General features: G+C 43.4%; 3 protein-coding genes across 3 annotated transcripts; all 3 read left to right on the top strand.

The window, feature by feature from the left end:
* Positions 1-7,629: 7,629 nt before the first annotated feature.
* Positions 7,630-10,883, top strand: LOC122931448 (oocyte zinc finger protein XlCOF29-like). The gene is made up of 5 exons (XM_044285520.1): positions 7,630-7,671; positions 8,269-8,418; positions 8,548-8,727; positions 8,810-8,822; positions 10,750-10,883. Exons 2-5 carry the CDS (start codon positions 8,341-8,343, stop codon positions 10,881-10,883), a joined length of 405 nt encoding a protein of 134 aa, XP_044141455.1. The 5' UTR covers positions 7,630-7,671; positions 8,269-8,340.
* Positions 10,884-12,717: 1,834 nt separating this feature from the next.
* Positions 12,718-27,880, top strand: LOC122930584 (oocyte zinc finger protein XlCOF6.1-like). The gene is made up of 2 exons (XM_044284074.1): positions 12,718-12,763; positions 25,309-27,880. Exon 2 carries the CDS (start codon positions 25,383-25,385, stop codon positions 26,664-26,666), a length of 1,284 nt encoding a protein of 427 aa, XP_044140009.1. The 5' UTR covers positions 12,718-12,763; positions 25,309-25,382; the 3' UTR covers positions 26,667-27,880.
* A 31,485-nt stretch (positions 27,881-59,365) lies between these two features.
* LOC122930588 (gastrula zinc finger protein XlCGF66.1-like) lies at positions 59,366-60,311 on the top strand. The gene is made up of 4 exons (XM_044284078.1): positions 59,366-59,401; positions 59,475-59,598; positions 59,682-59,776; positions 60,212-60,311. The coding sequence occupies exons 1-4, from the start codon at positions 59,378-59,380 to the stop codon at positions 60,296-60,298; spliced, it is 330 nt and encodes a 109-aa protein (XP_044140013.1). The 5' UTR covers positions 59,366-59,377; the 3' UTR covers positions 60,299-60,311.
* Positions 60,312-72,089: the final 11,778 nt, after the last annotated feature.

The following is a 72,089-nucleotide window of genomic DNA, read 5'->3' as shown; positions in this document are numbered from 1 at the left end:
TCTTCCTCTGGGACGTCTCCCTTCATTGCCAATTATGGGTTCCAACCTGCCGTGTTACCGGAGGTATTCTCTCCCCAGGATATTCCGGCTGTGGAGGATCACCTTTCCGTCCAACGTGCTTCTTGGGTACAGATCCAGAGGTCCCTTGAGGTCTCTGCGCAGCGCCAGAGACTCCAGGCTGATCGCAGACGAGCGCCCGCTCCTTCCTACCAGGTCGGAGACCGCGTATGGTTGTCCACCCGCAACCTCAACCTTCGAGTGCCCACTCCCAAGCTGGCGCCTCGCTTTGTTGGTCCCTTCCGAGTGCTTCGCAGGGTAAATCCGGTAGCCTATGCCCTTGCGCTTCCTCCTGGCATGCGGATCTCCAACGTGTTTCATGTCTCCCTGTTGAAGCCACTGGTGTGTAATCGTTTCACTTCCTCGGTTCCTCGGCCTCGTCCGGTCCAAGTGGGCAATCGTGAGGAGTATGAGGTGAGCAATATCCTGGACTCACGCCTGGTCCGCGGTCGGGTGCAGTTTTTGGTTCATTGGCGTGGTTATGGTCCAGAGGAGCGTTCCTGGGTTCCCTCCGCAGATGTCCATGCTCCTGCCTTGCTCCGAGCCTTCCACGCACGCTTCCCTCAGAAACCGTTCTTTACTCCGCGGAGGAGGGGCCCTTGAGGGGGAGGTACTGTCATGGTCTTACCTTCTTGCTGTTCTCCTTCGTTTGACATGTGCTGGCGGCCATCTTGGTTTCTGGGTTTCTTGTAGCCTCCCACCCTGCGGCTTCTCCTTCCCACTGGGAGGAGCTGGATGCCTAGCTCATATATATAGGAGGTCTGTGGCTTCAGTTCCTTGCTTGGTCCTCCTGTGTTCACATGCTTCTAAGACAGCTGCTGCTTCTGGTTCCTGATCCTGGCTTCGTCTGACTACCCTGCTGGTTCCTGATCCAGGCTTCGTCTGACTACCCTGCTGGTTCCTGATCCAGGCTTCGTCTGACTACCCTGCTGGTTCCTGATCCAGGCTTCGTCTGACTACCCTTCTGGTTCCTGACCTCTGGCTTCGCAAGACCCTGCTTCGGTTTTGCCATCCGTTTGGACTTTTGCCTTACAGCTTGATTTTCAATAAAGCCTTCTTATTTGCACTTATCTCTTGTTGTACGTCTGGTTCATGGTTCCATGACAATATCAAACATAAGAGAGACACCACCCTCTCTAGACATGTTCATGAGTTCCATGACGGGAACCCCATATGTCTGAAATTCAGCGCCGTTGAGGTGATTCGCCCTTCTCCAAGGGGAGGAGATTTGGATGAAAAAATCTTGCAAAAAGAGGCCGAGTGGACCTACCGTCTAAAAACTGTGAACCCCCTCGGTCTCAATGAAATTTTATCTTTTGGTTGCTTTATTTAAAAGTATCTGATATATCCCTTTTGGCTATATATATTCATATGTATTCATTACCATAGGATGTTTTCAACTACATTTTCTTCTTTTTTGTAAACATGATATAACCAGTGACTGATCAAGACTATAATCTATTGACCAGATATCTAAATAATATTGTTATCGGACCGGAATAGGTCCTTCTCTAAATCATCGTATTGTACTAGTGGGAATTGGTATTTTAGGTCGGATATCCTGTGTATATATTATACTAACACGAAGAGATTCTCCCTCCTTTGTATTCCCATCTAGTGGTCCCACCTCATGAAACCAACTTCTTTCCCCATATATATTTTCTATATATACACCTCTTCTATTAAAATTACCCTGTATTTTTTTATTTACAGATGATTTCCTTGTCATCATCTGTTTGTAGGCAAAGTATAGGTATTGCATGTACAATTTTCAATAGTGTATTCCTCTAGGCCATTTATAAATTTAATAAAATAAAATTTAAAATAAACAACACTGTTTATCACAATTTAGCTCCTAATATGTGGCGTTTTTCTCAATGTTTGGGGCGCATTTGCGTTTTTCCATCCCTATTTCTTCTGGGCATATCGCCTGGCTTGTGGGTTCTGTGGAACGCATATGTGCTCCATCTCGGGCCTTGTCCCTTCCGGCGCGTCATGCCCGGACTATGTCACATCCGTCTTGTATCATGTGGCGTGTCCCGCATGATGTGATGCGGTGGAACGCATTTGCGTTCCATCGCGGGCTACGTCACATCCGGCGCACATGACCAACTTCCGGGTCATGGTGCGTCCCATAAGATATGACACGATCCGGCGTGCGTGCGTTCCAGGAACATCCAATGAGGAGACATCATTCACTCATATAGATGTACTTCCGGTCTAGATATCGATGGTGGAGGAACGCGCGCCGGTCTAATAATCATGAGGTACACACCTGCCTATATTTCTGTATTTAAATAGGTATATATAGGGGAGCAGGTCCAGACATTACTCTGGACTGCATTATTCAGTTGGATCATCCAGAGAGAAGAGCTATTGTGCTACTGGCGATTGTACCATTCGATTTTTTGTATTATTTTTTATCTTCCTGTGATTATCCCCTGATGAATCTGGTGACTACCTTACCGGAGGAAACGTGTCGGGATCGATATCTATTTTTGAAATCAACATCCAATTCATATTTTTTGTGTAATTAGCAGATTTTTGGGAGTTCTTTTCTATAGGGCCAGAACAACAGGGTCAGCCACCGATAAGTGGGGTCGCTCTTCTAGGGGGTGATTCTCCCGCATTTAGGCGGGAGACCTCTCCGCTTTTAGGCAGGGTTATAATAGCTGCCTAGGGACGTATATCTCCCAGAAACCATGCCTTTTCTACCAAAGAGGAGCTAGTGATTTTTTATACAATTTTTCTTCAGTATATCTGCCGTGAAGAGCTCCTTCTGAAACCCTGTTGGACCCTCCTACGAAAATTCGTTTGTCTCTTTTGGTTGGATACATCTCCTATTTCTCATCAAACCGTGAGTAGGTGACTATATAGTCCAAAAGAGTAATTGAAAATATACATACTCTAGGTCTGCTCATAATACACAAATCCATCGTTTATATGTAGTTATCTAAATTCTCATTGTGGGACTTATTTTAAAATATATCGATATAAAAGTTAAGTTTTAGTAGGATTAATTATTCAGTGATATATGAGTCCGCTAGAACTCAAAACACACTGGTAGACCCGGAGGAGCTCCGTGGATGGGTGCATCACAGGCAATATTAACACCTTACTCTTTATTGAGAGGCGAAAAGCTATACTCTTTAAGATTGAGCCTAAACTCTCCAATTTGGCATTAACAGAGGCAGGTAAAGACGCCCAAGGCCTCCTATTTGGGGTCTCTTTTATCAAGGACCTCTCCCATTTTGTGGGTGCATTCACCGCCCTAGACAAGGCCCAAACATCCATGAGACGTGTTTTTGAGGGGTGGGTCTCCACCAGGTTCGGCAGCTCTAGGGGCTGTCTGTCCGGCCGGTTGACCTTCCAGACCCGCGGATCGGGTTGAGGCTCCTTTTCATACATAACCCCCACCAAGAGACCAGACAGCCGTCTACCTTTTTCCCTACCTGCGGTGCTTCATGGCGATCCCGAGGAGCCAGAGGATTCTCATCTTCAAGACGCCCATTCGGTAAGTCTACCTACCCCGTCCCTTTCTTCGACTACTTGGGTAGGGGGCAGGCTCCGTCTTTTTTCCCACGTCTGGTCAACGATTTCCTCTGACCCATGGGTTCTTTCGACCATCCAGGGGTTCAATATAGAACTGGTCAACTCCCAGATTCACATTCCCCCTACTGTACCCTTCGTCCTCCCCGCACCAAACCGGGTCCTTTTACACAAGGAACTGCAGGCCCTTTTCCTGAAAGGCGCGATAGAACCGGCCCCGTCCTCTCCCGAAGGAGTTCTCAGAAATATGTTTCTAGTGGCCAAATAAGAAGGCCAGATGCGGCCTGTTATCAATCTTCGGGCGCTAAACGCCTTCATCCGTTATCGCCACTTCAAAATGGAGGGCATTCACCTCCTCAGGGACATGTCAAGTTAGATTTAAAGAATGCCTATCTGACGGTCCCAGTATCCGAAGCATCCAGGGACCTACTTTGTTTCCTATGGGACAAGGAAGTGTGGCGGTTTACATGTCTCCCCTTCGGACTCTCCTCAGCTCCTTGGGGTTTTACAAAGTTGTTAAGTCCTGTTGTATCCTGTCTCTGCAGTCGAGGAATCTGTCTAATTATCTATCTAGACGATATCCTCCTCATGGCCCAGGACCGGTCAATTCTGCTAACTCACTTGAACTGGACTATGGACCTCTTATCCCGTCTGGGTTTTCTGCTCAACCTGGAGAAATCCTGCCTGACTCCGGCACAATCTATGGAATTTTTGTGTTTCATGATCGACTCGAACACAGAAATGCTCAGCCTCTTGTCTTCCAAGGTCCGCGCTATCCGCTGGGAGCTTCGCCACACACTCTCCGTTCCACAGGTCTCTCTACGCCACCTGGGCCGCATTATAGGTCTCCTCTCTGCTTCAATACAGGCAGTCATTCCAGCCCCCCTGCAGTACCATGCCATGCAACGCCTCAAGATCGCCCACCTTCACGCGGGTCTCTCCTATATATGGTTCTCGTTTTCTCTCCGACTCCAGCGATTGGAAGTTGGAAACGGCGGTGTTCTCTTCCATATCCTCCCAATGTAAACAAAACAATGGCTGATGTTAGGGAGACCAGCTACAGAAAACACTGTGGAGCCTCATTTAGGAGTCTCAACACAGCAATCCAAAGTGCAAAGCTCCCTGGGAAACAGTAATATGCAAAATAATTGTGAAGCCCCAGTTATGGGTCTTCAACACAGTGAAAGCCAGATATCCCTCAAAGGAAAGAAAAACCAAGCAAAGGGGTGTCCCCATTACAGAGATCACCAAATACACTATATTCAGTGGCCCCTATGTCAAGATCCTGCTCTTTTACAAGCTTTAAGGATGTGACGGGGAAGACCTAAGCCAGTTATCCATCCACAGACAACTGTTTCGGGGTGTTGCCCCTCATCAGTGTGGAGTAGGATTCTGGCTAACTGGGAGCAATGCCTTGGAGACTACTCAAACAAAACAATGGCTGATCTTAGGGAGACCAGCTACAGAAAACACTGTGGAGCCTAATTTAAGAGTCTCAACATAGCAATCCAAAGTGCAAAGCTCCCTGGGAAACAGTAATATGCAAAATAATTGTGGAGCCCCAGTTATGGGTCTTCAACACAGTGAAAGCCAGATATCCCTCCCTATGGGGACCTTTTTATTTAGATCTCTTCCCGTCCCGTTTGAACACACAGCTTCTCCGCTTCTACAGCTGGCGTCCAGACGCGGAGGCGATAGATGCCTTTCTGCAGGACTGGTCCGGACACCTCATGTATGCCTTCCCACCATTTGCTATGTTTCCCCGAGTTTTAGCCCAAGTTCGCCAACAGAGGGCCAAACTAGTCCTGATAATCCCATTCTTGACCACCCAGTCATGGTTTGCCCAGATACTGGAGTGCTTGATCCCTCTGCTTCTCCCAGTGTTTCCAGACCTCCTATTAGATCCTTCAGGTCTGCGACATCCTCTCATTCTAGAAGAATCCCTGCAGCTCCTAGCCTGCAGGGTATCGGGGAACCCTGGGGCGTCTCGGGGGTTTCGGACTCAACTATACGCCTTTTGGAGGACGCATGGGCTCCCGGTACCAGACGGTCCTTTCGGGCAGCCTGGAAGTCTTGGGCTGACTAGTGCCTGGTTAGGCACGTGGATCCCATTTCTGCCTCTGTAACGGAGATCCTTGAATTCCTCACTTCACTTTTTGATGATGGGAAGGCGTATCGTATGATCAATTTGTTTTGTTCAGCCTTTTCTTCCTCTCATCAGGGTTTGATGGACTCCCTGCGGGTCAGCATCCCTTGGTATGCCGCCTTCTTAGGGGCTCCCGTCTCTCGAGTCCTCCTAGGCCCCGTTTCTCGTCCACCTGGGATGTGTCTTTGGTTTTATCTCTATTCTCAGCTTGGCCGTCCAACGCAGATCTTTCCTTACGACAGCTTTCAGCTAAGCTGGTTTCCCTGTTCTGTTTGATCTCTTGCAAGAGAGTCTCGGACCACGACGCCCTGGACCACGAAGCTCGGTCCTTTACACCGGAGGGAGTAGTGTTTAATATTACGCGGCGCACCAAGACCAACATTCGGACTGTGTCTTACCCTTGTTTCCCGGAGGTTCCAGCTCTCTGTCCAGTCGCAGTCTCGTACTGCTCCGAATCGCGCATCTGCATGCCCTCAGCTTTTTCTCTCATACCGCAGTCCCTTTAATCCCGTTACCAGCATCACCTTGGCTCGATGGGTTAAATGGATTATGACTTTAGCAGGAGTAAACACTTCAGTTTTCACTGCACACTCCACCAGAGGTGCTTCTGCGACTTCCATGGCAGTTGCAAGGGCACGATTGGACGACATTATGCGACTTGCAGATTGGTTGCGTGTCTCTACATTTCGTGTTATTTTCGTCCTGCTTCTAATGTGTTCTCCTCAGTTGTGAGTCAGCTTTAAACTCGCAATAGGAGCCTCCGTGTCATGTAATAAAATTGCATGATTTTCCTAACCTGTGACGTAAAGTCATGATTTTATTAAAGACACAGAGGCAAGTATTGCCCCTTCCCCTTTTTTCTGCCCTCCCTTTTACTAGTTATTGATTATTTTTTATTCTTTATGGCTTTGTATTGTGCTTTTTGCTTTCATTGTGCCTATTGCTGTATTTAGCAGTTTTTCGACATATCTGTAGGTAGCTTACAAGACTATGCCTTATCCACATTCCTTGCAATGTTAATTACCTACTGTTTTCTGTGTTTTTTCTTTTCATAGGATGAGACTACTGTTTGGACTTAAACCGGTGGTTGTCCTTCTTCTCCAACTTCGTTCTTCAGTTACACAGTTCTTGTTCCGTGATGGTTTCATCCTAGTTTTTTGTTCGGCTGGAGATTCGGGTTGTGATGTTCAGCATTCCAGAAGACAGTCATCATCAAAGAAAGAGGAGGAGTCTTTGGGATCCAGGACTTTTATACTGGGTCACGTGGGGGAGGGTCTTATTTCCATGGTTACTTGTTTTGCTTTGAAATTTTTCTTTGCTGCTATTGGTTCACAGTAAAGGAAGAGATAGCAATACTCGCCTCCCTGTCTTTAATAAAATCATGACTTTACAGGTTAGGAAAATCATGCAATTTGTGCTCATTTCTTGAGGGTCTTCTCAACACTACCTTCCTGACTCTGTAAGGGGGTGCTTAATATCAGTTTGTGCTGCTATTTGTTTTAATTAGTCCGGGCTATACGTCTACGCCATAGTATTTTACTATCATTTTTTATTTATTTATCTGTTGCGAGGCTTTTATTTCTCTTTCTCTCAGAGCTGTGTAGAGCAGAACAGACGTGTTTGTGTAAGGTTCATGAAGATTGGAGACTGACTCCTCCCACACAAGATCACATGGTTATGACATCATCACAGGTCCTTTAGCCCCTCCAGCGACACAGCCTAGAGCCTGATTCCTCCCATACATGGTCACATGGTCATGACATCATCACAGGTCCTTTACCTCCTTCACTTGTAGAAGTACATCCTGGAGCCTGACTCCTCCCACACATGATCACATGGTCGTGACATCATGAAAGGTCTTTTAGCCCACTAGTCCTCCACCTTCCACATAGATGCAGTGTCCAGCGGTGCCGGTGGAGGTATGTGTACAGTCACCGCCATTGTCTGTCAGGATTACTGGGGCAGAGGGGTCATTAACACTTTGGTCTCATCTGTACAAGAGGCAGCAACTGGTAAACTCTGTAACTCTGCTGCAGGGATTTCACCGTCACTCATTGGTTACATTATATATCAGAATTTCCATTCAGCCCCCTCCTAGATACCTACCAGCAGTGACCTGCAGGGGGCGGGAGTGAGAGGACAAAGCAGGACACTGGAGGCTCCTGTGGTAAGTGATGGGACGGCGGCTGGAGGCCAGATACTGGTACTGGGAGGACTTTTCTCCTGCTCTGCAGCCAATATTTATCTGCTGTATAGTAAAAGGACTTCTATCCTGTGTGATGGAATCATAGAAGGGGCCCCTGCTTCTGTCCTGCCTCCTCCACCATCACAGAAGGGGCCCCTGCTCCTGACATGCCTCCTCCACCATCATAATGCTGGTCCCCAGCTATAAAGGGAGAGAACACAGCATCTACACTTTATTATCTCCTCCGATGTCTCCTCTTATTATCTCCAATAATTGTATTTTGTATGAGATTTTGTAGGATTTTACATCATCTCATCTTCTCCCCATTCAGGTTCCTACAATATAGGATCCGCTCAGTGGAGATCTTCTATATAAGATCCTTCTCCTGATTGACCTGTCAAGTATGGATAGAGACAAGGACAAGATGGCAGAGAGTATAATAAATCTCACCCTAGAGATCCTCTTCCGGCTTACTGGAGAGGTGAGAGATTCTGATGATGTCACATTACATCATCTTATCTATGTTACTAACAGATGGCCATGACTGGAGAGGTGAGGGACTCTGGAGATGTATGGAGTGATATTTATTACTGTGTCTCTCCATAACCAGGACTACACAGTAGTGAAGAAGACCTCTAGTGAGCGCTGTCAGGCCCCTGTATCTGAAGGATGGGAAAGAACCCTGAGCCCAATCATGGAGCCTCCACTTCACCCCCTGATACATGAGGAAATCAATAGAGAGAAGATCCTAGAACTCACCAACAAGATGATTGAGCTGCTGACTGGACAGGTGACACTGCTGGGAATGCTGGGACATTATACAGGAACGCTATGAAGGGATCTGGGTGGTGACTGTATCATTGTGTTGTCAGGTTCCTATAAGGTGTCAGGACGTCACCATCTATTTCTCCATGGAGGAGTGGGAGTATTTAGAAGAACACAAGGATATGTACAAGAACATCATGATGGAGGATCAGTTGCCCCTTACACCACCAGGTAATAGACATGACTAAATACATACGTCCTCTCATTATCTGTATGTATGAAATGAATTCAGTCACTGGATGTGTTTCCTACAGTTAAGGAAGAGAGAAAAACACCGGAGAGATGTCCCAGTCCGTTTCTTCCACAGGATGGTTCAGAAGAACATCACAATGTCCCACAGGATGATCAGGTAGATGGAGATAAGGTCTCCTGAAATGTCCCCTATGATCTGTAGAAGGCTGTGAAGATCTTGTGTTCAGTCTTGTTTTATCGTTGTATAATGAGAAAGCTGGAGATGGCAGGATTACAGCTAACCATAGACATTGCATGTTGTCTGGATCTTCTCACAATCTTCTGGCTATGCAGCCTTTAAGAGGGTTCTCCTCTTTGAATTGCTGCAGACCTTGGTTGCACAAGAATGGCCTGTCTTACAATGTATCTATAGGTCTCTACTCCTTGCCATAGCCTGCCGCACCTAGGAATTTCACATAGGGTTGCACCATTCTCCGAGAGGATGCTACTATGCGCATTCATGTTACAAAAGGTACTAGACCCAAGATACCATGATAGTTTTATCATCTTTATTGAACATAATAAAAAAAGTACATAATAAAGCCACATAAGATATGGATAAATAAGAAGTGTGAGCCCGCTTACAAAGTACAGATAATCACAAAATCTAATCAATCAAAAGTAGTAAAGGCCAATGAAAAAGGTAACACTGAAGGGCACCACTAGGATCCTTACATAGCAGAAGTAGCAACACGGCTCACCCACCACTCCCGACCCGTGTGTGCCGTGTAAGCTGGCTCACACTCGTTATTTTTTATCTGTATTTTATGTGGCTTTGTTATATATTTTTAACATGAAATCTCAATAAAAATTGTAGTTTTATCATGGTATTTTGGGTGTCGTACAATTTGGTTGGTACTGTATGACTAGTTATATTTATTGGGGGCCCTTTTTTGGTTGATATGCGCATGCATGGTTCTTTGTGGCCGATACTTCATATCCTTCCATGGCTGCAAACATGTAGTGTGCGTATCACACTATAGTGTACATTAGAGTATGGTCCCAACACACCAGCTGGCCAACATAGTTCCAGTTAAGGTCCTTCATAACGGTTACAGTATCTTTGAGGAACTGACTATATAGAAAAACACAATAGTTCACATAGATTTCCAGGAAGAAGGAAATGAGCTCTCTAAAGACATGAAGATACTCATAAAACACACACCAACTAGCATACACATGCACCCTGCCCAGCCCTCACTGCTCTATAACAGTAGATGTTTGTGCTTGGATTCTAGGATCCCAAATTTGCAGGAATCCATCCGGTATTCCCTTTAGCTGCAACTCTGTATTTATCAGCTGTACCTATTTAGAGACAGACACTGTCTATTCCGCCATTACCAAACTAAAAGGAGGAGACCATCTTTTTCAGGGCCATCAACCAGGTCTATTTGTGTGTACTTTGGCCAACTGCCAGTCTCATGCGAGTTATCTCCTGCGAGTGGTAACAAGAAATTGAACGTCAATCCTCAATTGCCCGTTTCCGTGAATTCTATTTCCACACAGTTGAAATTGTATTTTATTGAGGGGGTTAAATTTCAATTTAATTTAACCAGCATATAGGTGATCAGTAGCATAGCAATACATAGGCTTGGGCACCTACTTTTCTGTGAGCGATAACGAAAATTGAGCGTCAGGCCTGGCCCTTAATCATCTGTTTAGCTTTATTTTATATCCACATGGTAAGACTTTTAGTGGAGCCCTCTTAGACTTCACTGTCCATTCCTAGATGGACACCTTTGTTTTTCCTAAAAAGTGGCAAATAAACCTATGAGAGATAGTCAAGAGAGTCTCTCTTTTGACGATTTGTGTGAGAGCCGTCACCGTTTGGGCTGCCCTGAGGACAAAGTTTGGGGAGGAGGCTGGGGACCCCATGCAAACCTGTGTTAATGATGGTGGTAACAGTGGCACTTGTAGCATCGGCATTGGCGGTGGGGGCAGCGACAGAGACAGTTAGAGAAAAGGCAAGGGAGGGGGACCCAAGAGCCTGCCATGATATCTCAGTCTAAAAAAGTGCACAAAAAAAACTCCAGCTTACCATGTATCCATCATCCTCCATGCACAAAACGAACCAGGCAAGTTCTCCAGACATAAATAATGTAAAGAAGGTTCTAGCACTTGTAAATCGTTTAGTTGCTTCGTCTTTATTTTCGGTAACAAATTACAGCATGTGGACACCACCTTACACCACCACATGCTGTAATTTGTTATCGAAAATAAAGACGAAGCAACTAAACGATTTACAAATGCTGGAACTTTCTTTACATCGTCTAATAAAAGTGGCAGGGAAGGTGAAGACTCCGATGATGATTGTGTGCTAGACAGGACCTGGGACCCAGATCGGGGTGCTAATCCCCTACTGCCACCACCATTAACACAAAGAATATCCCACTACTATTACTACTACCCTATAAAAATCCTTGTATGTTCCATGCTATGCTGCTGTCACGGAATGTGTACAGGTAACAAGGCAAAACAACATGCATAAATGTCTCGCTGGATCCAAAAGCTAAGGAACGAAAGGGAGACCCCTGTAGAAGACCTGGCACTTTCCCTGGCTGCTCAGCCTATGCATAGATCCGAATGGTGGAGGTATGCATATCCACGAACCTTGACTATAAAGCCCTGAGCACCCTACAATAGTGAGGGGACACGACCACCGGCTCCCTACACCAGACACGGAGGGAGTCAGGGTCACCTGGGATCCAGCAAACAGAAAATAACAGATAACAGTGTAACACTTAACTTTGTGGAGGAGAGGAGAACCAGATGGGCAAGCACACATACTCCAGGAAGAAATATAAGCCGCCCAGAAAAGCATTTTGTTTAAAGGGAAACAATTAGTCCAACACATAACAGCTGAGAGACGCTAATGAGAGGAGGAGCTGAATACCACAACACAGAACTCAAGGGGGAGGTTCTGAAAGGCCTCTGTCAGAGCTTCTCAGCTGTCTGGTTGTGACAGCTGCCTCTGCCACTATTGTAGCCACATGCCACTACATACCTCTTCCACATCCACACCACACTGCTGCTGTTCCCAATTAAAAGGGAGAATTTTTTTAGGCTCGTTTACAATGAGCCACTTTTTCTTCTGGTACAACTGGTGTGTCGTATGGGCAGATGTTCCCACCCTGTCGAGACTTATTTTTTTGGATGCTTGGACCACCAAGCCACTTTTTTTTTTTTTTTTTTCTATCCCATAACACAGTGTGTTTAAACATCATCTGCCTCCAATAAGGGACAATTTTTGGAAACTTTGGAATATGAAAAAGCAGAACACATTGCATGTTCACACTGTCAAATGTGCGTACCCATAGCTAAGTATGTCAGTGTCACTCAGACATCATGTACTATTGTCGTCATTGTGTTCCAGAGCTTGAGGAGGGAAAAAGAAAAGATTCATAAAAAAAAAATGAGATAATAATTCTTTCTAAAACGTCCTAGAAGGCCAGAGGACGTTATATACCAACCTTCAGGGCAATTCAAGCAACTTCGGCCCAAATCGATTTGGGTTTGAGCCAAACTTTTTCTAAAGTTTGAAGGTCTGGACCCGAAACGACTTGTGGTTCACTGATCTCTAATTCTAATTACTGATCTTTTCTGGTCATAAAACCTTCCACACAACTTCTCCAACCATCTGATGACTTCTACAATGTTTATTTCACAGCTTGTGAATCCGGGTGAAGATCTGAACATTATATATGTTACAGAGACATATGTGAGGGGCGATGAGCAGAGTACAGAGGACATTCCTACAGATAACCGCCCAGGTGAGTAGTGACCAGTAAATAAAGCAGAGAATATTCACAAATATATATAAAAACAAAAAGACAAGAAATGAATCGCACATCCAGCTGCTATGCTTTGATCTCATCCCTGCTACTTTTGCAGAAACGCCTTCCATTCGGCCAGGTGGTTTTAATTAGCAAGGTATTTTGCAGGAGGGGTTAAATTAACCTACCATGCTCTTAGTCTGAGTTCCTGAGAGCTTCAGGTAAGGTGAGCTTTGACAACTGCTCACATGGTGCGGTACTGCATGGGGGCCTCTGTGCTGTTTTTCTGTCGGGTCAGTGGGGCCCAGTGCTAGGAATGGCATAGTCAGGCAGCAGGGGGGGTGTTTTACTGCTGGGTCCACGCCACAACGTTGGTGGTCGCCGCGCAGCGCCAATTTTAGAGTAGGACCCACTCATAGAGGGAACCTTGGCGTGGTGAGTGGGCTTATGCCTTTTGATTAAAATGTACACTAATGCCTCATTTAGCATGTAGCATAGGAGGCGGTACACATGCGCTATTAAAAAAAAAAGACAAAAGTAATAGCGGCTCACTGTACCTTCAACAAAGGAAAGGTGCTGCAAAGCCCTGTTGATCCACCCAACAAACACAGGTATATATACACTCACCTAAGGAATTATTAGGAACACCATACTAATACGGTGTTGGACCCCCTTTTGCCTTCAGAACTGCCTTAATTCTACGTGGCATTGATTCAACAAGGTGCTGATAGCATTCTTTAGAAATGTTGGCCCATATTGATAGAATAGCATCTTGCAGTTGATGGAGATTTGAGGGATGCACATCCAGGGCACGAAGCTCCCATTCCACCACATCCCAAAGATGCTCTATTGGGTTGAGATCTGGTGACAGTGGGGGCCATTTTAGTACAGTGAGCTCATTGTTATGTTCAAGAAACCAATTTGAAATGATTCGAGCTTTGTGACATGGTGCATTATCCTGCTGGAAGTAGCCATCGGAGGATGGGTACATGGTGGTCATGAAGGGATGGACATGGTCAGAAACAATGCTCAGGTAGCCCGTGGCATTTAAACGATGGCCAATTGGCACTAAGGGGCCTAAAGTGTGCCCAGAAAACATCCCCCTCACCATTGCACCACCACCACCAGCCTGCACAGTGGTAACAAGATACATGTTCTCATTCTGTTTACGCCAAATTTGGACTCTACCATTTGAATGTCTCAACAGAAATCGAGACTCAGACCAGGCAACATTTTTCGAGTCTTCAACAGTCCAATTTTGGTGAGCTTGTGCAAATTGTAGCCTCTTTTTCCTATTTGTAGTGGAGATGAGTGGTACCCGGTGGGGTCTTCTGCTGTTGTAGCCCACATTTCTTTCCCATTCTGACGTTCAGTTTGGAGTTCAGGAGATTGTCTTGACCAGGACCACAACCCGACATGCATTGAAGCAACTGCCATGTGATTGGTTGACTAGATAATCGCATTAATGAGAAATGGAACAGGTGTTCCTAATAATTCTTTAGGTGAGTGTGTATAAAAAAGATAAAAAGCTGGGCTGAGCACTCAAAAACTGGAATAATACATATATACCAAGTGATAAGTTAAAATATTGAAAGTATTAAAAATGTTTAATTCCTGCAAGGCACATACGATCAAAAAACCATAAACAGTTATAAACTGACATAAAATGACATAAAGGTTCTAAAATATGCTCTGCGTTAAATGGATCCAAATACGACAGTGTACTCCAATATATTGTCAGTCAATACTGCCACATCAAGGGGTTAAAATTGCAGAAAAAAGCTGAATCAACACTGTTTGGTAAATTTCCACCTCAGGCTTAAATGGTAAGTGTGTGCACACAACTCGCATTCAGTTAACCCGTATCATTGATTAATCAGCAGGAAAATACCCACACTATTCCTGGTCAGATTAATAAACTGTAAAGTAAGGCAGTATGGCAGAAAAAACTTGCGGTGTATTCGTGGCGTCCCACTCTTGTTAACGGGCCCATTCATATGATCCTCAGTTGTCCAAGTTTGTAGTAGGTTGTGCGTTCAAATGTTCACAGGACGCTCAAGGTGTGTGATACAGCCAGTGTCCGGCGATAACAGGACATAGGTGGGATTCCAGAGAGATGTCTTTCAATCTGTGGTTGATGATAATCCACTCCGGTTTTTACTTGGAACCTGAATCCTGGTTTTCCAAAAGTCCTTTTAAGAGGTATAAAAGGAAGGGGTACAGTAGAAACCCCGAAACGCGTTTGGTCAGGACCTGCTGTATTTACGGATGAAAAACTGTATATTTGCCTTTATCCACCGCTTTCTTTGAAGAAATACAGATTCAAAGACATCTAGTATTGCCTTCATTGTACAACTTTCACAGTAGTTTTGTACAGATGTGTGCCCTCTCACAGTAGTTATGCCCTCTCTGTGCCCCTTTCACAGTTGTAATACCCTCTTTGTGCCCCCTTCACAGTAATAATCCCCATTGTGCCCCTTTATAGTAATAATGCCCACTGTGCCCCTTCACAGTAATAATCCCCACTGTGCCCCCTTCCCAGTAATAATGCCCACTGTGCTAGTAATGCCCTCTGTTCCCCCTCCATACTAGAAATGTCCATTGTGCCCCCTTCACAGTAATAATGCCCACTGTGCCCCCTTTACAGTATTAATTAATGCCTACTGGCCCCCTTTACAGTATTAATTAATGCCTACTGGCCCCCTTCATTGTAGTAATGCCCTCTGGCTCTGTGCCCCCTCCATAGTAGAAAAGTCCATTGTGCCCCCTTCACATTAGTAATGCCTTCTGTGCCCCCTCCATAATAGTAATACCATCTGTGCCCCCAGCCCCCAGCTGTTTGAATAGAGGGCAGCGCCCATATGAGAGCTGCTTTCTCTTTTTTGTTCACCTGCTCGCAGTAGCATTTTCAGTGATGAGCAGGTAAACAGGGCAGAGAAGGCAGTGCTCATACAAAAAAAAAAGCGGACAACCCCTTTAAATACATATTTGGAAAACATTACATACAGCGCTACAGAACATACAGGGTAATACAGCGCCACATACCTCTTACATCCAGTGACTTCTCTTCTCTGATGTAGATATTCTCTTTCCTCTTCTTCTCCTGTTAGACCAGACCACCATGGTGACTTCTTTCAGCCGTGCCTCGTCTCTGCAGAGTTCAACAAACAGACATCTTTTTTTCCTACTTTTCCATCCTCCTCCTCAACTTTCCAACACCCCATCCTGCCACCCCCAACACTGTGTCCGCTGTGCTCCCCAATACTTTACTGCAGAAACAGTCCCCCTGAAAATACTGGTACTACACAGATAGTGCGTCAGTACGAAAACAACCCTTTATATTGTGCGCTAGTAATAAATAAAAAAAAACCCCCATATAAACCCCTAAATGAGATCCCCAATCTCAGACCAAACCTCCTTTAGACCTCTATGTCAGACTCCATATAAGACACCAGTTTTAAACCTCAGATCAGACCCCCATTAGACCTCCATATAAGACAATATCAGACCTCAGATAAGACCCCCATTAGACCTCCAGACCCCCATATCAGACCTCAGACCAGACCCCTATATCAGACCTCCAGACCCCCATTAGACCTCCACTACCACTAGACCTCTAGACCCCCATTGGACCTCCAGACCCCATATATGACCCCCATTAGACCTCCAGACCCCCCCCAGTCAGACCTTCAGACCCCCCCAGTCAGACCACTCCAGACCCCCATAGACCAGACCCCCATTAGACCTCTCCAGACCCCTCATTAGACCTCCATATCAGACCTCAGATCAGACTGTAAAAAAAATAGTCACTTACCTCTCCTGTTGCCACTCTCCCTGTCCTGGCTGCCTTCTCTTTTCAGGGCCTGCGCTGCAGTCACTTGACCTCCTGCAGCGTCAGGTGAGAGTGAGCTCTGTACATCCTGACGCTTGCAGGCAGCCAGAACACAGCAGCGCCGGCCCTGAGAAGAGCAAGCAGGAGGAGGGGTACTGTACAGCACTCACAGCGCTTCTCTCCCCCTCCTCCTGCAGACTAGTGAGCGCTTCCATTATGGAAGCGCTCACTAGTATTCCCTTTATAAGATGCACTGCTTCTTATAAAGGGAAGAGCAATTAGCGCTTCCATCTGTACTGATGGAAGCGCTCATTGCTTCTGTTCTAGCACCCCTCTGAGAGCCGGCGCCCCCCGTCCCCTCCCTGGGCACGACACTGTCGACAATCACTTCTCAAATTATGTTGTATTGTGAGAGGATGTCGGCAATCTAAATCTGAACTTGACAAGGGGTTTATCTATAAGGTTAGTTCTTCTAAAACCATTTCAACCGGTATGAACCTTAAATCGAATGCAATCGCCATGTTTAGGGTGGCCCCAACACTACCCTGGGTCCCCCAGACAACGCTGAGGTGTCCCCATGTGTTGCTGCTCTCTGGGAGGGATGTTAAGGCGTGGTGCACCCCACAAGAGTCGGGGTCTGCAGTAAACCAGTGTACTTATTTACTGGAGGAATTCAAGTGTAAAACAATACAGGCGAGGCATAAGGCTGGCTTCTTCATATATATAAGATTAATTTTTTTTGTAATTACACATTTATTTTGTGCCATACATTTTTTACAATTACAAAAAAATATATAAAATATATAAATCTAAATTAACCTCTAGTTCTGAAAAAGTTTGTGACAGGATTTGAACTCACAGCTTCTGCATCATAGCCCAGAACTTTAACCACTACACTATATAGCTGCATAGCCAGTCACAACAAAATATATATATATATATATTTCTACTGTATAGGTCTCAGTAAATTGGATTCCCTTTCTCTGTCCCTCCCTCCCTCCTTCTCCACTGTCTGCCAAGTGCAGCACACACCATACTGTCATATAAGAGGAGCACAGTATAGTACCAAAAAAACGAACATCCCGATACCGAATCGATACTTGCATAAAAGTATCGATTGGGTATCGAAAGTTCGATACCCAAAACAATCCTAATATATTATATATATTTGTAATTACATTTTTATAATTTATTTAGTGCCATACATTTTTTACAATTACTAAAAAATATATAAATTTAATCTCTATTTCTGAAATTTATCTGCTGGAATTTGAACTCACAACTTTTTGCATTAGAGGCAAGCATCTTAACCACTGGGCTATACAACACAATGATAACCTGTGCTGAAAAAACCTCATAGTAGTTTCTGTATCAATAAGTAATATCCTAGATATATCCTAGTAATATCCTAGATATAAATAACATCCTAGTGTGCTGGGCGGAGAACAGGGCCGCGGGGCTTGCAGTGCGGCCCTTCCTGCTTCTCTGGCATAAGTCCACCGGTGGAGGAAGCCCGGGCAGCGTCCGTGCACGTTATCACGATAGGATGGGCAGGTCACGTGTTCGCAGACTAGATCTCGGTGGGCTCGAGATCTCAGGAGCCTCTGTAGCCGACATACTTCCCTTAGGCAACGAGCGCTTTAAAAAGAGAGGGAAGAAAAACAATTCCCAGTGTCTTTGCTGGGAGAAAGAAGCACTTGGGAGATGTCTACTCCAGGTGACTCATACAGCGTCCGGAGTCTGCAGACCCGACCAAAGCCCTCAGCCCGGTGGGCTCTCCTCCCCTGGGGGGGGTAAATAGGATTTTTACAACTGTGTTTCACCCCGGATGAGGGGATTTACGTATTTTCTTTTATGGCTAAAGGCTGCTTCCTTCTGAATATGTATTGTAATATATTCCCCTAGGTTAGGGATCCGCAAAAATCAGCTGAAACTTCTCAACGTATATTTAAAAAAAAATCAATTTGCAAAAAGGGACTGCCTTCCGGTAATAAAAATTGTATCAGAATGTTTGGAAAAAATTGTATCAGAAGAATCTCCTTCCCTTCTGGATAATATCAAAAACATTATCAAAGAGGAAGTGAGCAGCGCTGTGGACTGTAAAATGGCATCCACATCTCAAAAACCTTCCACCTCCATGTTAGCAGTGTCTGCCCCTTCTGAAATAGTTCTGCAGGAGGAAGATTTTGATGAAGGGGAGTTACTTTCCAGGTCCGACTCTGATTCCTCTGAAGACGAATCCGGTCGTCCCCTTTGCTCCATTGAAGAGACAGATTCTCTATTAAAAACCATAAGGGCGACTTTAAATCTGGAAGACTCTAAACAACCAAAATCGGTACAGGACCTTATGTTTAGAGGCTTGGGGGGGAAAAAGAAAAAAGGGTTTTTTCCCCTGCATTCTAATATTGTCAGACTTATTAATAAAGAATGGACTGACCCAGAGAAAAACCCTGGGGTCTCCAGGATTTTTAAAAGGAAGTATCCGTTTACCGAGGAGGATACGACCCTTTGGGATAAATGTCCTAGCGTTGATGCTCCGGTAGCAAAAATAACTGAAAAATATGATCTCCCTTTTGAGGATGTAGGTCTTCTAAAACCCCATGGACAAAAAAAGTGAAGCTCTTTTAAAAAGATCTTTGGAAGCTTCTATGGCCATTTTAAAAACGAAGTGTAGCGGCCACTTATACTGCCAGGTCCATGGTCATTTGGATTAACCAGATGGAGGAGCATTTAGTGGCAGGAACCCCAAGGGAAGATATTATTGCTTCCTTGCCCATGTTTAAACAGGCAACAAATTTTCTGGTGGATGCCTTGAAAAAGCCACAAATAGGAAAAAAAGGTTTTCTGTCAGAACCCAAAAATTTTCATCAAAGACGAAATTTCGGCTCCTCCACAAGGGGCAGGCAGGACCAGATAAAAACGTTTTTTTTTTCAGGAAGATGGCAGACAGGTAGAGGTTTTATCTTTAACCCAGCAAATTCCTCTTAAAAACCTAGCAATCAATGACACCAGAAGTGCAGTGGGAGGAAGGCTAAAAAATAAATAAATTCCCTCCTAGGGAGAAAAATCTCCAGATCCCCCCTGTGTATTAGATGTAATATCGTCAGGTCTAAAAATAGAATTTTGCCCCTCTCCTCAAGATGTTTTTTGAATTACAAGGAGCAAAAAAAAAATCAGTCAGTGCTCATAAATCAACTGATGATTCTGCTTCAGAAAAAAGCCATCGTTCCTGTTGCACCTGGAGAAGAAAAGACAGGCTTTTATTCACCAATTTTCTCAGTGAGAAAACCAAATGGCTCTCACAGAGCAATTATAAATTTAAAGGGCCTAAATCGTCAGGTCCAGTACAAACATTTCAAAATGGAAACGATAAAATCTACAATAAATCTTCTCGAAAAAACGTTTATATGGCAACCTTGGATCTGACCGATACATATTATCATATCCCTATATACAGTGGTTATTACAAATATCTAAGGTTTGCGATTCAGTTGGGGAAAAAGGTGTCCCATTTTGAATTTGGGCTAAATACAAGCGTTTTCATGTAGTCCTTCATATTTAACTGTAAGAGATGACACGATAGTGCTGAAAAACACTCCCTCTTTTTTACCCAAGGTGGTCTCAAACTTTCACTCTCTGCAAGAAGTTTTGTTGCCATCATTCGGTTCTCCAGCAGGTTGTCCGGAAGAGAGGCGTTCTCATAATCTGGACTTTTGCAGAAGTGTGTTAGCTTACCTTAAGGCAACAGAAATTTTCAGGAAGACAGACAGAAAAACTCCTCATTCAGTTTGCTGGGCCAAATAGAGGACAGGCGGCAAGCAAGACAACCATCGGAAGATGGATCAGATCGGCAATCGTTTTTTGCTACAACTTCAAAGTTGTCATTCCTCCAAAGGGACGAAAAGCTCATTAAACTCGATCAGTCGCAGCTTCCTGGGCAAAGTCAGCGGACGTCTCTCTGGAACAAATATGCCAGGCAGCCATCTGGTCTTCCCCTTCTACTTTTTTTTTATATTATCAATTAGATGTGATAAAATAGGGACTTATCGTTTTCTCGCAGAGTCTTATCTGCAGTGGTCCCACCCTACTTATTTAATCTCTCTGGTATTCCTCCTGTGAATCCGTGTCGCTGTGGAGGCGTTTGGAAAGATTACAATTACTTACCGGTAATTGTTTTTTCCTCTAGCCTCCACAGCGGCACGGGAAATCCCCCCCCCCCCCCACATTTATGTAATAATTTGATGCCGTATTCTGGTATTTTGTTTTGTTATTTGAAAAATAGATAAATAACATTATGTTGCATCAATTTCAGAGTTTCTCAGTTATTTACTGGAGCAGGTAAGGGGAGGGGGCTAATTAAAGGTTTCCTGTCCCTAGGGGAGGCGAGGTAACCTCCTGTAAATCCGTGCCGCTGTGGAAGCTAGAGGAAAAAACAATTACCGGTAAGTAATTGTAATCTTCGTTTTTTACTCCCTGCTTTTTCGGAGGCCATAACTTTTTTTTATTTTTCAGTAAAAACAAATAAGAGCGGATATGTCAAACATATAATTATATTGCCCACTGAGTCTGTGTGATATAGTTGCTGCGGTGGTGCAATTTGACAGAACAAAGTCCCAATAATATATCCAAACAAAGAATATAGTCATGGCACTCCCCAGCCTAAAGTCTTCCTTATTTCTCCATATAAAAACGGTAATTTTTATTTTCATATTCTGACCCCTTTATTAATTTTTTTGCAGTTATGTCTGAGGAGCTGTCTGGCTTCCTCATTTTTTGTGGGGAGATCTGTACTTTTTATTGATACAATTTTGGGGTGTGTCATACTCTTTTTATTACATTTTTGGGGGAGGTGATGCGACCATAAAACTGTAAATTGGCCATTTTGATTTGTTTTTCTGTTTGCTGTATGGGATAAAGATTTTTATATTTTAATAATACAGCTGTTTTCACAAATGGCGATGTCTATGATGTTTTGTTTTTTATTGTTTATTTTGATTTTAGGGAAAGGGGGGTGATTAGAATTTTTTAAAATATGTTTACATTTTTTTTATAATAATAAAAACATTAAACAAAACATTGACTCTCAGACTCCAATAAATAGGCAGGGTCTCCATAGGAACATACACAGCAGCCATGAATTATTTAGGAGAACTGAGACTGCTGCACACACTATCCAGCTTCCCTGATCCCCCTAGGGGGAGCCATTGAAAGCCCTGTTTTTTTTATTTTTGTTTATTTTTTTAGCTTCCAGAACCATTTTTCGCGGACAAGAATAGGACAGATTATATTTTTTTGACGGACTGGAACCACGGATCACTGACGCGTTTTCAACGGCTCAGTAAAAATAAATGGGTCCGCATCTGAAATGCTAAGAAATAGGCAGAATGGACGAGGAGACAAACAACGGTCGTGTGCATGAGGCCTTAGGAGGAGAGATCATACAGAACCTACTCATACTGGAGTCTGTGTCAGAGTTCAAATAAGTAAATACATTTCATCTGCTTTCTTGGCAGAGTCCCTATTAAACGGGTTTTCCTCCAAAAAATATTCTTCCGTTCTCAAACTCTCTGTATTGTGCCACCTGCTGTTTGCTCCATTTCTAATTTCTCTGTCAACTTCACTGAGGTGGTTACAGATACTCAGTTCCATCTTTAAACTGTCACCTGCTGCAGCACATAGGACATGCCCACTGGGAACTGAGGTACAGGGCTGGTTCTAGCTTTGTTAGAAATCGGTTGTCATGTATTATGTGATAGAAGATTTCATTTTTTACATTACTCATAGGACAACCACTTTAAATTCAAACAGTGGCCTGTACTGGTGTACCCATCGAAATGTCATCAAATAATTTTGAAATAATTTAACAAAATATGTATTTTTATAGGAGAGCCTACGATAGAGTATGCAAGTCTGCTACATGACTATGGCATACTGTTTGTCAAAGGGGGAGTGCCCCTTGAAACATCGCAGATGGCGAGGGTGGTATTCTACTCTAAACACTCGTGAATTGCTCAATCTATAGACCAAGCTGAGTGCATGGTGATCTATATGGTGATCTAATTTGATGATCTATATGGTCTTCAATCATTCTATCGATGTAAGGTCTCTTTTCCTATTGTTCATGGTGAATAAAGAAAGTAAAGATATACGAGGGATGTTCAATAAGTCATGAATATGAAAACTAAATTTTACTTACTACTTTTCAATGTAATCCCCTTTGACTTCAACGCACTTACTCCACTTCGCCTCAAGTTATCTTATGCCCTCAGAATAGAAGACTTCTTCAGGAACCCTGCACCCTTTGACTGAATTATCATCAGGAAACCATTGCTAATGCAGAAATTTCTTCAGGTTCCTGAAAGAGAAAGTAATCACTGTGATTAAGGTCTGGACTGTAGGATGGATGGTTAAGATCTATGAAGCCGCATTCCCTGAAAGCAGCTTGTGATTTGCAAGACTTGTGAGCTGGAGCATTGTTATGTGTTTCTCTTTTATTACCTCACGTAATTCCTTCATTGTTGAAGAATAGGTATCTCCAGTAATTGTTGTCTAGTAATTGCTGTATCCCAAAAAACTGTTGCAATGATCTTTCCAGCTGATTGCTATGCACAAAATGTCTTTTGAGTTGGTGACCCCTTGTGCTTCCTTTGCATGGCGTCTTTAGTCTCAGGATCATGGCAGTGGCATAAGAAGAGGTTGTTGTACAACCTGAAAGATCCAGGGCTATCAGGCTTGCCTTGGCTCACTTTCATCTTTACCTTCACAACTATCAAACATTTGTTCAGTCAAGCTAATTTACAAAACAGTTCATTTCAATAAACAGGGTACAAGGAGGTTTATTCAGAGCAGAGGAGCTTCAACTGTGCAATATTCTCTTGGATAGTGAAGAAATGAAAAAAAAAATATAGCTCAGGGTACTATAGTCACAGAGAGGAAAAACTAAGATATCCAAATTTGCTCTGTATTGTTCTCACCATGTTCTAGCTTCAGACGATTTATTGATCAGCTGGGAAGAAAATCTGTGTGTATGTATATTCCACCACTTCTATAATTGCTGAGAGTTCTCAGGAAGAGTCTGGAGAAGCTTACAGGAGTCATAGGCCTTCTCCTATGAAGGCATCCCATGACCTGCTTCCCATTTCTGTAGTTACTCTCAAGGGACAGTTACTGAAGCCTGACAGATTTTTGGATTTTTCGGACCTTCAAAACTTCTCTTCCAGTTGGGGTGTCTTTTTCTTTATCTACACAAGTTACATCTCATTGTGTGGAATGTGGCAAGGACAACCTAGGATTTCTACTGAGGTTGTCAACATTATGTAAGCTGCCTCACGAAGCCTCGGGACATTATTGTAGAATGTATTGAAGAAGAAAAAAAAAACACTCATTGTGCAATTCACCGTCATCAAAAAACTGTTGTCAAGCAAGGTTTCCAACCACCATCAGTATAAAAACATTGGATAATTCTCTCTGATTCACCATTTTCAAGATCTTCTTGATAGTTGACATTACCTCTACAGGGCATATTAGTTAACTATAGGATCTGTACATACAAGTGACCTTATCTCAGAGATTTAGAATCCACAAGGTCAGGCAAAGGAGGAATGGCTTTACCTTGATGTCAGAAAGTTAGATAACTTCAGAAAATCTGAGGCCCTGTTTCTTCAGCTTCAATGACCCAATAACGACTAAAAAGCAATTAATGCCTCTAGTTCAGTGGTTCAGGAGATCTATTTAGAAGTGCTACCTATTTAGTCAGTCAATCCATCTGCTAGCCTTTCCTGGAATGAAATGGCCACATACCACTGCAGCAAACTTGCAACGTTGTGGCATGGTCAATATCTTACCCATTGAAGGGTGGGGGCATATCCTAGCCATATGCCCCCATTGTCTGAGATGGGAATACCACTTTAATGTTAAGCAATAAAAAACATGTAAAGAAAATGCTAAGAATGAATCATAGCAAAAAATAGATCCTCCCATCAGTGTTGCCAGTGACGTCACCAGCACTAATGGGCAGGCTTTAGCGCTGCCCTAGTCTTTGCGATTCAGCACACTGAAAAGGAGAGTGCTCCGATGTTCTTCTCTGAGTGGCTGCCTGGGAGAAGAAGGGGATATATCAGTTCTGAACCCAGACAACCCCTTTAAGCTTTTAAAACTATTCTACTATACTTTTCTGTAGCACATGTGTAAATGTAACCAGACAAGAAGGCAGACAAAGATGGCTTCAACAGGTCATAACTGCTGTTTGGTGGTACTCTACTTTGTGGGCACTAAGGTGGCATTGCTCCTGTGGAGGGGCACTAAGGGGGAATAACTACTCTGTGGGGCACAAAGCGACATACAAGGCCCAGGCAGCAGACTGTAAAGTAAACTCTTGAAAACATTTGTCCAATGTTTTATTTTTTCATTTTTTCCCATGACTGATGGTGTGGGGGGTGCATTTGTTTGGTTAGCGTGGGTAGTCTTAGCTAGCTGCAGGAGGGGGTAAGTGAAAAATTTGTTCGGGGAGAAAGGGAGGTGTTCAAAAATTTGCTATGGGGTCCAAACCTTTCTAGTGATGCCCTAGTTTGCTATTCGATTGTTTGGCCACCACTTTAATTTTGTCCATGCCATGTAATTTTATGGAGTTTTTATATATAGAAATTTTATATCAATAGAATTTTATAGTTTTATTATTTAAGAATAATTAAATGTTTTGTATGCTTGGCAGATTACTATATCAGGAACTCAGAGGGACATCTGATCTCTTCAGATTTTAAGGTAGATGATGGAGGTATACAAAATATGTATGAAGAACATGCCAGTATACAAGAAATATCAACATACATTCACAGAAAAAACGTATTATTTGATCCTTTTAAACTGGTCCAATCTTCTGATTCATCACGGAATGGAGCACAAAATGAAAGTCACCAAAGCGGTGTTGAATGTCAAAAAGCTCACATAAGTGAGAAGCCATTTTCATGTTTACAATGTGGTAAATGTTTCATTGTAAAACAAAATCTGGTTACACATCAAAGAACTCACACAGGGGAGAAGCCATTTTCATGTTCAGAATGTGGGAAGTGTTTTTCTAAAAAACACAATCTAGTTAGACATCAAAGAACTCATAGTGGAGAGAAGCAATTTTCATGTTTAGATTGTGGGAAATGTTTTATTGATAAATTGGATCTTGGTAAACATCAAATAATTCACACAGGGGAGAAGTCATGTTCAGAATGTAGGAAAAAAATTTCTGAAAAAAAAGATCTTATTAGACATATAAGAATTCACACAGGAGAGAAGCCATATTCATGTTCAGAATGTGGGAAATGTTTTATTGATAAAACGGCTCTTGGTAAACATCAAAGAATTCACACAGGGGAGAAGTCATGTTCATGTTTAGAATGTGGGAAATGTTTTTCTGAAAAAAAAGATCTTATTAGACATATAAAAATTCATACAGGAAAGAAGCCATTTTCATGTTTAGATTGTGGGAAATGTTTTATTGATAAATCGGATCTTGGTAAACATCAAAGAATTCACACAGGGGAGAAGCCATATGCATGTTTAGAATGTGGAAAATGTTTTGTAAGCAGTTCTAATCTTTATGGACATCAGTACACTCACAAAAGGGAGAAGCCGTTTTCATGTTCAGAATGTGGGAAATGTTTTAACCATAAATCAGCTCTCGTTAAACATAAAAGAATTCACACAGGGGAGAAGCCATTTTTATGTTCAGAATGTGGGAAATGTTTTGCTCTAAAAAAATATTTGGTTACGCATCAAAAAACTCACACAGTGATAAAGCCATTCTCATGTTTAGAATGTGGAAAATGTTTCAACCATAAGTCAGACCTTGTTAAACATCAAAGAACTCACACAGGGGAGAAGCCATTTTTATGTTTAGAATGTGGAAAACGTTTTTATGTAAAAAAAAATCTGGTTACTCATCAAAGAACTCACACAGGGGAGAAGCCATATTCATGTTCAGAATGTGGGAAATGTTTTAACCAGAAATCGCATCTTGTTACACATCAAAAAATTCACAAAAGAGAGAAGCCATCTTCATGTTTAGCTAGTTACTGACTGCCATATGTATTTTACAGTGGTCACTAACTAGCTTTATTATCATAGATACGCTTTTTTATGGTGCTGCATCGAAATAAAACAGCACCTTATCGGTGGGGTTGCTGTGAGAGGTCCCTGAACACAAATGATCTCCTGTATTGAATGAATACAGTGATCAATTGTAAAAGACAGTTAAAAGCAAATCACCTTTTACTGAAAATGTTCATCAAGTGGGGAAAAAAAAAAGAACCTCAATCCTCTGATTGGTATGGGGACTTCACTTAATTCCTGTAAAAACCACACATACAGGGGCTTATGGGACAGTCAAAAAATAGAGCTGGATTCCCACAACAACTAGTGTGCAGGCAGGTGGAAAAAGGGGCTACATTCGCACTTGCACTTGACCAGTTATTTGTAGTCAAGTGGAGAAAGGGACTACCACTGATAAGAGTAAGCCTATCTGCATGACACATAATACATTTTTCGGGGGCGTATCTCTCCGACTAGGTCCTTCAATTATATCCGATAAAGCATAAAACAAGACCCGGATATAAAAAGGTAGCGACCCACCCATTACAGACTGCTACATATTATGGATTTGTCCATTATAAAGTAACAATCGCCTTCCTCTGGTTCCAGAAGGTGATTGAGCACCCTCCTGTTTGATACCACTGCACCTCAGCAATTACACGAGTCTTAAGAGGCGTGAAGGCTCCCAGAGTGTTATTTTCCTCCCCCACGTCCCCGCCACTACCTCCAGAACATATTTTGAAACATGGAAGGTGGAGGAATCCCCGATTTATTGTGCCATGTGTCCATCACAACCAGGCCTCTGTTATTACCTTTGAAACATAACACACTAATTATTAATTTTATGTAACATTTAGGGAATGCCAAAAGGGTTGTGGGGTGAGGAAATCAATTTACTCATAATTTCTGTCTAGTTTTTATTCTCTGTTACTGGGTTGTCTGCTGCTAGGATAACTATAATTATTACAAAAAGGGTTGGCCGTGGGGATTTGGGAGCCAAGTTACTCATATTTTCTGTTTAGTTGTTACTGTTTGTTAGTGGGTTCTCCATTACTGGACTGTCCAAAATTATTAATTTTATTGAAGTTTTAGGTAACACCAAAAAGCGTGGGTCTTTTTAGGAAGTCAATATATTCACATTGTGATTTAATTTTTTTTTTCAATATAATTCTTAGACAATTAGTTTTAGGGTTAGGGTTACAGTTAAAGAGGGTTATCCAAAACAATAAAAAGTTCCCCATATGTCGGGCTCCTCACATTGATTATACTTACCCCGCTTCCTGTGCTGCTCCAGGTTCCTGCACTGCCGCTTATCCCCGTGCACAGATGACTGGGACAGATGCACTGCCGCTTCTCCCCGTGCAATAGCTGACTGGGACGAGACTCCCTAGCATTGTGGGCGACACTAGGGAGGCTCATCCCCGTCTGTCATTGACTGCTCCCCCCGACACCGGATGTTTTCATCTGTGCACAGGGAGAAGCAGCAGCAACAGTACGGGGACCAGGAGCGGCGTGGGGAGCAGGGTAAGTATATTCAAAGTGAAGAGCCCGTCATATGGGGGAGCTTTTTATAGTCTTGGATAACCCCTTTAAAAGCTAAGTTTTAATATTCTTTGTTTATTGTGCAGAAAGACACATCTGTCTATTCCAGTCTGTCTATTCTACTCCCATAAGTATTGGTAAAATAAAAATATGGGCTTGTCAAAAACAGCAGCCTGCTCTTAATCGGCAACACATGCAGCTCACACCGCTCCTCTATTTGAAGCAGACATTTGGTTTCTGCATTTCATTGATAATGTGCAAGTTTTCCCAAGAAAAGTCTGTGGCTATGATTGCCTACTTAAATTGAGGCCATAACTCACCCCTCTAAAGAAATCATTTTTAAATTTTTGCACCCTTACCAAAATATATCAGGAAATAATCCAACAAATGTGGTCCATGGATGTTATCCACAAGCACCATGGGCGTAGTTACAACCCCTTCAGGACCAAGACGTTTTTCACCTTCCTGACACGGCTTAATTTAGCAAATTTGACGTCTCACTTTATGTGGTAGTAACTTTGGAATGTTTTCACTTATCGAAACGATTCTGAGATTGTTTTTTCATGAGACATAGTACTTCATGTTAATTGCAAATTTGATTTACCTTTATTGATAAAAAAAATCTAATATCCAGAAAATTTCAAAAAATGTAAAATTTGGGATATTTGAATTTTTCTGCTTTTAATACATTTAGTGATGCCTCACAAAATAGTTATTACTTAACAGTCTCCAAATGTCTACTTTATGTTGACATAATTTTGTAAATATCTTTATTTTTTTCAAACATTTAGGTTTAGACTTTTAAAGGTAATTTTTCAAATTTTCCAGAAAATTTCCAAAATCAACTTTTTAACCCCTTAGGGACACAGCATTATTTCACCTTAAGGACCAGGCCATTTTTTGCAAATCTGACCAGTGTCACTAAAAGTGCTGATAACTTTAAAACGCTTTGACTTATCCAGGCCGTTCTGAGATTGTTTTTTTTCATCACATATTGTACTTCATGACACTGGTAAAATTAAGTAAAAAAAATTAATAATATTATTTTAAAAAAAATACCAAATTTGCCAAAAATTTGTTAAAAATGGCAAATTTCCAAGATTCAATTTCTCTACTTCTATAATTTCCCATATGTCTACTTCATGTTTGGATCATTTTGGAAATTATATTTTTTTTTTTGGGGATGAAATTTTTCTTACATTTTCAAAAAAACACTTTTTAGGGACCAGTTCAGGTCTGAAGTCACTTTGTGAGATTTACATAATAGAAACCACCCAAAAATGACCCCTTTCTAGAAACTTCACCCTTAAAGGTATTCAAAACTGATTTTACAAATGTCGTTAACCCTATAGGTGTTCCACAAGAGTTAATGGCAAATGGTGATAAAATTTCAGAATTTGGATTTTTTTTTGCAGATTTCCCATTTTAATCAATTTTTTCCAGTAACAAAGCAAGGGTTAACAGCCAAACAAAATGCTATATTTATTGCCTCGATTCTGTAGTTTGCAGAAACACCCCATATGTGGTCGTAAACTACTGTATGAGCACACAGTAGGGCGTAGAGGGAAAGGTGCGCCGTATGGTTTTTGGAAGGCAGATTTTGATGGACTGTTTTTTTTTTTTTTACACCATGTCCCATTTGAAGCCCCCCTGATGCACCCTTAGAGTAGAAACTCCATAAAAGTGACCCATCTAAGAAACTACACCCCTCAAGGTATTCAAAACTGATTTTACAAACTTTGGAAAATAGAGATACAATTTCAAAATTTCACTTTTTTGGCAGATTTCCATTTTAATAATTTTTTTCCAGTTACAAAGCAAGGGTTAACAGCCAAACAAAACTCAATATTTATGGCTCTGATTCTGTAGTTTACAGAAACACCCCATATGTGGTCGTAAACCGCTGTACAGGCACACGGCAAGGTGCAGAAGGAAAGGAATGCCATACGGTTTTGGAAGGCAGATTTTGCTGGACCATTTTTTTTTTACACAATGTCCCATTTGAAGCCCCCCTGATGCACGCCTAGAGTAGAAACTCCAAAAAAAGTGACCCCATTTTAGAAACTATGGGATAGGGTGGCAGTATTGTTGGTACTAGTTTAGGGTACATATGATTTTTGGTTTCTCTATATTACACTTTTTGTGTGAGGCAAGGTAACAAGAAATAGCTGTTTTGTCACCGTTTTTATTTTTTGTTATTTTCAACATTCATCTGACAGGTTAGATCATGTAATATTTTCATAGAGCAGGTTGTCACGGACATGGCGATACCTAATATGTATACAATTTTTTTATTTATGAAAGTTTTACACTGATTTCATTTTTGAAACAAAAAAATCATGTTTTAGTGTCTCCATAGTCTGAGAGCCATAGTTTTTTCAGTTTTGCGGCAAATATCTTGGGTATGGTATGATTTTTGCGGGATGAGGTGACTGTTTGATTGGTACTATTTTGGCGTACATACAACTTTTTTGATCACTTTTATTACCTTTTTTGGGGAAGTAAGGTGGGCAAAATTTCTATTTCATTTCATTGAAATTTTATGGCGTTCACAGTTTGGGTAAAGTAACCTGACCGTTTTATAGATCAGGTCGTTACGGACACAGTGATATCAAACATGTGTAGGGAATTTTATTATTTTCATTTTTAATCAGTGATAAATGTGTTTTTTTATTTTTACTTTTTTCCACTTTTTTTAACTTTTTTTTTACCCAGACCCACTTGGTTCTTGAAGATCCAGTGGGTCTGATGCCTGTATAATACAGTACAGTACACTATATAGTGTACTGTACTGTATTTTACTTACACTTTGAACAGATCTATGCCTTTAGCACAGATCTGTTCAGCACCATGGACAGCAGGATGCCTGAGAAGGCGTCCTGTTGCCATGGGAACCTTCCCTGTCTGCCACAACTGAGCAGACGGGGAAGGGGAAGGAGGGGAGCTCCCTCCCTCTGTCACCCCATCCTGTCTGGGGACTGCAAAGGCACAGCAGCCCCCCGATGGGAGATGGAGCTCCCTGACTGTTGACCCTTTCCTTACCGCAATGTGCTGACACTCTGGTATATACCCACTGAACACCAATGAATATTCAAGAGGAGGCGGGCGGGGGATCGCGATCCCGCCTGCCGCACCGCCCGCCTCCTGCATCGCCCGCAACACGCCCTCTGCACCACCCGCCACATAATAATCATTCAGGGGTGCGGGGGGGGGGTGAAAAATAAATATTTTAGGCATTTTAAAGTTTCTGATCCCCACGATCAGAAACTGCCGAAAGCGCAGCGAACCGCAGGTCTGAATTGACCTGCGGTTTGCTGCGATCACCGACATGGGGGGGGATCACAGGATGATCTGAGCAGGCACCGGGTTCCGATCACTGCCCGCCAGGCGGCAGTGATCGGAACCATACATGACGCACGGTACGTCATGTGTCCTTAAGTACCAGGACAACATGACGTACTGGTACGTCATGTGTCCTGAAGAGGTTAAGGACCAATTGAGTTCTGAAGTCATTTTGATGATAGTAATGTCGCTGCAATTTAGGATAAGTCCCAAACTAGAGGACTACACTCGCTTGTCTGTATCTGCATTTTGTTATACACCAATGTGTGAATAAACACCGCTGTCTGATTCAAGAACTGTGTACTTTGCCTCTTTACTGCACCCGCTAGTCCTAACTAACAGAGCGAATCCCCACTATATATATATATATATATATATATATATACATACATACACACACCCACTGGCAAATATAAAGACTGTAAGGACTGCTGCTACATAGAGGGACAGAATATACACAGTGTGTAACAGGGGTAAAGCTATTACTGCAACAATATTTCCTTGAATTGCAATGATTGGCTCTTCCTTGCCCTCACATCAGAGGTACCTGATTGAAGGTGGAAGACACCAACAAAGGTAATTGCTTGGAAAGTTTCTGATCGGGAGGGTAATACATGGATGAGGGAGTTAATGCTATTTAGTGCCAGTGATCTCCGGAGGAGGATGTTGGAAATTGGCTACAACAACACAAAGCTTCTTGAGACGACTTCTTGAGAAGATTCTTTAGTTTGTTCAGTGACAAGAGCAGCAAGACAGCATTGAAATAAAGAAAAGGCAGAATATAACATGAGGTAGATGGAGGTGTGGAGCAGCAGTGCTGATTGTGTGTGTCCCCAAACACGCTCTTTTATACCCCAGAGAACAAAGGAATTTGTTCAATAATTATCTAAACGAAGCTATGGAGGACATAAATATGTAAACTTACATACAAAAAATACCTCTATGCACTCTGTGTGTATGTGCAGAGATATACATCACACCTCCAATTAACTTAATTCCACTTGTGGACTGAGCATATAAAATATAACTTTTACTAATAAATCGCTAAAAGCATAGGTGGTTGCAGTTGGACGAAACAAAAACATACATACATACATATATACACATATATTGCCACCATCTGGGGCCGCAGTAGGATAATTATGGGTAGATCTTACCCCGTCCTGTAGACACACGGCCAGCAAACAGTGGGTGGCGTCAGTGCCCTGGTATAGCAATCGGACACTGGTGACCAGTGCTTCTGTGGGTATGGCAGTATGGACACTCCTATTGTGCCCTGGTCTAGAGCCCTCCCTGTATAGGTGGTTAAGGGGCTATCCTCATTGACCTGCCTCACCAACACAGAGCACTCGCCCCGACAGGGGCGACCCCATACGGAACCTGTTCCTATAATGGGGCCTAGTCCCTGTAAAGCCCTTACTATATAGCCCTACATGCCATGTTTCATTCCATAGAGTTGGAACTCATCAGGGGCTTAATGAAGTCAAAGGGTTTCTACAAAAAAAAATGAAAAGAACACACAAAGAGACTGCGATCACTAAGTGTACTTAATCATATAGATATTCAAACGTAGCTATTTAGTATGTATCCTCTACTTACTACTTCAGGATAAATATTCCTTCCTTGTAGTTTGGAGGGTGTACGGACGGTCAATGGTACTCGTCCCTACAGGGTATGGGAAAGTGCCCCCAAAATTACCCTCGTCTCCCCGCAAGATGCAAAGAGTGCGGAGATGCGGCATGATGCACCATATCGCCTTTTAAATCCGGCGCCTCAGGCAATTACCCCCTCCCTTTCGCCTACTCACCGCTGTGGCACGCATGTGGAATGCACGCTGTTACTGTGCGCTCCATTTCCACCGGAAGCTGGCGTCATATGATCATTGGGGCTGCCGGAAGCTCCGTGCGTCGGTGTCTGTGCGTCCCATGTTGCCAGGCAACCGGATGACGTGCAGACACTGCACACTCGCATGCCATCTCCAATGCCGGACGGCAGATTTATTCAATACAATCATTTAATATGAATTTGTTTGGCAGGTTTCTTATCAGTACATATATCCTCACAAGGTTAGTTGTGGGATGCGGATGGAAGGGATATGAAAAACAGATAGTTATAATAATACATCCATTAGACCATTTAGGATCACGTCATCAGTGGCTACTCAGATAAAACGGGTAAAGCTCTGCTGCTCGTTGAGGCCATTGGGGTATACAGTTTTCAAATAGAAAATCCATCTTGCCTCACATTGGAGGATTCTCTTATCCCAATCTCCACATCTTAGTGGTGGTTTCACTTTTTCAATGCCCATAAAGGAGAGGCACCTCGAGTCCCCACCATGTTCATCCTTACATGGCGTGAGACAGAGGTGTCCCTACAATTATGAATGTCGCCTATATGTTCCCCGATCCTTCTTCTTAGTTCCCTCTTTGTTTTGCCAATATATTCCTTGTTGGAGGAACATTTTATAAAAGACTCCTGTAGTCTGGCAGTTAATCAGATCTCTAATGACATACGTTTTACCCGTATTACTGCTCCAAAAGGATTTTCCACATTGCATGTACTTGCAGGCTACGCATCCACTGCATCTGTAATTTCCATGGATTCCTCTTTCCAGACGTTTTAGGTGCTGGTATTGGTGAAAAGTGACTATTTACCGTCCAGTCACGTACACTTTTACCCCTCCTATATGTTATGCTTGGACGTTCTTTAATAGTCGCACAGAGGTCAGGATCCATTCTAAGTCCAGTGTTTCGCAATTATTTCTCTTATGCCAGTAGAGGCCTCATTGAATGTACTAATCAGGCGTATCTTTTCCGCCTTTGTTAGAGAACCATTGTCACTACTTGTTATCTTTTTTGGGGGGTAAGAAGAGAGATTCGGTCACGGGCCTTTGCAGCCTTGATCCATGAATCTCTTTTTCAAGGTAGCTGCTTGTTTTTGAAATTCTGCGTCTTTGGAGCAATTCCGCCTTATCCTTAAATACTGACCCCGAGGGATCCCCCTCCTGTTTTTCATATCCCTTCCATCCGTATCCCACAACTAACCTTGTGAGGATATATGTACTGATGAGAAACCTGCCAAACAAATTTATATTAAATGATTGTATTGAATAAATCTGCCGTCTGGCATTGGAGATGGCATGCGAGCGCGCAGTGTCTGGACGTCATCCAGTTGCCTGGCAACATTGCATGCACAGACACCGACGCACGGAGCTTCCGGCAGCCCCAATGATCATGTGACGCCAGCTTCCGGTGGAAATGGAGCGCACAGTAACAGCGTGCTTTCCACATGCGTGCCACAGCGGTGAGTAGGCGGAAAAAAGGGGGGGGGAATTGCCCGAGGCGCCGGATTTAAAAGGCGATATGGCGCATCATGCTGCATCTCCTCACTCTTTGCATCTTGCGGGGAGACGAGGGTAATTTTGGGGGCACTTTCCCATACCCTGTAGGGACGAGTACCATTGACCGTCCGTACACCCTCCAAACTACAAGGAAGGAATATTTATCCTGAACTAGTAAGTAGAGGATACATACTAAATAGCTACTTTTGAATATCTATATGATTAAGTACACTTAGTGATCGCAGTCTCTTTGTGTGTTCTTTTCTGTTTTTTTTGTAGAAACCCTTTGACTTCATTAAGCCCCTGATGAGTTCCAACTCTATGGAATGAAACATGGAGGGAGGGCACAGGGCACAATAGGAGTGTCCATACCCACAGAAGCACTGGTCACCAGTGTCCGATTGCTATACCAGGGCACTGACGCCACCCACTGTTTGCTGGTCGTGTGTCTACAGGACGGGGTAAGATCTACCCATAATTATCCTACTGCGGCCCCAGATGGTGGCAATATATGTGTATATATGTATGTATGTTTTTGTTTCGTCCCACTGAAACCACCTATGCTTTTAGCGATTTATTAGTAAAAGTTAGATTTTATATGCTCAGTCCACAAGTGGAATTAAGGACATAAATATGTCATTAACTAGCTCATCCTAATTAGAAAACATAGGCTTTAATTGATCACCTAAGGACCTCTATGTTCTTTGCAACGGTACATCAGTATTCAAGGTGACTCTTTAACTAAGCTTTAAGGTAGAAATATAAGATGTCTGAGTAAGACAACATGGCTGACCATCAGATCTAATCCTGATTCTCCATTGCTATATTATATTACTCAGCCCCTGCTAATAGTTTTACAATTGGGACCTGACTGTTTCAGTTTCCCACACTACTAAACAATAGTGTGTCACATGCGTGGGTTTCAAAATTGCATCATCTCCAGAGGTTTCTATTATTTGGATTTTTATGTCTCTACAAACCTGGCTTGGTGCAGAGAAGAAAAATATACATCAAGATTTTTTAAATGAACATTAAAATTGGACGTCTCCTAAACTGATAAAAAAAAGTTAAACGTTTGAAAATAAAGTAAGCACATGGAATACATTTCTGATAAACATTTTGAATGGTATGTATATATATGTGACATATTGGAAAGAAATTTAAATTTATTTTTTTTACAATTTTTACCTAAATAAAGTTCAATATGTGATGAAAAACTTCAGAATTACTTGGATGTTCAAAACTATTAGTGAGTTTAGTTATTCTCTGTTAAAGTGACACATGGCAGATTTACAAAATGTGGCTTCATCATGAAGGCTCAAACAGGCTTTGTCACGAAGGGTTTAGAATGTAGGAAATGTTTTCTCCAGACAGGGAGAAGCCATTTATATGATCTGGATGTGGGTAGATGTTGGGTTAATGTAGGAAGAAGGGGTAGAGGGAAAAGTGCCAGGGAGGCTAGTCCTGAGCTGGAATGCCCTAGTAAATATGCCTGTTTGGCTGATATTAGGGATGAAAGCCCAGGGCCAGCAACACTGCAGAAGGGCGTTTCTCCTAGCAACCAGGAGGATGACCGCTGCAGGAAGGATGGGAAAAGTATCAGACAGATGCTGGTGATAGGGAGCTCTATTATTAGGAGGACAGACAGGGTCATCTGTCGCCGAGACCGTGAATGCCGAACACTGTGTTGTCTTCCGGGTGCTTGGGTTCGGCATATTGCGGATCGGATAGACAGATTGCTGGGTGGGGCTGGTGAAGACCCGGCGGTCATGGTACACATTGGCCCCAATGACAAAGTCAGTCCGAGATTAGGGAACTAGGAGAGAAGCTCAAGTCCAGGACCTCCAAGGTAATGTTTTCAAAAATACTACCCGTGCCACAAGCGTCACCAGAGAGACAACGGGAGCATAGGGAGTTAAATAAGTGTCTCAGAAGCTGGTGCAGGAAGGAAGGGTTTGGGTTCATGGAGAACTGGGCCGACTTCTTTGTCGGTTACAGGCTCTACAGTAGGGATGGGCTGCACTTTAATGGGGAGGGTGCAACTGCTCTGGGGGAAAAATGGTTAGAAAGCTGGAAGAGCTTTTAAACTAGGATCTGGGGGGAGGGTGGGGTCAAATTAATAAGGGGGTAGATAGAGAGTTGCATATATAAGGGGACAGTAGGGATTTAGTGGGGTTGGGGTTAGTGAGGAAAGTAGGGAGAAGACTGGGCAGTACTGTACACAGATGAAAAATAGAGCTGCTGGTAACAAAAACCTGTTACATACAAACATCAACCATGGTAACCAAAAAAATCCCAGATATTCACTTTACAGGTAATAGTAATTTAAAATGTATTTTCACAAATGTCAGAAGTCTAGCTAGCAAAATAGAGGAGCTGGAGCCTATGGTACTAGAAGAACACTAGAAGTAGTTGGCGTGGCTGAGACATGGCTGGGCTCTTCACATGACTGGGCTGCTAATATTGAGTGTTTTAAACTATTTAGGAAAGACAGAGTCAATACCTGTATGTGAGGAGTGATCTAAAGACAAGTGTAAAAGAGGCAATTGTAGGTCCAGATGGTGAGGATGTGGAAACCTTATGGGTGGAAGTTCAAAAGGATATAAACACTGAAAAAAAATATATGGTGTAATCTATAGACCTCCTAACATCACAGAGGAGATAGAAACGCAACTGTATAACCAAATAGAGCGGCTGCACAGGCTGGTACAGTGGTCATAATGGGAGATTTTAACTTCCCAGACATTGACTGGGGTCATGGTTCTGCCTCAACCGCTTCGAAATGTTACTGTTTGAGAAACACTAGGTAATAGTGACCACAAAATAATTATATTCCCCCTAAACTATAAGAAGCAAACTCTGCCAGGCAGAGAAAAAACACAGAATTTTAAAAAGGTTGCTACTGTCACATAATAATACTGAGGATAAATTGGAGAGCTTTAAATCCACATTGAGTAATTGCACAAAAAAGTGTATAAACGGCTAAAATTAACGCCCCCCCCCCTCCCCCCCATTGCTTACAGCTACTGTAAAAAAGGGAAATAAATGACAAAAAAATGGCATTAAAAAATTAAAAATCTGTGGGGTCAGATGTAGTCTTTGAAGTTTACAAAGAGCTTGACAATATCTGTAAAAAGGAGAGAAAATTTGCAAAAATACAAAACAAACAGCAGGTGGCAAAAGAGAGAAAACAAATCCCCAAAAATTATTTAAAGGGAACCTGTCATCACCTTGATACTGCCCATACTAAAGGCAGCATAAAGTAGAGACGGGTGAGTTGATTTCAGCGGTCTTTCATTTATAAGTTAAAAGTAAGTGGTTGCCGAGAACCAACATCACAATCATTGCAGATTAGGCCCGGAAAAGAGTCAAATCCACCTGAGAAGAGTCAAGGTTATTCATAAATTCCTGCTCTCCCTGCCCACCTGCTGCTGATTGACAGTCTTCTACCTAGTTTTCTCCCTTTCTGTCTAGGAGAGAACTGCCAATCATCAGCAGATGGGCGAGAGAGCAGGAGATTATGAATAACCATGACTCTTCTCAGGTAGAGTTGACTCTTTTGAAGGCCTGGGCTGCAATGATTATGATGCTGGTTCTCAGCAACCACTTACTATTAGCTCATGAGTGACACAGCGCTGAAATAAGCATTTCTGTCACTAACTTATGCTGCCCTCAGTGAGGTTAGCATAACGTTGATGACATGTTCCCTAAATACATAAATGCTAAAAAAAACAAAGTCTGAGCAGGTAGGTCCCCTAAATAATGGTAAAGGGGAGTCACTGAAGATAAGGAAAAGGTAGAGTTACTAAATGGATTTTTTAGCTGTGTATATACAAAAGAAGAGAAATTATACCTGATACCAGTGGTGCTGGGGCTGTTAGTACATCCAATAATATATTCAATTGGCTAACTATAGATATGGCCCAAGCTAAGTTAAATAAGGTAAATTGAACAAGGCTCCGGGTCCAGATGGATTACACCCAAGAGTTTTTAAAGAGCTCAGTTCAGTCATTGCTGTTCCCCTGTTTATAATTTGTAAAGATTCTCTAGGTACTGGTACAGTGGCAAGTGATTGACGCAAAGCAAATGTGGTGCCCATATTCAAAAAAGGATCTAGGTCCTCCACAGGTAATTATAGACCAGTTAGTTTAAATTCTGTCATGGGAAAAATGTTTGAAGGACTCTTAAATGGAGTACTGTGTACTGTGTACAGTTCTGGGCTCCTGTAAACAAGGCAGACATAGCAGAGCTGGAGAAGGTCCAGAGGAGGGCAACTAAAGTAATAACTGGAATGGGGCAACTACAGTACCCTGAAAGATTATCAAAATTAGAGTTATTCACTTTAGAAAAAAGACGACTGAGGGGAGATCTAATCAATATGTATAAATATATCAAGGGTCAGTACAGAGATCTATCCCATCAGCTATTTATCCCCAGGACGGTGACTGTGACGAGGGGACATCCTCTGCGTCTGGAGGAAAGAAGGTTTGTACACAGACATAGAAGAGGATTCTTTAAGGTAAGAGCAGTGAGACTATGGAGCTCTCTGCCTGAGGAGGTGGTGATGGTGAGTACAATAAAGGAATTCAAGAGGGGCCTGGATGTATTTCTGGAGTGTAATAATATTACAGGCTATAGCTACTAGAGAGGGGTCTTCCTCTGGATCAACTTGCAGGATAACAGGCCGAACTGGATGGACAAATGTCTTTTTTCGGCCTTATGTACTATGTTACTATGTTACTATGTTAAAGGGGTTGTCCGGGTTCAGAACTGCAGTTCATGCTCCAATGCTTTCCTTTGCCCTGCACTAAATCGCGCAGGGCAAAGGCATTTTCAGTTGTCCCAGTGACGAACCGGGCTCTCCATGGGGCTGCCAGGTAGCCCGGTGACATCACTGGCACTGATGGGCGGGCTTTAGCGCTGCCCTAGCCAGTAAAAGGGCCAGGGCAGTTCTAAAGCAGGCCCATCAGAGCCAGTGACGTCAGCGAACACACTGTCGAGAGGAAGCCTCCGCTGGGCAGTATGTTATTGTAAACAAAATAGCCCTTGCCCTGCGCGATCTAGCTAGCATCAGGGGTGCTGCCTGGGTGAAAATATGGGTATGTCCTGGTTCACCTCTGAACCCAGACAACCCCTTTAAGGGACTATATACAGGAGTATGTGACTGTAAATAATATTATAAGTGATGACCAACATTGGCTTACCAAGGATAGAAGTTGTTAGACTAACCTGATTTGTTTTTAAGAGTGGGTGAGTAGACGCCTGGACAGAGGGGCGGCTCTGGATGTAGTGTTTCTGGATTTTGCAAAGGCTTTTGATATTGTCCCTCAAAGACGTTTAATAGGTAAAGTAAGGTCTATTGGCTTGGAAAGTATAGTTTGTAATTGGATTGAAAACTGGCTGAAGGACCGTGTCCAGAGAGTTGTGGTCAATGATTCCTATTCAGAATGGTCCCGGGTTATAAGTGATGCATCCCAAGGTTCAGTGCTGGGCCCTCTATTATTTATTTATTAATGATATCTAGGACGGGATTAATAGCACCATTAATATTTTTGCAGATGACACTAGTAACGGCATCACCCCTGTCCATGTGCGAGGTACTGCGGCAACGGTCCTCAAGCCCGATTGTATCGTCGACTACAATCGGTATATGGGAGGAGTTGATCTCTCTGATCAATTCCTCAAGCCATATAATGCCATGCGCAAAACCCAGGCATGGTACAAAAAAGTTGCCGTCTACTTGGTACAGGTTGCCTTGTACAACTCTTTTGTGCTGTCCCAGAGCACTGGCAACACAGGGACATTCCTTCAGTTCTATGAGGCAGTCCTCAAGGCCCTGATCTTTTCGGACCGGGAAAGAGCAGGCCGGAGTACCTCGGGAACTGGAGGTGCCCGGATCGTCCCTGGCCAACACTTTCCAGGTGTGGTCCCCCATACTGGAAAGAAGGGACATACCCCAAAAAAGTGCAGAGTGTGTCACAGGAGGGGGATACGGAAGGACACCACCACTCAGTGTGACACGTGCCCGATCATCCGGGCCTCTGCATTGACGGTTGCTTCAGGGAGTACCACACTTGTATGGAATACTAAATTTATAATCCCCTTCCCCAATTTTAATTCTATTTAGCCACTGACAATCGAAAAAAAAAAATGGTTCTCAGACTTGAGACACTAAAACAAAAACAAAAATTTTTAAAATATTATTTTGTAAAAGTAAAATAAATTTAAAAAGTAGACATATTAGGTATCGCCACGTCCGTAAGAATCTGCTCTATTAAAATACCGCATGACCTAACCCCTCAGATGAACACAGTCAAAAAAATTAAATAAAAAATGTATTTTTTGTCACCTTACATCACAAAAATTCTAATAGAAAGCGATTAAAAAGTCATATGCCCCCCAAAATAGTGCCAATAAAACCATCCTCTCATCCCGCAAAAAATTAGCTCCTACCTAAGATAATCTGCTCTATAAAAATATCCCATGACCTAACCCCTCAGATGAACACGGTCAAAAACATTAAAACGGTGCCAAAACAGCAATTTTTTGGCAAATTTTTCATTTTAATAAATTTTTTTCCAGTAACAAAGCAAGGGTTAACAGCCAAACAAAATGTAATATTCATTACCCTGATTCTGCAGTTTACAGAAACACCCCATATGTGGTCGTAAACTGTTGTATGACCAAACGGCAGGGCGCAAAAGGAAAGGAACGCCGTATGGTTTCTGGAAGGCAGACTTTGATAGCCTTTTTTTTTTTGCACCATGTCCCATTTGAAGCCCCCATGATGCACCCCTAGAGTAGAAACACCATAAAAGGGACCCCATCTAAGAAACTACACCCCTCAAGGTATTCAAAACTGATTTTTGAAACTTTATTAACCCTTTAGATGTTCCTCAGCAGTTTATGGCAAATGGAGATGAAATTTCAGAATTTCTATTTTTGGTAACCTTGCCTCACAAAAATGTAATATAGAGCAACCAAAAACATATATACCTGGGGGCGGAGTCTCGCAGCCGAGCCGGATGCAGGCTGTGTGAAGAGCTCCGCTGCAGACCGAGTCCCTATGAGCATTTTACAGCGTTATTAACAGCTGAAAATGGGAAAGATTAACAAGGAAAAGCCTAGGGAAACACCAGGGAGGCTTAAACTGGCATCCACACAGATTCGTAAAGAAATCTGAAGTCCACTCAGAAGCCAAGATGGCGACCGCGCGCCAGGCTGCTTTAGCGGCTTGAAGAGAGGAAGACTCAGAAGGTGGGGAAGAAAGCAATCTGGAGGAGGCCATAGCTGAAGATAACTTACCTGTCTCTAGAGCCTTCATGAGAGACCTCTTAGGAGCCGCAATTGAACCCCTCCGACAAGACCTGTCTGAGATTAAAAGAGACATGCGTTAGTTACATGCCAGAGTGGAAGCCCTAGAAACAGCTAAAGACACCATCATCACATTTGGTGAGCAAGTATCAAATACAATGGATAATGCACAAGCTCATGCAAACTACTTATATGCCCTAATAGAAGACCAAGATAACAGGGGAAGACGAAACAATATCAGGCTGAAGGGTGTCCCTGAGTCAGTCAAGCTGGATTCCCTAAAACAAGAGGTGGAATCATTATTTTTCCGCCTGGTCCCAGACTGCCCGCTTGAACTTCTGGAAATGGATAGGATTCACAGAGCACTGCGACCGATGCCGAAACCACAAGAAGCCCCTAGAGATGTTATCTGCCGCATGACAAGGTTCTCGGTAAAGAAAAAAATTCTAGATGCGGCGCGCAGCAATAAGACGATCGACATTGAAGGGTCTATTATAGCACTATATCAAGATCTATCACCTATGACCCTAAAGAAGCTTCGACATCTGAGACCTTTTCTAGAAGTCTTGCAACAGAAGAAAATGACATATAGATGGCTTCACCCCTTTGGACTGTTAATTAATGCGCCACTCCAGAAGCCGGTCATCCGTTCGCATGCAGACCTAATGAGAGTCTGTAAAGCTTTGGAATTCAAGATCTCGATATATCGGACTGGTGTCCTGCTCAGAACATGGCGTCTCTGCCCTCTCTACCTGCACGGAGTGACTGGCATCCGAGGTCCCCCAGGAAGCATGAATCTAAGAAGATTTCCGGCCAAACTCCCACAAGATGAGCAGAAAACACAAGATGTGACATGCCCATAGATAACACTATCTCTATCTTCTGTCCCATTAGTGGTGAATAACTAAGGTTATTTAATAATCTACCCAATGTTATTTCTAGTCTGCTATCAACCACCTTTTATACCTGTCGTATAAGCTATACCCTCAAATACTTTCCTCTCTTTTCAAATTTTTTTTGCGTACCAAGTTCTTCCACTCCTCGTTCCATCTTCAACATAAGAAGACATAACCATACCTGAATTGGTGCACTGGGTATCGCTGAGCTAATCTGGAATACCTTGATTTTTGGTAGACTATGGCCACCTAGTGGGTTGTACAAATGTTTTCAGAACATATCTACTTATTATTAGCTCACTACTATCCTTTTTCTCCCTCTCTCATCCTGCAGGTTTTTATTTATTTTTTCTCTTATTTGCTTTCCATTTCTCAGCTTATATCATTTTATGGTATATGTCTCCCTAGAATAGCTAGCTCATAGGGGTCTGTGGTCACGTTTGGTAGACAACCCCCCCCAATTCCTATGTCCATATTATGGTAATTTTCTGTTAAATGTCATGTTATTTGCATTTGTTCTTACCGTTTTTCACACTTTTTCTCTTTTTGGTCCTTCCCCCTTGCTCCTCTTATTTCCTTCTCCCCACTCTGCTGTTCACGCCACGAGTCCTGGAACCAGGTAAGGATGGTAATCAGCCAAAGAAGTATCTATGTAAATGGCTTAATTAGAAATATGCACATACAATGTTAGTGGTCTAAATGTCCCATCAAAATGGAGCCAAATATGTCAACACTTGCATAAGAAGAAGGTGCAAATAGCGATGTTACAAGAAATTAACTTCCAGAAAAATCATATCCCAAAATGATCACACATGCTGTATAACTAATGGTTTCATACTCCCTCCCCACTATCTGCCTCAAAAGGGGTCAGCATAGCCATTCATAAAAATGCCCCCTTTATACACCAGGATACGTTAAGGGATGAGGAGGGAAGATTTATTTTTGTAAAGGGTATGCTGGGTCCCCAACTATTCACGCTCTGCAATATCTACGCACCAAACACAGCTCAGATCTCCTGGTTATTAGAAACTATTGATAAGATGGAAAACTTTGCTGAAGGCATTATTGTCCTGGGAGGCGATTCCCCAGTCTTGACTCCTCCACTGGAAGTTCGACAATGTAAAAAAAAAGCGTTGAGAAGAATTAAAATAGCACTTTCCAGTAGAGGACTCATTGACGCTTGGAGGGCAATGTACTCCAATGATAAGGATTATACTTACTTATCTTCTGCCCACCACTCATATCATAGATTGGATGTTTTTGTTGCTATAAGTTCCCTTCAGCACTGCGTTTTATCTCAAATCGTGAATATACTTTTCTCAGACCACCCCCGGTCTTTCTAACCCTTCTAGTTCCTAACATGCCTAAATTAGAATACAGATGGAGGCTGAATGAAACATTACTATCAGCCTCCTCCTCCTCTAAAAGTGGCGAATTTGATAGAAGAGTACTTCAGTTTAAACGAGACAGAGGATCTGCCTCAAGCAGTAATTTGGGACGCTCACAAATCTGTCATAAGAGGTCATCTAATCGCCCCAGGCTTTTATGTTAAAAAACAAAAGAAAGTAGAAGAACTTAACCTAAAAATCTCCAAATTGGAGATTCAGCACAGGAGAACATTGAAGGCAGACACTTTGGCACACCTGGATACCCTAAGGTCAGAATTAAAAAATATATTAAACGCCAGTACAGCGAAATTATTCCTGTCCACCCAATATAAATATTATGAGCATGGAAATAAAGCCACGAAAGTCCTATTGTCCCAGGTTAAAAAGAGGAAAGTTATGTCTTATATCGCCCATATAAAGTTCCATAACTCACAATTTGTCCATAAAACAGAATTAATAGCAGAACAATTTTTCAAATATTATAGCCAATTATATAATCTCCAAGAGGCATCAACCTCATTCGAAACTAGTTTAAAAAAACAACTGACACAGAATTGGCTTGATACTTTGAACCTCCCCTCATTAACCAAGACTTAAGCAGACAAGTTATGCTCCCCATTTACTCTATCCGAACTACAAGCAGCTTTGAAAGATTCTCCTTCTAACAAATGTCCGGGTCCAGATGGACTTCCTATCTTTTATTACTCCTCGTTTAAAGAGATCTTACTGCCTCGCCTACTGATTGTTTGTAACGAAGCACGGGAGGGTAAGCCATTCACTAGAGATATGTTAACGGCGCAAATTTCTATTATCCCCAAGCAAAATAAGGACCATTCACTCTGTTCAAATTATAGGCCAATTTCGTTTCTCAACAACGACCTTAAACTCTACGCAAAAATGCTTGCCAAAAGACTGAAACATTACTTACCAGAACTCATATCAGCGGAACAAGTAGGATTCATACCTGGTAGAGAAGGGAAAAACAATATAGTCCGGATTATAAATCTAATACAATTAGCTAAAAAGACAAAAATACAGCTCGCCATCCTAAGTATGGATGCAGAAAAAGCTTTTGACAGAGTGGACTGGCACTATATGGCTCAAACTATGTCCAAATTCGGGATCCTGAACACTTTTATAGAAGGTGTTATGGCAATGTATCATGCGCCAATGGCACGCATCCTGGTGAATGGCCCCCTCTCTCCGACGTTTAAAATATCAAACGACACTCGTCAGGGATGTCCCCTCTCCCCGCTACTCTTTATACTGGTTATAGAAACACTTCTACAGTCCTTCAGACAAAATAGGGACATCAAGGGGTTGATGATAGGGTCCACAATGCACCAAATAGCTGCATTTGCAGATGACATTCTACTACTCATTACTAACCCAAAATCGGCTTTCCCAGCAATTATGCCAACACTCCAGACCTTCACCTTCTGTCTAATTTTTCAGTAAACCTATAGTTCTGAATGTGTCCCTAAGCCCCAATACTGTAGCTAACTTGCAGCAAACAATTCCCTTTCAGTGAACCAGTCAGTCGATAGTATTTCTGGGCATAGTAATTACACCTGAATTCTCCCATCTGTTTAGTAAAAATTTCCAAACACTGCCAAAACGAATAGAGGATTTGATAAGCTCATGGGATATCCCATTTGTATCATGGTTTGGTTGTAGGACACTGATTAAAACAATACTTCTCCCTACAATTCTTTACTTTCTCCAAGCCTTACCCATCCCAATTCCCAAAACGTATTTAAAAAAACTGCAAAGTATCCTCACAAAATTTCCTTGGAGTGGCAAAAGAGCTAAATTACCTCTCAAATTTACAACACAACATCCTAGAGAGGGAGGACTCGGTATCCCTGTACTATATGTCTACCATAAAGCGATTATGTGTCTCAGATGTCTGGAGTGGTTATGCCCAATCTCACAGCGATTAGACCTAATAGTTTAAGAAAACATGTCAAACATTCCTTTGCACTCTTTAATCTTCCTAGAAAAAAACTGGAAAAGTGATACACTACATACACATAGTTATATCACTGAATATACGCTAAGAATATGGCAGAACTCCAATTGGGCAGATCAGTTCCCACCAAACCGCCTTGCTCTGATGCAGGTTCGAGATGTGCTTTATCAATCCTCTGCTCATTCCAGAGCAACGTTACCTGCAAAATCCAAAACTCTTTATACTCCCGTCTTGGCCATATGCCCAAGTAACAACATCCCTACCATCGCTGAATTGAAAATACACCCCATGTTGGCAGGTCTCTCCACATTCCACATGTTGCATATTATCCATTTCATAAAGAAACACCTGAAAAATCTTCCTGATAAAAAGGAGCATTCAGCACTTGAAAAATTGGCTCTACAAGTCAAAGACCCAAAGGGAAAGATATCAAAACTATACACCATCCTAAAGTCCTTATCACGCCCAGATAAATATCTGTTTATCTTAATATGGGAATCAGAACTTACTATCCAGTTCGCAGCAAAAGAGCTGAGTAATGTCCTGACGGCTCCCTTTAGGGTGTCCAGGTGTGTCAAACTGCAGGAGAGTAGTTATAAAGTCCTGACCCAATGGTACTATACTCCGCAACGCCTTCACCTCATGTTCCCTGATTGTAGCCCTATGAGCTATAGATGTAATGCTGAAATAGGCACTCAGAGCCATATTTGGTGGACTTGCCCCAAGATAACATCCTACTGACAAGAAATCTGTAGAACACTGTCTAATATAGTGAAGATGAACTTGCCGGTTTTGCCGAAACTGTGCCTTTTTGGGGTGTTTGAGGGTCTCAGATGCCCTGGGGACACACAAACCCTTTGCAGAATTCTACTGGCTTCATCCAGACTGCTTATAGCTGTTTACTGGAAGAAAGCAGAAATACCCCCGATTCACCAATGGTTTCAAAGATGTGACCAATTGTACTGTATGGAGCAAATAGCACACTGGGACACCCGAACACCCCAACGATTTGAAGTGTCTGGAACCCTTTGACAATTTTTTGAAATTTTTACTCCTAACATTAGAATAGGTTTTGAGGCCATTGGAAGAGTACGCCTGATTACCATTGATGGTCAGGTGAATACACTGAACAGCTTCTCTGCTACTGAAAGAATCCAATATATAAATTCCAATCCTTCCTCTTAAGCAGGACAAGTAAGTGACAGCAACCGCCCCCCGCTTTCTGTTTTTTATTCCCTATTACCTTCCTTGTTTTGTCTTCTCTCCCCCCCATTATTATATTGATATATTGAGTCTGCTCCTGACAGCGCATGATTTGGTACATACCCTCTATTGTACAAAACTGGCTTATCACCGTCTATAAGCTACGGGGTTTTTTTTTGCTTTAATTTGCTCTTTTATGCGAAGAAAGAAAATACCATCCGCTGTTTAAATGTTGGAACACTTCAATGTTTACAATAATTTATGTACTAGTTGCCAACTATGTATATTTTGTTACATTCGGGAAAAATACTTTCCTTTATCATTATTTGTTAAGCAACAAAATAAATAAAAACTATTTTTAAAACAAAAATCATATGTACCCTAAAAATAGTCCCAACAAAACTGCCACCTTATCCCGTAGTTTCCAAAATGGGGTCACTTTTATGGAGTTTCTACTCTAGGGGTGCATCAGGGGGCTTCAAATGGGACATGGTGTAAATAATCCAGTCCAGCAAAATCTGCCTTCCAAAAACCATATGGCGTACCTTTCCCTCTACGCCCTGCCATGTGCCCGTACAGCCATATATTGGGTGTTTCTGTAAACGGCAGAGTCAGGGCAATAAAGATACAGTCGTGTTTGGCTGTTAACCCATGCTTTGCTACTGGAAAAAATTGATAAAAATGGAAAAGTTGCCAAAAAATTCGAAATTCTGAAATTTTATCTCCATTTGCCATTAACTCTTGTGGAACACCTAAAGGGCTAACGACGTTTGTAAAATCAGTTTTGAATACCTTGAGGGGTGTAGTTTATAGAATGGGGTCATTTTTGGATAGTTTCTATCATGTAAGCCTCACAAAGTGACTTCAGACCTGAACTGGTCCTTAAAAAGTCTGAAAAATTTCAAGATTTGTTTCTAAACTTCTAAGCCTTGTAACGTCCCCCAAAAATAAAATGTCATTCCCAAATTGATCCTAACATGAAGTAGACATATGGGGAATGTAAAGTCATCACTATTCTTGGAGGTATTACTATGTGTTATAGAAGTAGAGAAATTGAAACTTGGAAATTTGCAAATTGTTCCAAATTGTGGATAAATTTTGGATTTTTTTATAAATAAAAATAAATTTTTGGGACTCCATTTTACCAGTGTCATGAAGTACAATAGGTGACGAAAAAAACAGTTTCAGAATGGCCTGGATAAGTCAAAGCGTTTTAAAGTTATCACCACTTAAAGTGACACTGGTCAGATTTGCAAAAAATGGCCAAGTCCTTCAGGGGTTAATATCAGTTTGTGCGCCGGGCTGTACGTCTACGCCGGAGCGTTTCATTCAGTCCGGGCTGTACGTCTACGCCGGAGCGTTTCATTCAGTCCGGGCTGTACGTCTACGCCGGAGCGTTTCATTCAGTCCGGGCTGTACGTCTACGCCGGAGCGTTTCATTCAGTCCGGGCTGTACGTCTACGCCGGAGCGTTTCATTCAGTCCGGGCTGTACGTCTACGCCGGAGCGTTTCATTCAGTCCGGGCTGTACGTCTACGCCGGAGCGTTTCATTCAGTCCGGGCTGTACGTCTACGCCGGAGCGTTTCATTCAGTCCGGGCTGTACGTCTACGCCGGAGCGTTTCATTCAGTCCGGGCTGTACGTCTACGCCGGAGCGTTTCATTCAGTCCGGGCTGTACGTCTACGCCGGAGCGTTTCATTCAGTCCGGGCTGTACGTCTACGCCGGAGCGTTTCATTCAGTCCGGGCTGTACGTCTACGCCGGAGCGTTTCATTCAGTCCGGGCTGTACGTCTACGCCGGAGCGTTTCATTCAGTCCGGGCTGTACGTCTACGCCGGAGCGTTTCATTCAGTCCGGGCTGTACGTCTACGCCGGAGCGTTTCATTCAGTCCGGGCTGTACGTCTACGCCGGAGCGTTTCATTCAGTCCGGGCTGTACGTCTACGCCGGAGCGTTTCATTCAGTCCGGGCTGTACGTCTACGCCGGAGCGTTTCATTCAGTCCGGGCTGTACGTCTACGCCGGAGCGTTTCATTCAGTCCGGGCTGTACGTCTACGCCGAAGCGTTTCATTCATTTCTCTTCCTCTCAGAGCAGAACAGACGTGTTTGTGTCAGGTTCATGAAGATTGGAGACTGGCTCCTCCCACACAAGATCACATGGTTATGACATCATTACAGGTCCTTTAGCCCCTCCCTCCAGCGGCACGGCCTAGAAACTGATTCCTCCCATACATGGTCACATGGTCAGGACATCATTACAGGTCCTTTACCTCCTTCACCTGTAGAAGCGCATCCTGGATCCTGACTCCTCCCACACATGGTCACATGGTTTAGCCCCTCCAGTGGCACAGCCTAGAATCTGATCCCTCCCATACATGGTCATGACATCATCACAGGTCCTTTACCTCCTTCACCTGTAAAATAGCGCATCCTGGAGCCTGACTCCTCCCACACATGATCACATGGTCGTGACATCATGAAAGGTCCTTTAGCCCACAACTCTTCCACCTTCCACAGCCATGCAGTGTCCAGCGGTGCCGGTATGTGTACAGTCACCATTGTCTGTCAGCATTACTGGGGCAGGGGGGACATTAACCCTTTCACTGCGAGCTTCAGTCTTATCTGTACAAGAGGCAGCGACGTCTTCTCCTGAGTAGTGAGCTCAGTAACCTTCCATTACTGGTTCTGGGATTTCCCCGTCACTCATTGGTCAGGTGATGTGTCAGTCTGCCATTAGTGACCAATCAGAGTTCCCCTTCAGTCCCCCCCCCAGCAACCTATCAGCAGTGACCTGCAGGGGGCGGGATCAGGAGTGAGAGGACAGAGCAGGACACTGGAGGCTCCTGTGGTAAGTGATGGGACGGAGGCTGGAGGCCGGAGACTGGGACTGGGAGGACTTTTCTCCTGGGGCCCCTGCTCCTGTCCTGCCTCCTCCACCATCATAGAAGGGGCCCCTGCTCCTGTCCTGCCTCCTCCACCATCATAGAAGGGGCCCCTGCTCCTGTCCTGTCTCCTCCACCATCATAGAAGGGGCCCCTGCTCCTGTCCTGCCTCCTCCACCATCATAGAAGGGGCCCCTGCTCCTGTCCTGCCTCCTCCACCATCATAGAAGGGGCCCCTGCTCCTGTCCTGCCTCCTCCACCATCATAGAAGGGGCCCCTGCTCCTGTCCTGCCTCCTCCACTATCATAGAAGGGGCCCCTGCTCCTGTCCTTCCTCCTCCACCATCATAGAAGGGGCCCCTGCTCCTGTCCTGTCTCCTCCACTATCATAGAAGGGGTCCCTGCTCCTGTCCTGTCTCCTCCACCATCATAGAAGGGGCCCCTGCTCCTGTCCTGCCTCCTCCACCATCATAGAAGGGGCCCCTGCTCCTGTCCTGTCTCCTCCACTATCGTAGAAGGGGCCCCTGCTCCTGTCCTGCCTCCTCCACCATCATAGAAGGGGCCCCTGCTCCTGTCCTGTCTCCTCCACTATCGTAGAAGGGGCCCCTGCTCCTGTCCTGCCTCCTCCACCATCATAGAAGGGGCCCCTGCTCCTGTCCTGTCTCCTCCACCATCATAGTGCTGGTCTCCGGCCTCCTGTGTCCTGCCTCCTCCACCATCATAGTACTGATCCCCGGCCTCCTATGTCCTGTCTCCTCCACCATCATAGTGCTGGTCCCGAGCTCCTGTGTCCTGTCTCCTCCTCCATCATAGTGCTGGTCCCGACCTCCTGTGTCCTGTCTCCTCCTCCATTATAGTGCTGGTCCCCGACCTCCTGTGTCCTGTCTCCTCCACCATCATAGTGCTGGTCCCCGACCTCCTGTGTCCTGTCTCCTCCACCATCATAGTGCTGGTCCCGACCTCCTGTGTCCTGTCTCCTCCTCCATTATAGTGCTGGTCCCCGACCTCCTGTGTCCTGTCTCCTCCACCATCATAGTGCTGGTCCCCGACCTCTTGTGTCCTGTCTCCTCCACCATCATAGTGCTGGTCCCTGGCCTCCTGTGTCCTGTCTCCTCCACCATCATAGTGCTGGTCCCAAGCTCCTGTGTCCTGTCTCCTCCACCATCATAGTGCTGGTCCCTGACCTCCTGTCCTGTCTTGTCCACTATCATAGTGCTGGTCCCCGACCTCCTGTGTCCTGTCTCCTCCTCCATCATAATGCTGGTCCCCGGCCTCCTGTGTCCTGTCTCCTCCACCATCATAGTGCTGGTCCCCGTACACCTGTGTCCTGTCTCCTCCACCATCATAGTGCTGGTCCTGCCCTTTTGTATCTAGGATTGACACATTTCCCAACAAAAAATACTGGCCAAGTTAAGCCACACCCCAAAAGGTGTGTGGTTCTGGTCGTATGGCTTAACAAGGGGTTGTCCTGGTTCAGAACTGAACCCGGGCATACCCATAATTTCACCCAGCCTCCTGTGTCCTGCCTCCTCCACTATCATAGACGGGCCTCTGCTCCTGTCTTGCCTTCTCCACCATCATAGAAGGGGCCCCTGCTCCTGTCCTGTCTCCTCCACCATCATAGAAGGGGCCCCTGCTCCTGTCCTGCCTCCTCCACCATCATAGAAGGGGCCCTGCTCCTGTCCTGTCTCCTCCACCATCATATTACTGGTCTCCTGTCCTGTCTCCTCTACCATGATAGTGCTGGTCTCCGGCCTCCTGTGTCCTGCCTCCTCCACCATCATAGTGCTGATCCCCGACCTCCTGTGTTCTGTCTCCTCCACCATCATAGTGCTGGTCCCCGTACACCTGTGTCCTGTCTCCTCCACCATCATAGTGCTGGTCCCCGGCCTCCTGTGTCCTGTCTCCTCCACCATCATAGTGCTGGTCCCCGGCCTCCTGTGTCCTGTCTCCTCCACCATCATAGTGCTGGTCCCCGGCCTCCTGTGTCCTGTCTCCTCCTCCATCATAATGCTGGTCCCTGGCTCCTGTGTCTTGCCTCCTCCATCATTATAGTGCTGATCCCCGGCCTCCTATGTCCTGTCTCCTCCACCATCATAGTGCTGGTCCGTGGCCTCCTGTGTCCTGTCTCCTCCACCATCATAGTGCTGGTCCCGAGCTCCTGTGTCCTGTCTCCTCCACCATCATAGTGCTGGTCCCGAGCTCCTGTGTCCTGTCTCCTCCACCATCATAGTGCTGGTCCCCGACCTCCTGTGTCCTGTCTCCTCCTCCATCATAGTGCTGGTCCCCGACCTCCTGTGTCCTGTCTCCTCCTCCATCATAGTGCTGGTCCCCGACCTCCTGTGTCCTGTCTCCTCCACCATCATAGTGCTGGTCCCTGGCTCCTGTCCTGCCTCCTCCACCATCATAGTGCTGGTCCCCGACCTCCTGTGTCCTGTCTCCTCCACCATCATAGTGCTGGTCCCTGGCTCCTGTCCTGCCTCCTCCACCATCATAGTGCTGGACCCGACCTCCTGTGTCCTGTCTCTTCCACCATCATAGTGCTGGTCCCCGACCTCCTGTGTCCTGTCTCTTCCACCATCATAGTGCTGATCCCCGACCTCCTGTGTCCTGTCTCTTCCACCATCATAGTGCTGGTCCCCGACCTCCTGTGTCCTGTCTCTTCCACCATCATAGTGCTGGTCCTCGGCTATAAAGAGAGAGAACACAACATCTACACTTTATTATCTCCTCCGATGTCTTCTCTTATTGTCTCCAGCAGGGTCGTCTTTAATATTGAATGGACCGTTGGCAAGAATTTACTTGGGCCCCCTGGATCCCGGCTTCCCACACCCTAGCATGCAATCACGGCCTCCGCCACAACACACACACAACCTCATCAGTACAATGCACAGCAATGTGTGAGTGTTTCATACCCAACCCACTGCTTACCCATAGGGAAGCATTGGGAGGCGACTGTGCATGCGCGGCTTCATAGAGATGCTTTCAATCAATGCATTTCTATGAGGAGTGTTGAGCATGAATGCCAGTGTGCATTACTGGACAAGGGAGCGCCTCTAGTGGCCGTCTGATGAGTGGCCACTAGACGTGTTCCTTGGCAGTAATGTAAATACTGCTTTCTTTCTGAAAAGCCAGTGTTTACATGAAAAAGCTTGCAGAGACACCAGAACACACACGCTATGGACACCAGAACTACTACGTTTAGCTGCTGTGGTTCTGGTGACTATAGTGTCCCTTAATATAGAGAAAAAAAAGAATCTGCACAAAAGTAACAAATAAAGTGGCTGTATCATTAGTCTAAACATTAAAAAGGACCACTTCGGACACAAATATATAGTATTTTGCAGATTACTTTTTTTTTTTTTACAATGTGCAGTTAGTACTGTACTACTCACCCCTCCATACGTACACCACAGATAACACAGTGATAGCTCTCTGTGTACAGATAATGTAGTAGATGTCACCTGCAGTCCTATGTAACACCACAGATAACACAGTGATAGCTCTCTGAGTACAGATAATGTAGTAGATGTCACCTGCAGTCCTATGTAACACCACAGATAACACAGTGATAGCTCTCTGTGTACAGATAATGTAGTAGATTCACCTGCAGTCCTATGTAACACCACAGATAACACAGTGATAGCTCTCTGAGTACAGATAATGTAGTAGATGTCACCTGCAGTCCTATGTAACACCACAGATAACACAGTGATATCTCTCTGAGTACAGATAATGTGGTAGATGTCACCTGCAGTCCTATGTAACACCACAGATAACACAGTGATAGCTCTCTGAGTACAGATAATGTAGTAGATGTCACCTGCAGTCCTATGTAACACCACAGATAACACAGTGATAGCTCTCTGAGTACAGATAATGTAGTAGATGTCACCTGCAGTCCTATGTAACACCACAGATAACACAGTGATAACTCTGAGTACAGATAATGTAGTAGATGTCACCTGCAGTCCTATGTAACACCACAGATAACACAGTGATAACTCTCTGAGTACAGATAATGTAGTAGATGTCACCTGCAGTCCTATGTAACACCACAGATAACACAGTGATAACTCTCTGAGTACAGATAATGTAGTAGGTGTCACCTGCAGTCCTATGTAACACCACAGATAACACAGTGATAGCTCTCTGAGTACAGATAATGTAGTAGGTGTCACCTGCAGTCCTATGTAACACCACAGATAACACAGTGATAGCTCTCTGAGTACAGATAATGTAGTAGGTGTTATCTGTGGTGTTACATAGGACTGCAGGTGACATCTACTACATTATCTGTACTCAGAGAGTTATCACTGTGTTATCTGTGGTGTTACATAGGACTGCAGGTGACATCTACTACATTATCTGTACTCAGAGAGTTATCACTGTGTTATCTGTGGTGTTACATAGGACTGCAGGTAACACAGTGATAACTCTCTGAGTACAGATAATGTAGTAGATGTCACCTGCAGTCCTATGTAACACCACAGATAACACAGTGATAACTCTCTGAGTACAGATAATGTAGTAGATGTCACCTGCAGTCCTATGTAACACCACAGATAACACAGTGATATCTCTCTGAGTACAGATAATGTGGTAGATGTCACCTGCAGTCCTATGTAACACCACAGATAACACAGTGATAGCTCTCTGAGTACAGATAATGTAGTAGATGTCACCTGCAGTCCTATGTAACACCACAGATAACACAGTAGTAACTCTCTGAGTACAGATAATGTAGTAGATGTCACCTGCAGTCCTATGTAACACCACAGATAACACAGTGATATCTCTCTGAGTACAGATAATGTGGTAGATGTCACCTGCAGTCCTATGTAACACCACAGATAACACAGTGATAGCTCTCTGAGTACAGATAATGTAGTAGGTGTCACCTGCAGTCCTATGTAACACCACAGATAACACAGTGATAGCTCTCTGAGTACAGATAATGTAGTAGGTGTCACCTGCAGTCCTATGTAACACCACAGATAACACAGTGATAGCTCTCTGAGTACAGATAATGTAGTAGGTGTCACCTGCAGTCCTATGTAACACCACAGATAACACAGTGATAGCTCTCTGAGTACAGATAATGTAGTAGATGTCACCTGCAGTCCTATGTAACACCACAGATAACACAGTGATAGCTCTCTGAGTACAGATAATGTAGTAGGTGTCACCTGCAGTCCTATGTAACACCACAGATAACACAGTGATAGCTCTCTGAGTACAGATAATGTAGTAGATGTCACCTGCAGTCCTATGTAACACCACAGATAACACAGTGATAACTCTCTGAGTACAGATAATGTAGTAGATGGGTGTGAGCCCCAAGAATCCAGAACACGTACAGTGTGACCTGAAGTCGGGGGGCAGGCTGCTACAGTGTGGGCCAAATTCTATATCCACCATCCCATCACTACAGAACATACAGGGTAATACTGCGCCTCATACCTCTTACATCCAGGGTAATACTGCACCTCATACCTCTTACATCCAGGATAATACTGCGCCTCATACCTCTTACATCCAGGGTAATACTGCGCCTCATACCTCTTACATCCAGGGTAATACTGCGCCTCATACCTCTTACATCCAGGGTAATACTGCGCCTCATACCTCTTACATCCAGGATAATACAGCGCCTCATACCTCTTACATCCAGGGTAATACTGCGCCTCATACCTCTTACATCCAGGGTAATACAGCGCCTCATACCTCTTACATCCAGGGTAATACAGCGCCTCATACCTCTTACATCCAGGGTAATGCAGCGCCCCGTACCTCTTACATCCAGGGTAATACTGCGCCTCATACCTCTTACATCCAGGGTAATACAGCGCCTCATACCTCTTACATCCAGGGTAATACTGCGCCTCATACCTCTTACATCCAGGTTAATACTGCGCCTCATACCTCTTACATCCAGGGTAATACTGCGCCTCATACCTCTTACATCCAGGGTAATACTGCGCCTCATACCTCTTACATCCAGGATAATACAGCGCCTCATACCTCTTACATCCAGGGTAATACTGCACCTCATACCTCTTACATCCAGGGTAATACTGCGCCTCATACCTCTTACATCCAGGGTAATACTGCGCCTCATACCTCTTACATCCAGGGTAATACAGCGCCTCATACCTCTTACATCCAGGATAATACAGTGCCTCATACCTCTTACATCCAGGATAATACAGCGCCTCATACCTCTTACATCCAGGGTAATGCAGTGCCTCATACCTCTTACATCCAGGGTAATACAGCGCCTCATACCTCTTACATCCAGGGTAATACTGCGCCTCATACCTCTTACATCCAGGATAATACTGCGCCTCATACCTCTTACATCCAGGGTAATACTGCGCCTCATACCTCTTACATCCAGGGTAATACTGCGCCTCATACCTCTTACATCCAGGATAATACAGCGCCTCATACCTCTTACATCCAGGGTAATACTGCACCTCATACCTCTTACATCCAGGGTAATACTGCGCCTCATACCTCTTACATCCAGGGTAATACTGCGCCTCATACCTCTTACATCCAGGGTAATACAGCGCCTCATACCTCTTACATCCAGGATAATACAGTGCCTCATACCTCTTACATCCAGGATAATACAGTGCCTCATACCTCTTACATCCAGGATAATACAGTGCCTCATACCTCTTACATCCAGGGTAATACTGCGCCTCATACCTCTTACATCCAGGGTAATGCAGCGCCTCATACCTCTTACATCCAGGATAATACAGTGCCTCATACCTCTTACATCCAGGGTAATACTGCGCCTCATACCTCTTACATCCAGGGTAATACAGCGCCTCATACCTCTTACATCCAGTGATGTCTCCTTTCATGTAGATGTTCTCTTTTCTTGTCTTCTCCCTTCAGACCAGACCGCCATTTTTCATCCATTTCTCGTCTCTGCAGTTTGAAAAAAAAAATCTTAGTTTACTACTTTTCCATCGTCCTCTCATCTTCTGGACAAATCATCCTGTGCTCCCCAATACTGTACTGCAGAAACAGATAAACCCCCTGATAATACTAGTACCACACAGATAATGCCCCCCCAAATAACTGCGCCCAGCAAATAGTGTCCCTGACACAAAGTGTAAACATAATGTCCCTGAAAAATAATTGTGGTAAGCTGATACTGTGCCAAGGTGCCCCCACAGTAATAGTGCTCCCAAAAGTCCCACCAATAGGAATGATTCTCTGCTAGAGCACACATGGTAGTAATAGTGCTCCTACAGTGCCCCCAACATGTCCTCACTGTGCCCAAAAAGTAATAATGCTCCCATAGTGCCCATACTAGTAATCATGTTCCCCATAGACCCTCAGTAGTAATAAAGCCCATCATAATGCCCCCCAGTAGTAATAATTCTTATAATGTGCCAGTGCAAAAAATACCCCCAGTTGAGCTAATGTCCCCATAATGTGCCAGCATAAAATACCCCTAAATAGTGCCCCCCATAATGTACCAGTATAAAATGCCCCATATATAGTGCCCCAGTAGATGCCCTCAGTGTCCCCCATAATTTGCAAGTATAAAATACCCCTTCTTAGTGCCCCCCCATAGATGACCCCATAGTACTCCTCTCCTTCCTTCCCCATAGTACCCACCATAATGTGTCCCAGTATAAAATATATAATGTGCCGGTAAGAAGTGCCGCCTATAGATGCCCCCAATCATGTGCCAGTGAGAAGTGCCCACATAGATGCCCCCAATAATGTGCCAGTAAGCAGTGCCCCCCCATAGATGCCCCCATAGCGCTCATCTACTGTACTGTACCATATAAAAATAAAATAAACACTTATACTTACCTCCATCAGGATGGCAGCGATGCGATGCAGGCTTCTTCTGGCCTGTGTCCCGCGCTGTACGGCTCAGGTGGCGCGATTACATCATCGCGCCGCCTGCACCAGCCTCTGATAGACTGCAGGCCAAGTGCCTGCAGCCTATCAATCAGAGGAACGGGGAAGGGAGACTCCTCTCCCCTGCCCCACAGCATCCATCTGTCTCACTGTCCTGAGGACAGCGATACAGATAACTATGGAGATAAGCGCTTCCACAATGGAAGCGCTCATCTCCCTGTGCCCTGCTGCCACCCCCCACTTGTCACCAGGGCTGTGCCGCCTGAGCCTCACTTTGCCTAATTGGCTGTGCGGCCCTGCTAGCGCCCCCCGGATTCCCCCACACTACGCCACTGGCCAGCAGGGCTCAAGAGGCAGCTGCCTTAAGCCCCCCAGGAGCAACTCGCCCCGGGCAGCTGCCCCTTTTGCCCTGCGTTAAAGACGGCCCATGTCTCCAATAATTGTATTTTACATGGGATTTTGTGGGATTTTCCATCGTCTCATCTTCTTTCCATTCAGGTTCCTACAATATAGGATCCGCTCAGTGGAGATCTTCTATATAAGATCCTTCTCCTGATTGACCTGTCAAGGATGGACAGGGACAAGATGGCAGAGAGTATAATAAATCTCACCTTAGAGATCCTCTTCCGGCTTACTGGAGAGGTGAGAGATTCTGATGATGTCACATTACATCATCTTATCTATGTAACTAACAGGTGGCCATGACTGGAGAGGTAAGGGACTCTGGAGATGTATGGAGTGATATTTATTACTGTGTCTCTCCATAACCAGGACTATACAGTAGTGAAGAAGACCTCTAGTGAGCACTGTCAGGCCCCTGTGTCTGAAGGATGGGAAAGAACCCTGAGCCCAATCATGGAGCCTCCACCTCACGCCCTGATACATGAGGAAATCAGTAGAGAGAAGATCTTAGAACTCACCAACAAGATGATTGAGCTGCTGACTGGAGAGGTGACACTGCTGGGACATTATACAGGAACGCTATGAAGGGATCTGGGTGATGACTGTATCATTGTGTTTTCAGGTTCCTATAAGGTGTCAGGATGTCACCATCTATTTCTCCATGGAGGAGTGGGAGTATGTAGAAGAACACAAGGATCTGTACAAGGATATCATGATGAAGGATCAGTTGCCCCTTACACCACCAGGTAATAGACATGACTAAATACAGATGTCCTCTCATTATCTGTATGTATGAAATTAATTCAGTCACTTGATGTGTTTCCTACAGTTAAGGAAGAGAGAAAAACACCGGAGAGATGTCCCAGTCCGTTTCTTCCACAGGATGGTTCAGAAGAACATCACAATGTCACACAGGATGATCAGGTAGATGGAGATAAGGTCTCCTGAAATGTTCCCTATGATCTGTAGATGGTTGTGAAGATCTTGTGTTCAGTCTTGTTTTATCCACCAGTATTATATGTTTTATTCGCGATCAATGCTACTCCTAAAGTCAAAGACATTGCAGCCTTCTCATTGGCTCACAAGCAAGAAGCAGTGAGGGATCATGGGTTCAGATGAAAAAAAAATCTAGAATATTTGCGAATACGTATATATAGCACTATATATTAGATATTCTCGAAGTGCCAATATTCACAATAAAAATTCGCGATTAGAATATTTGTGATCAACACTATTCCCTTTAGCTGCAAATGTTAACTTACATAACACAAATCTGTATTTATCAGCTGTACCTATTGAGAGACAAACAGGGTCTATTCCGCTATGATCAGACTAAAAGGAGGAGACCATCTTTTTCAGGTCCATCAACCATGTCTATTTGTGTGTCCTCTGTCCAACTGGCAGCCTCATGCGAGTTATCTCCTGCGAGTGTTAACGAGAAATTAAACGTCAAGCCTCAATTGCCCGTTTCCGTGAATTCTATTTCCACACAGTTGAAATTTTATTTTATTGAGGGGATTAAATTTCAATTTAAATAAACCAGCATATAGGTGATCAGTAGCATAGCAATACATGGGCTTGGGCACCTACTTTTCTGTGTGTGATAACAAAAAATTGAGCGTCAGGCCTTAATCATCCGTTTACGTTTATTCTATATCCATATGGTTGGACTAGGGTAGTAAACTTACCTGTGAGTGTTAACATGAAATTGAGCATGAAAATTAACATGAAATTGTTTTATTTTATATCCACATGGTTGGAATTTTATTATTTTGGGGATTGTTCAATTTAATGAAACCAGCATATATACGTGATTACTACAACAATACACAGGGTAGCACGTAAAATTATCTGTGAGTAATGACGAATTTAGGCCTAAATCCGTTTTCCTTTTTTTCTGTCTCAACACATTTCCAGTAAAAATAATATTGTTTACTACATCAATACACAGTATAGTGCACAACATACCTGAGAGGCCCAAAAATATCAGGACTAAGGAATGGTTCCAAACGAAAGATCCAGAGCCAGAATCTGGCCAGAAGTAGTAGTAGTAGGCTGTGGTTGTATCTGCTGGCTTTGGAAAGGCGCAACATTATAGTTGAGGAGGAGGAGATTGTGGATTGGATGGCTCATTCATCCTCTGAGTCGCAGCAGAATGACATGGAGCTGACTTCAGAGTCTGACACCGTTCCTTGGAGCCAGGGGTCACAGCGTTCCTCCCCAAACAAGACTTTCAGTGGAGCCCTCTTAGACTTCACTGTACATTCCTAGTTGTACGCCTTCCTTTTTCCTAAGAAGTAGTAAATAAACCTATGACATAGTCAAGAAAGTCTCCCTTTTGACGATTTGTGTGAGAGCCATCACCGTTTGGGCTGCCCTGAGGACGAGTTTGGGGAGGAGGCTGGGGACCCCATGCATACCTGTGTTAATGGTGGTGGTAACAGTGGCACCTGTAGCATTGGCATTGGCGGTGGTGTTCCCAATTAAAAGGGACAATTACTTCATTTTCTGGTAGTCAACACTTATGTGTGTCGTACAGACAGATGTTCCCACCCTGTCAAGGCATATTTTTGTGATGCTTGGCCCCCAAGCCACTATTTATTTCTATCCCATGACACAGTGTGTTTAAACATCATCTGCCCCCAATAAGGGACAATTTTTGGAAACTTTGGAATATGAAAAAGCAGAACACCTGTGCCGGCGCGGTGCGTTTTTAAACACATTGCATGTTCACACTGTCAAATGTGCGTACCCATAGCTAAGTATGTCAGTGTGACTCAGACATCATGTACTATTGTCGTCATTGTGTTCCAGAGCTTGAGGAGGGAAAAAGAAAAGAAATAAACGAAAATAGATTTTTCTAAAAAGTCCTAGGAGGCCAGAGGCCGTTTATATATCAATTTTCAGGGCAATTGGAGCAACTTGTGATTGGCCCAAATCGATTTGGGTTTGAACCAAACTTTTTTTTTGGAGATCTGGACCCGAAACGACTTGTGGTTCACTGATCTCTAATTCTAATTACTGATCTTTTCTGGTCATAAAACCTTCCACATGACTTCTCCAACCATCTGATGACTTCTACAATGTTTATTTCACAGCTTGTGAATCCGGGTGAAGATCTGAACATTATATATGTTACAGAGACATATGTGAGGGGTGATGAGCGGAGTACAGAGGACATTCCTACAGATAACCGCCCAGGTGAGTAGTGACCACTAAGTAAAGCAGAGAAGACTCACAGATTCTATTCATTCACTGGATACTAAGATTTTATGTAGAATTTTTAGGTTCTGTCTGTTTTTTCAGCTAAAATTCAAATTAAATATGGATGTATATGTGATAGCGTTATGGGTGATAAAACCTGATAAGCATTTATAATATGGATATAAAAAGTATACCTGGATTAAGGACATAAAATATACCAATGTGAACGAGGACTATTTCATTAGCCCCTATTAGGGTCATATCAAGTTATTGTGTGCTAACAATACAGAACATCGAGACGTGCACCTAGATAAGAGAAGAGTCTTTACTACTGGGTACATTAACTAACACTGGCGTTTTAGACACCGATCTTAATAAGCCCTTGTGCTGGCGTGCAACAGAATCTGTGATATATAAATCTGTTCTTAAGTGACCCCCTATGGGTGTTACGATAGTCAGTAGGGTCTAGGAGAAAGAGACCTAGATGGTAGATCATAAAATAACAAACCTCATGGGAAGTAAGAAAGACGACAATCACTTCCCAAATTATGTTGTATTGTGAGAAGACGTCGACAATCTAATTCTGTAACTGACAAGGGGTTTATCTATAAGGTTAGTTCTTCTCCATCTCAACAGGTTGATGTGCCGCTGAGGTGTCACCATGTGTTGCTGCTCTCCGGAAGAGATGTTAAAGCGTGGTGCACCCCACGAGAGTCAGGGTCTGCAGTAAACCAGTGTACTTCTTTACTGGAGGAATTCAAGTGTAAAACAATACAGGCGAGGCATAGGGCTGACTTTTCTAGTCTCCTCCCTGGCGAAACAAAGGTTTGATGTTGAGGAAAGGCCTGAGCTAGCCGTCCCTTTGTCTCTCTCTCTCAGAAGTCTGTTACCCTGGTCAAAGGCTGGAGGCCCACAGTTGTAGCTCAGTAGTCCATCTGGCTCCATGGTCACAGGGCTGGAGACCCATAGTCTGTGGCTCAGTGTCCCCATCTCAGCGTCTTCTTCTGGTGACTCATGCAGACTGGCATTAGTCTCCTCTTAGAAGCTCTGATTCCTAAGTGCAGAGCACTAGGGTCTCTGACTGCTCTTCTTATATACCGTTTCTGGCTGAACTAGAACCTTCTAGTGGGAGGGGTGGAGTGGAGAAGCTCAGCACAAACTGTTACAATGTTTCAACTCCCTTCTGCCATAGAGCTTCAATGGCAATGACAGCAGTTTTTCCAGACACAAACAAGTTTCCAGACATAACAACAGAGCTCTTCTTTAAACCCTGTGGTAGCTGTGGAAAATGAAATGCAGTATTTCACAGTGCAAGTTAACCCTTTCAAGTGAAATAAAGTAAGAAGTTTATAACTTTGCTTAGGGGAAATGGGCAAATGTCCTGACTTCACTGTACCCCAGCTGCAGGGCACTACACTAAGAAAAGGTAACATGTGTGCCAGTGTTCTGCCTTGTCATATTATACAGGAAATACACTGTATGTGGCCCTATTTACTGTTCTTTAGTGCAGTACAGTATTTCGGGGCACTGAGTAGCAGAGAAAATACATTATTAGGGTTAGGCCTCATGCACACGACCGTTGTGTGCACCCGTGGCCGTTGTGCCGTTAGACGTTTTTTTCTGCGGCTCCATTGACTTTCAATGGGGCCGTTGAAAACTCGGCTTGTGCACCGTTTTTACACCGCGCCCGTGACCCGTGTTTCGAGGCCGTGAAAAAAATATAACCTGTCCTATTTTTTTCACGGCTAACGGTTCACGGGCCCATTCAAGTCAATGGGTCCGTGAAAATCACGGCTGCACACAAGATTGTCATCCGTATCCGTGTCCGTGATCCGTGTCCGTTTTTTCCTATCATTTCAATGGCAAACTTGACTTAGATTTTTTTTTCATCTTTCATGTCCGTGGATCCTCCAAAAATCACGGCAGACCCACGGAAGAAAAAACGGGCACGGATCACGGTACAACGGAACCACGTTTTGCGGGACGTTAAAAAATACGTTCGTGTGCATGAGGCCTAAAAAGTAGGATTATACTACTAACGCTTTCACCACCCGAGGACTTTTCATTTTCGTTTTTCACTGTCTGCTTTTTCGGGGGCCATAACTTTTTTTATTTTTCAGTAAAAACAAAGAAGAGCGGATATGTCAAACATATGCACAACAGTAATTATACTGCCCATGGAGTCTGTGTGATATAGTTGCTGCGGTGGTGCTCTTTCACAGAACAAAGTCCCAATAATATATCCAAACAAAGAATATAGTCATGGCACTCACCAGCATAAAGTCTTCCTTTATTTCTCCGTATAAAACCAAACAGGTGGTCAGATGTGGGGCGCCCAGCAACAGTGGTTTTGCGCAAAACTACCCTGTTTGTTTTAACATGGAGAAATAAAGGGAAAAAACATTCTGCTGTGACATCATCAATATAAAAAAGCTGATAATCCCTTTATAATTGTACTCAATGTAGTGGGAAGTTAGGGTTAGTTAGAAAATCCCAAATGGGGTCAAATTGGAAAGAAAAAGCTATTTTGCACAGTTTCATGGGTTTTGTTTTTATAGTGTGCCCTATGTGGTAAAGACCTGTTACCTTTATTGTCCAGGCCAGTACGATTACAGCAATACCAGATTTGTATAGTTTTTCTTGAAAAAAATTTCATTTTCATATTCCTTTATTTTTTTGGTAGTTGGAGCGGTCTGGCTTCCTCACTTTTTGTGGGGTGATCTCTACTTTTTATTGATACAATTTTGGTGTGTGTCAAACTCTCTTATTACTTTTTATTACATTTTTAGGAGAGGTGGTGCTAACAAAAAACTGCGAATTGGCTGATTTGATTTTAATTTTTTCCTGTTTCGCTGTTTGTTGTATGGGATAAAGATTTTCATATTTTAATAGTACAGGTGTTTTTTCACAAATGGTGATGATGTCTATGATGTTTTGTTTTTTTATTGTTTATTTTGATTTTAGGTAAAGGGAAGTGATTTTTAATTTTTAATTTTTTTTTTATAATATTAAAAACATTAAATAAAACATTGACTCTCAGACTCCAATAAATAGGCAGGGTCTCCACAGCAACATACACAGCAGCCATGGATTATTTAGGAGAACTGAGACTGTTGCACACACTATCCAGCTTACCCAATCCCCTAGGGGGAGCCATTAAAAGCCCTGGAGTGCACGCCCCTGTTTTTTTATTTTTTTATTAGCTCCCAGATGCTTTAGTCACATTTGACCACACCATCTGAGGAGTTAAATGTCTGCAATTGAGTGGACACCATCTAAAGTGTCATACATGTACGGCGCTGGCCTGAAAGGGGTTAAAGGAGGCAGCATGATGTGGGGGTTTTGAAAAATGTACAGACGTGCTGGAAAACATGAGGCCAAAGCTGTCTGTGCGGCAAACTCTACAGACTACAAGAATGTTCACTGGAAGAAGTCGTCATGAAGGCCTGGGCCAGATGAGAAGATGGGGAAAGAAAACAACCCTAGTCAGAGAAGACCTGTGAGTCACTGGATATGATTGTTTATTATCTGGTCAATATTTTATTGATACTCTCCAGGCTCCTGTATATGACCACTGTAATCATTCACGGTATGGTGGTAAGTTTTATTTCCCGGATGTCCTACGACAGCACCGTCATGAATGGATTAACCCCTAGGTACAACTAGACAGACATAGGTTCATAAGCAGTGATGATTAATCAATTAACCAATCACCATGGACCCTACAAAGCTGAAGACGGGAGCCAATGTATTTTTTATTTCTGTTTTTGAAGGGCGGAGTGCCCGGATACTAGGTCAGTGCACTCCTCAAAACGGTGTTTGCTCAAAATGAGCCTGGGTAGCTCAGTTAGTAGAGCATCTTATTTTGTTCTGAGTATCAAGGGCTCAGGTCCCTGTTGAATTCACTTATGGTCTGTGTGCTACCTGGTGTTGTGACGGTGGTTTCAATTTCTATTTCACTACCCTGCATACACCCAGCATTAGCGCCCTCTACTATTTTTCACAGCTGTGCTCACTCTGCTGTATGTTTCCCGACACACTATGGCTGCTGTGCTGTTCCCTGGGGTATGTCTCTGTTCTGGTCCCCCGCAAAGTTCTCTTCTTGGATGTGTGGCTATCATGGAGGTTCTAGGAAATCCAGACATTGCAGGGAATGCCAGCAGTCTTTACGAGAGAACGTTACTTCTGGTACCGGCACTACCTGTACATTACATAGACTTCATTCTCTTCAAAATGAATCCAGGGAATGTTTTGTCTTCATGTTACAATAGTTTACGTCTGTCTCTGAAGCCTCTCAATCCTGAACAGGTCCAGCTCTGCCTTGTGTTGGAAGCTGAGCAGAGCTGAGCTGGGTTCTGGTCTGCATGGAAGGCCTGTGCCGCCACTCAGCAGGTGCTGTTCTTAATGAAGAAAAGTCTTGCAGTTCTAATGCACCGTCATCTGCAAAGACAATCTACAGGATTTATTAAAGTCACTTGAAGATATCATAGAAAGGGCAAGAATGAGCTTAAATGTGAAAGGCTTTCTAACCTGGCAAAGAAAACCATTTCCTGGTCAACCAGTCCTGGATGAATGATTGGAACAAGAGATTAGATGGAAAATCTTGAAGTGTAGGAGGCTGTCCCAAAAGCTGTTTCAGCAGTGGCTGTGTTTCTCTCAGATAAGTCTTCACATCTGAACGGATCCATAGATAGGAAAGTGGATTTATTACATAGGTGTACCCAAAAAAAAAAGTCATACCTCACCTTCAGTGGTCTGTAAAACGGCCCTGACATCTATTTTTAGGACAAGGGGATTTCGAATCTGGCTGAGCCATTTGTGTTAAGAGTATAGATCATACAGAAGCTACTCATACTGAAGTTTGCGTCAGAGTTCAAAATAGGAAGGACATGTCCTCTGTTTTTTGGCAGAGTCACTATTAAAGGGGTTTTCCCGCAAAAAATATTCTACAGTTTTTAAACTCTCTGTATTGTGCCACCAGCTGTTTTCTCTGTTTCTAATTTCTCTGTCCACTTCACTGAGGTGGTTACAGATACTCAGTTCCATCCTTCAACTGCCACCAGCTGCAGCACATAGGACATGCCCGCTGGGAACTGAGCAATGAATGGGGAGATCTCTATATCCATCAGAGGTACAGGGCTGGTTCTAGCTTTGTTAGAAATAGGTTGTCATGTACTATATGATGCATGATTTCATTTTTTACATTACTCATAGGACAAACACTTTAAATTTAAACAGTGACCTGTACTGGTGTACCCATCGCAATGTCATCAAATATTTTAACAAAATAGGTATTTTATAGGAGAGCCTACGATAGGGTATGTAAGTCTGCTACATGATGATGGCATACTGCTTGTCAAAGGGGGAGTGTCCCTTGAAACATCGCAGATAGCGAGGGTGGTATTCTACTCTAAATGCTCGTAAATTACTCAACCTATAGACCAAGCTGAGTGCATGGTGGACTTTGTATGCAAAGTGATCAATTTGATGATCTATATGGTCTTCATTCATTCTATTGATCTAAGGTCTCTTTTCCTATTGTTTACGGTGAATAAAGAAAGTAAAAATATACGAGGGATGTTCAATAAGTCATCTTCCTGAATATGAAAAGAAAATTGAACTTACTACTTTTCAATGTAATCCCCTTTGACTTCACCTCAAGTGATCAGATGCCCTCAGAATAGAAGACTTCTTGCTGTTGCAGGAACCCTGAACCATTTGACTGAAATATCATCAGGAAACCATTGCTTACGCAAAAAGAGAAAGTAATCACTGTGATTCAGGTCTGGACTGTAGGGTGGATGGTTAAGATCTATGAAGCCGCATTCCCTGAAAGCAGCTTGTGATTTGCGAGACTTGTGAGCTGGAGCATTGTTATGTGTTTCTCTTTTATTACCTCACGTAATGCCTTCATTGTTGAAGAATAGGTATCTCCAGTAATTGTTGTCTAGTAATTGCTGTTTTCCAAAAAACAGTTGCAATGATCTTTCCAGCTGATTGCTACGCACAAAATGTCTTTCGAGTTGGTGACCCCTTGTGCTTGCATTGCATGGAGTCTTTAGTCTCAGTTGTACAGACTGAGTTATCAGGCTTGCATTGGCTCACTTTCATCTTTACCTTCACAACTATCAAATATTTGTTCAGTCAAGCTAATTGACCAAACTGGTCATTTCAATAAACAGGGTACAATGTGGTTTATTTAGATCTGAGGAGCTTCAACTGTACAATCTTCTCTTGGATAGTGAAGAAATGAGGGGAGAAAACAGCTCAGGGTGCTATAGTCACATAGTCACAGAGAGGAAAAACTATGATATCCACATTTGCTCTTTATTGTTCTCACCATGTTCTAGCATCAGAGGATTTTATTGATCAGCTGGGAAGAATATCTGGTGTATGTATATTCCAACAGCTTCTATTATTGCTGAGAGTGCTCAGGAAGAGTCTGGAGAAGCTTACAGGAGTCATAGGCCTTCTCCCATGAAGGCATCCCTCGACCTGCTTCCCATTTCTGTAGTTACTCTCAAAGGACAGTTGCTGAAGCCTGATAGATTTTTGGATTATATGGACCTTCATAGTAACATAGTATATAAGGCCGAAACAAGACATTTGTCCATCCAGTTCGGCCTGTTATCCTGCAAGTTGATCCAGAGGAAGGCAAAAACAAACAAACTGTGAGGTAGAAGCCAATTTTCCCCACTTCCCGACCCCCATCAGGCAATCGGAATAACTCCCTGGATCAACGACCCCTCTCTAGTAGCTATAGCCTGTAATATTATTACACCCCAAAAATACATCCAGGTCCCTCTTGAATTCTTTTACCGTAAAGAATCCTTTTCTATGTTTGTGTATAAACCTTCTTTCCTCCAGACGTAGAGGGTGTCCCCTCATCACAGTCCTGGGGATAAATAGATGATGGGAGAGATCTCTGTACTGTCCCTTGAATCTTTCAGGGTACTGTAGTTGCCCCATTCCAGTTATTACTTTAGTTGCCCTCCTCTGAACCTGCTCCAGCTCTGCTATGTCTGCCTTGTTCACAGGAGCCCAGAACTGTACACAGTACTCTGTGTGGTCTGACTAGTGATTTATAAAGTGGTAGGACTATGTTCTCATCACGGGCATCTATGCTCCTTCTGATGCAACCCATTATTTTATTGGCCTTGGCTGCAGCTGCCTAACACTGGTTGTTGCAGCTTAGTTTGCTGTTTATTAAAATTCCTAGGTCCTTTTCCATGTCAGTGTTAGTGTTTTACCATTTAGTATGTACGGGTGACTTGCATTGTTCCTTCCCATGTGCATAACCTTACATTTGTCAGTGTTAAACCTCATCTGCCACGTCTCTGCCCAAGCCTCCAGTCTATCCAGATCCCTCTGTAGTAGTATACTGTCCTCTTCAGTGTTAATTACTTTACACAGTTTAGTGTCATCTGCAAAAATTTATATTTTACTGTGCAAGCCTTCTACAAGATTATTAATAAATATATTGAAGAAAATAAGGCCCAATACTGACCCCTGAGGTACCCCACTAGTGACAGTGACCCCTCCAGTACTGACCCCTGAGGTACCCCACTAGTGACAGTGACCCAATCTGAGTGTGTACCATTAATAACCACCCTCTGTTTTCTATCCCTCAGCCAGTTACTTACCCACATACAGACATTTTCTCCCAGTCCGAGCATTCTCATTTTATATACTTACCTTTTATGTGGTACAGTGTCAAATGCTTTGGAGAAGTCCAGATACACGACATCCATTGATTCACCTCTGTCAAGTCTAGAACTTACCTCCTCATAGAAACTGATTAAATTAGTTTGACATGACCGATCCCTCACGAAGCCATGCTGATATGGCGTTATTTGCTTATTTTCATTGAGATCCTCCAAGATAGCATCTCTCAGAAAACCTTCAAACAGTTTACCCACAACAGATGCTAAACTTACCTGCCTATAGTTTCTGGGCTCTGTTTTTGGACCCTTTTTGAATATTGGCACCACATTTGCCACGCGCCAATCCTGTGGGACATTCCCTGTCAGTATAGAGTCCGCAAATATCAGAAATAAGGGTCTGGCTATGACATTACTTAATTATCTTAGGATACGGGGGTGTATGGCATCTGGCCCTGGCGATTTGTCTATTTTAATCTTTTTAAGTTGCTGTTGTACTTCTTCCTGGGTCAGACAGGACACTTTTAATGGGGAATTTACTTTTACATTCTGCATTTCATCTGACAGTTTATTTTCCTCAGTGAATACAGTCGAGGAAAAAAATATTTAATAGCTTTGCTTTCTCCTCATCGCTCTCTGCAACTCCCCCCTCATTGCTCTGTATAATTGAAGAACATTTTAGGGTTCGTTTTTCTCTGTTTGGCAATTAATCACTCGGTTCTTTAGTTTGGCCACTTTTATTTGTTTGTTACGTATTCTATTTTTTTTCCTTTATAGTTTTTCAGTGCTTCCTGTCTCCCCTCCTGTTTTAGTGATTTTAAATGCTTTCTTTTTGTCATTTATTGCTTTCTTTACAGTTCTATTTATCCACATTGGTTTCTTCTTGTCCCTTAACATTTTATTCCTATAAGGTATATACTTCTCACAATTAGATTTTAGAATGCTTTTAAAAATATCCTATTTTGTGGCTGTATTTTTATTTTTGGGGACTTTGTCCCAGTTAGTTAGGCCTATGGCCTCTCTTATTTGGCTAAATTTAGCTTTTTTTGAAGTTTGGTATTTTTGTTCCTCCCCGTAGAAACGCTTGTTTGAAGGATAATTGGAAGGTTATTACTTTATGGTCACTATTTCCCAGGTGTCCCCCAACCTGCACGTCTGTTGTTCTGTCAGGCCTATTGGTTAATACTAAGTCCAGTATGGTCGTCCCTCTAGTCGGGCCCTGAACCAGATGGGAGAGGTAATTGTCTTTGTTTATATGCTAAGAACCTGTTTCCTTTATGAGATGTACAGCTTTCAGTTTCCCAGTCTATATCTGGGTAGTTGAAGTCCCCCATAATAACCACCTCATTATGATTTGCCACCTCATCTATCTCGTTTAGTAATAGATTTTTTGTGGACTCTGGTATATTAGGTGGTTTATAGTAAACTCCTATTAGTATTTTATTATTGTTTTTTTCCTCCATGTATTTCTATCCACAGTGACTCCACATGTTCATGTCCCTCACTTATATCTTCTCGGACTGTGGGCTTTAGACAGGACTTTACATAAAGGCAGACCCCTCCCCCTCTCCGGTTTTGATGATCCTTTCTAAACAGACTGTAACCCTGTACATTAACTGCCCAGTCATAGCTATCATCCAGCCATGTCTCAGCTATTCCCACTGTCATAGCTCTCATCCAGCCATGTCTCAGTTATTCCCACTATGTCATAGTCCTCCTCACGCATCACTAATTCCAGTTCTCCAGTTTTATTAGTCAGGCTTCTGGCATTAGTATACATACATTTAAGAGGTTTATGTATATTTTTTTTTACCCTACACCTTTTTTTCGGAACTGTTCTAGACCCTCCTTCCATTCCTCCCCCAGTCCTATTACCTTGCCCCCGGTCTCTATCTGCACTATCTTCCCATCCTATAGCATCATTACCCTCCCCCCCTAGTTTAAACACTCCTCTAACCTTCTAGCCATCTTTCCCCCCAACACAGCTACCCCTTCCCCATTGAGTTACAGCCTATCCCTACGATAGAGACTGTAGCTGACAGAGAAGTCGGCCGAGTTCTCCAGGAACCCAAACCCTTCCTTCCTACACCAGTTCTTGAGACACTTTTTACCCTCCTTAATCTCCCGCTGCCTTTCTTGTGTGGCTCGTGGTGCCGGCAGTATTTAGAAAAACACTAACTTTTGAGGTCCTTGCCCTAAGCTTTTGACCTAAATCCCTAAAATCATTTTTAAGGACTCTCCACCTTCCTCTAACTTTGTAATTCGTTCCGATGTGGACCATGACTGCTGGATCTTCTCCAGCCACTCCCAGTAATCTGTCAACGTGATCTGCGATGTGTCGAATTCTAGCACCGGGAAGACAACACAATGTT

This window comes from Bufo gargarizans, chromosome 3 (assembly GCF_014858855.1).
Source record: "Bufo gargarizans isolate SCDJY-AF-19 chromosome 3, ASM1485885v1, whole genome shotgun sequence".
Taxonomy (NCBI): Eukaryota; Metazoa; Chordata; class Amphibia; order Anura; family Bufonidae; genus Bufo; species Bufo gargarizans.
The sequence above is the reverse complement of the archived record's forward strand: the minus strand, read 5'-3'. Positions and strand labels throughout refer to the sequence as shown.

Excerpts from the sequence above, each read along its gene's own strand:
- LOC122930584 (XM_044284074.1), top strand. The coding sequence starts at position 25,383 with ATGTATGAAGAACATGCCAGTATACAAGAAATATCAACATACATTCAC.
- LOC122931448 (XM_044285520.1), top strand. The coding sequence starts at position 8,341 with ATGGATAGAGACAAGGACAAGATGGCAGAGAGTATAATAAATCTCACC. Across the intron at positions 8,419-8,547 it reads TCTTCCGGCTTACTGGAGAG|GACTACACAGTAGTGAAGAA; the intron begins GTGAGAGATTCT and ends CTCCATAACCAG.
- LOC122930588 (XM_044284078.1), top strand. The coding sequence starts at position 59,378 with ATGATTGAGCTGCTGACTGGAGAG. Across the intron at positions 59,402-59,474 it reads TTGAGCTGCTGACTGGAGAG|GTTCCTATAAGGTGTCAGGA; the intron begins GTGACACTGCTG and ends TTGTGTTTTCAG. Across the intron at positions 59,599-59,681 it reads GTTGCCCCTTACACCACCAG|TTAAGGAAGAGAGAAAAACA; the intron begins GTAATAGACATG and ends TGTTTCCTACAG.